The 60,948-nt window shown below is 48.2% G+C and overlaps 2 protein-coding genes and 1 long non-coding RNA gene across 8 annotated transcripts in view; 2 read left to right on the plus strand and 1 right to left on the minus strand.

Annotated features, from left to right (window-relative positions):
• Positions 1-390, plus strand: part of SORD (sorbitol dehydrogenase) — an 18,735-nt gene extending 18,345 nt beyond the window's left edge. For all 5 annotated transcript variants that reach the window (XM_053273165.1, XM_053273166.1, XM_053273168.1 and 2 more), the window contains exon 9: positions 58-390. In XM_053273165.1, the coding sequence (XP_053129140.1) occupies positions 58-223 (166 nt within the window). In that variant the 3' untranslated portion in view covers positions 224-390. The remainder of the gene's footprint in view (positions 1-57) is intronic.
• An 8,110-nt stretch (positions 391-8,500) lies between these two features.
• Positions 8,501-57,970, minus strand: LOC128335217 (dual oxidase 2-like). 2 transcript variants are annotated; one of them, XM_053273230.1, is made up of 31 exons: positions 57,853-57,970; positions 54,945-55,132; positions 51,873-52,074; positions 50,185-50,351; positions 48,323-48,386; positions 46,574-46,670; positions 44,137-44,227; positions 43,194-43,296; positions 41,512-41,684; positions 39,371-39,537; positions 37,207-37,325; positions 34,196-34,333; positions 33,258-33,371; positions 31,921-32,123; positions 30,137-30,322; positions 29,139-29,364; positions 27,984-28,077; positions 26,275-26,450; positions 23,083-23,152; positions 21,452-21,541; positions 20,653-20,831; positions 19,839-20,069; positions 17,992-18,091; positions 16,345-16,394; positions 16,094-16,221; positions 14,723-14,876; positions 13,032-13,264; positions 11,838-11,996; positions 10,856-11,011; positions 9,767-9,895; positions 8,501-9,495 (listed from the first exon to the last, which is right to left on the minus strand). In XM_053273230.1, exons 2-31 carry the CDS (start codon positions 54,993-54,995, stop codon positions 9,373-9,375), a joined length of 4,173 nt encoding a protein of 1,390 aa, XP_053129205.1. In that variant the 5' UTR covers positions 54,996-55,132; positions 57,853-57,970; the 3' UTR covers positions 8,501-9,372. The 2 variants fall into 2 exon arrangements, with proteins under 2 accessions (XP_053129205.1, XP_053129203.1); XM_053273228.1 differs by lacking the exons at positions 48,323-48,386; positions 50,185-50,351; positions 51,873-52,074; positions 54,945-55,132; positions 57,853-57,970 and adding an exon at positions 47,645-47,795.
• On the plus strand, positions 8,674-13,434 carry LOC128335218 (uncharacterized). Its single transcript, XR_008311541.1, has 2 exons — positions 8,674-9,237; positions 12,738-13,434. It is a non-coding gene; the product is annotated as an uncharacterized LOC128335218 (long non-coding RNA).
• Positions 57,971-60,948: the final 2,978 nt, after the last annotated feature.

Consider the following 60,948-nt stretch of genomic DNA (forward strand, 5'->3'; position numbering starts at 1 on the left):
AGATTATTCAGATCTGGGGGCTTCTGGGGATCTCTGATGGTGTCTGTCTTCTTGCAGGTGGCCCATGGCAATTGCCATGCTGGCATCCAAGAAAGTGAATGTCCAGTCCTTGGTGACCCATCGCTTTCCCTTGGAAAAGGCTCTAGAGGCCTTTGAGACCACCAGAAAGGGGGAAGGGATCAAAGTGATGCTGAAGTGCGACCCCAGTGACCAGAAGCCGTGAAGAAGGAGGGGGAAAATCAAACCGCCTAGTGCTCCTGTCCGTGTGGGTGGGGTACACGGAAGGGGGAAGTGTCTTGGTCTGAAGACATTTAGAGCCTTCAAATTGCATAAAAATGGAACATCGCCAAGGAAGCAAATGTATTAAAAAAATATTTCTAACCTTTTAAACCTAGATCAGGAATTGATGTGAGGGGAATGACTGAAATCAATAAAAGGCAGGAGCGGCTCACCCGAATGGGGTGGGGTGGGGAGGCCCCAACGGCAGCCCAGCCGCCTTTGCTTCCTGGAGCTCCATTTGCTCCTCTCTCTCCTGCCCTATGCTGCCTGCAGGCCGGCTATTTTTTATTGATTGATTGATTGATTGCATTTTTATACCGCCTTTCGTTAAAATATAGCCCCAAGGCTATCTGTCAGGTATGGCAGTTAACCACGCAGCTCTACCTGACAGACGGCAGCCTGCAGACAGCACAGGGCGGGAGAGAGAGAGGAGCAAACTGGAAGAGAGGAGCACACGGCACTCCAGGAAGCCGAGGCAGCTGTGCCTCCTTTGGCCCCTGGCTTGTGAGGACGAGCCGCTCCTGGTGGAAGGGGCCGGATGGTAACAGCTCTGCAGTGCAGCCCTGGGTGTCTTGACTCCAAAGCCAGCCTCGGGGTGCTCAGTCAGTGGTGGCTCAAGATCTCTCTGCCCCTGAGGCAGAGTGCCAAATGTTGCTTCTGCCTTATACTTACTACTACTATTTATTTATATACCGCGTTTCAACAAAAGTTTGCAAAGCGGTTTACATAGAAAAATAAACAATAAATAAGACGATTCCCTGCCTCAAAAGGCTTACAGTCTAAAAAGAAACAGAAGGTAGACACCAGCAGCAGCCACTGGAGGGATGCCGAGAGGGCCAGTTGTTGAACTACAACTCCCATCATCCCCAACCACAGTGGCTGAAACCTGTGGATCATGGGAGTTGTAGTCCAATAGCAGCTGGGACTCAAGTTTGAGAACTCTTGCAGTGACAGATTTTATTTAGAAATTATGCCTAAATATATATCCGGTGCTACCAAAATGGCTGGAATTCCATCCTGGATGGATATCTCCCGGAGCATCTTTGGGGTTTGAACCACTTATTACCATTTTGGAACGTGACGTGAGGATTATCCTGTGCTGGCCCCAGCTGCTTTCTTATCAAAAACCAGGGCCTGTTGGGCGTCATTTCTCATGTGCCCCAATCCCCTGCGGGACAGAGCTAAGCAGTGCCAATATTTGAATACGCTGCGTTTGGAACATGGAGAGATGACCTAAGTCCTTTGCTTTGGCAGAAGTAATCCTCTTGCATCCAGTACTGTATTGAGAGCTACTTCCTCATCATAATATAGCCCTCCAGGGAATGTACACACATGCCTCAACAAGCTGCCAGCTTAAAGGCTGGACTGTCATTTTGAAGCGCTAAAGGCCAAGTGCCTGGGTCACAAGCCCAAACTCTCAAATCCTGGGTCTTCTGCAAGGGTAGAAACCACTAATGATATCTGTGATTCACTAGGGTGATGCTGTCTCGTCTTCCACTGGTCTAGCTCTGTTCAGATCTAGCTTGAGCTATCTGAATATTAATTATTGCAATGCAAGCGCAACAGGGAAATAGTGCCCCAACCGCGTCCCCCCCTTATGTTTGTGCAGGACTATTTGGGTACAGGACTCTTTGGAGGGGTGGCAGTGCCATGATTGTCAGAAAATTGTTGGCAGTGCATGGCATTTAAAGGGATTTAAATGTCCTTTCCCTGCTGCGGGCGGGCGGTCCATGCCGAAAATGCACAACCAGTGCATCGACCTTTTGCACCAACGATCCTAATGACCGTTAGGGGCATTGGGAGTAGAGGTCGTGAGTGAGGGTCCCCTTACCTGTCCCTGCTTTGCCTCTACTCTATGACCCCTGCCTTGACTTCTCAGGTATTTCCTGTAGTGAGTCAGTTCTACTTCCTTTCTCCTTGGAGAGCAGATGGGAGCATCTCTCCCCCCCCCCCCGCCATTCACTATGCAGCTCATAGTTAGGATAGGTCTTTCCTATCTCACCTAATAAATCCTATTTACTTTATTCTGCACTACAATCTCCATGCTTGTTCTTGACTAACTGCAATAATAAGGCTCTGGTCTACTTCGTAACTGGAGTGGGCAGCGTCCTCTTGGTGCTTTGCAAAACAGTCACAAATTACAACACATAAAGGCAGATGGAGGGAGAGTTATAGGGTTGCCATATTCAAGCTTCCCAAATCCAGGTGACCTAATCTGCATATTATGCAAATTAGGTGGCAACTAATTTGCATTCTATTTAGTTATTTATTTGACAGATTTGTACACTTTCCCCTCCTTCTCTGCCCTCCCATGTGATCGGATCCAGAGTAAAATCTGGGCGATCTGGGCAGAGACCACTGCAAACCTTCCTAGGGGCCCTGAACTTTGCAAGTGTCGGGAGGTTTTTCTACTGTTGCTTCACATTGTCCCAGGGCTGAAAATAGTACCTAGCTCTTAAGTTCTGGGGAGCCTTACTTGGGCAGAGGTGAAGTAGTTCAAAATAGCATTTTGTTCTTCACATTCAAGGGATTTTCTTGCTGATGCGGTGCTGATTTGGTTTCTAGCCCTGCAGGAAACTTGTCTTCAGCCCCAGGGCAAATATTTTCCCTTACTTAAATGGGTATGCTTGGGAAAGACCCATTCGGTGTGTATAGACTTCAGAATTTCCTTCAGCGGGTTCTTGTAAGGCGTCGACATCCGTGTTTACTTTCCTAGCAATTTTGCAAGTTGAACCAGTGCGTCTACTCGCAAGGGGGAAGAGGGCCCCCAAAAGCAAACGGGGAAATCCCATCTCTTCAGAATTGTGTAATGAGAAGTGACTTCTCAACCTGCTCTGGGGCGGAGATGCCAATTTCCCACAGCCAGGTGGGATTTCTGGTGTCGCTCTAGAGTGCAAAACCTATTTCTGTCATCCAATGTAACAGGGACACAGGGTCATCCAAGCCATGTGTTCAAAGGAAACTGGGCGTGCTGCTTGCTTGATTGCATTGATGGGGATGGCGGGACCGGGTGTTTTGTCCAGGATTGTCACACCGACATTGTTCACTCACTCTTTGGCGGGGGGGATTCACATGATGTTGTCACATCTATCTTGTCAGCCTGTACTTTCCGTCTACTTAAACTGTCACATTGATTAACGGGGGAAATCTGACTTTTTGGGGAACAGCCAGAAGTCTTTTACACCTGACTTTTGGTTCCCATCTCCTCCGGAATGGAAGAGGTGAGTTCACATATTTGCCACATTTACCCCAAAGTCCCTGCAAGCTATCAAGGAGCACTTAATACGCAATTCAGGTTTTTCATTGTGCGTTAAAGTATTGTCTGATTTATATTTAGGGTAAAACAATCCACTCTTTGCACCAGGTTTTAGCCACCTAATGGCACAGCGAGGAATCAACCTGCCTAGAGATCAGGAGGCTGTTGGTTTGAATCCCTGCTGAGGTGTGTTTCTCAGAATATGGGAAACTCCTATATCAGGCAGCAGTGATATAGGAAGGTGCTGAAAGGCATCCTCTCATACTGCACGGGAGAAGCAATGGTAAACCCCTCCTGTATTCTGCCAAAGAAAACCACATGGCTCTGTGGTCGCTTCGCGTCAGTACAACCTTTCCTTTCCTTTTTTGGGGCAACTTCGAGCTTGCAGTAAAGCCTCACAGTAAACCCTGTTATCTGGGAAAGATCCTGGACACATCCTCAATAATTTCTCATGTGCACTGTTGATAGCACAGCTGTCCCATCTTTTTTGGAGAGGCCAGATAAAACCAGAGGTGCATTAGTTAATTTTGGAGCCTGGGCCAAAAGGCCTTGGGAGCCCCCTGCCTCCACTGCAAATTAAGCATCATCATGCTTGACTGGGCAACCACACCACCTGGGACAAACTAAAGAGGATTTGGGAGGGCCCAGGGGCTGTGGAGGCCCTGGAGTCCAGGCATAAGAGCGCCTATGGAAACAACAAACCACAAGAGAAACAGGAGGGGTAAAAGGGAGTCCATGAGCTTCGCCACCTATTAAGATAGTCTGGGAAGATCCACCTGTGGTTGCCACCGACCTGTCTGGTGACTCGCCAGGCCACTCAAGGATGGGCCTTCTCTATGGCTGCCCCAGGGCTTTGGAATGTGCCCCCTGATGAAATAAGAGGTTCCGCAAGACACATCATCCCCATTCAAGACACATCATCCCCATTGTGGCTGGGGATGATGGGAGTTGTAGTTCAACAGTGGCTGGACGTGACAAAGGTTGCCCACCCCTGAATCAGACTGCCAATTTATAAATTGTTATCATTGATTTAAATGGAATTGTTTTAAAATCTTTTAGTCTTTTAAAATTTGTAATTCTCTTTAGTATTTTATATTGCTTTACAATGTAAGCTGCCTAGCTTCCTTTTTGGAAGGAGATATTGTTAGTGATTTTAAAAAATCAGGATACAATTCTGTGTACGTTCCAATAACTGTTCTGTTTGGCCATATCAAAGGAACATTAGAAATTGCATTTTATTGCTATCAATTTCACAATGAATGGACCAATATGAACGAAATTTGCTACAGCTGTAGGGACACAGAGGGATGTCTCAATGGCATCGTATGTAATGATGTCATCCACCCCGATTCAAGATGGCAGACTTGTGAACATTTGAGGCACAAGTGGGATAACTTGTGAACCACCTGATTTGAACCAAATTTGGAACAGTTGTAGGGACACATAGGGACACCTCAATGGCATAGTTTGTGATGATGTCATCCACCCTAATTCAAGATATGGATATGTGAACATATGAGGCGTAACTGGGCTAACGTATGAACTGCCTAACCAATGTTCCCTCTAAGGTGTGCGCGTGTGCACACGCTCACAAGTTTTTTGATGTCTGCTCAGGTAATTTTAGATCCCGCTGAGGTTGAATCAGGAAGGCCCCACTCTGAATGCACATGCGCACACACTGCCTTGATACTGCCGCCCAGAACAAATCTCATCCTGCACACAAATGAAAAAAATTAGGGAGATCACTGCGCCTAACTGATTTGAACCAAATTTGCTACAGCTGTAAGGACACATAGGGACACCTCAAAGGCATAGTCTGTGTTGATGTCATCCACACCAAATCAAGATGGTGGACGCATGACCATTTGAGGTGCAATGCAAGTGGGCTAACTTGTGAACTGCCTATCCAATTTGGACCAAATTTGGTCTAGTTGTAGGGAATAGTAAAAGGTGAGTAGGCAGATTATTTCTTACCAGAACTTCTTGTTAATCATTATTATTAGGCAACATCCAGACTAGTTAGTCATGATTAAGTCCAATGGAATCAGCAACATAGGAATCTGCCTTATACCCCGCCAGACTATTGGTCTCTCTAGCTCAGTATGGTCTAACTGGCCAGCAGCAGTTCCAAGGCTGCAGGTGAGTCTCTCCAGTCCTACCTGGAGATAACATGGATTGAACCAGCAGGGACCGTCTGCATCCACAGTAGATGCTCTACCACTGAGCTCTAAATGGTTATGATGCCGAGTGTAATGAAAAAAGAAGGAAAGCACAGGATGTTGGGGGATCCACTCACAAATCTCCTGTATCATGTCTGTGTCATTTGACCCAAGGAAGAGAAAGTGTATGGAAGGCAGACCAAAGAGCCGTGTGGCAAAGCAGGTGTTTACATTTGCATTAGAAACCAAATGAAGCAGAGCATGTTAAGCCCAGGCGCGTAGCAAGGTTGGCGTGGGCCCAGAGACAAGAGTTTACAATCTCCCCCCCACCCCCCCACCGAAGCTCAGCTCAGCTCATGAAGGAAAGAAATCTTAAATGAGGCTGAATAGTGGTAACAAAAAGCTCATCCTAAATGATTTTTTAAAAGGTTTTGTAAATTGTGGACGATGCAAGTCATTTAATGGTCGTAGAGAAAGACATGCGGTTCTGGTAGCTCCAGGTCTTAACACTCACAGCAATTTTGGAGGATGAATGCAACTGAAGGAAGCCCGGGTGGGTGCGCGGCTGGGGGAGTCAGTCATGTGACTTGCCTCTGGGCCCCCCCCCAAGACAGTGGGCCACCAGACAACTGTCTCCCCTTGCCCTATTATAGTTAAGCCTGTGAAAACACCATGCATCCTCCCCTCAGTCCCCTAAATCTGGGGATCTGAGGGCATTGCAATGCTGAACCTGAATTTTGCACAGTTCTGTGTAGGCCTGGCGGATAAACTGTGTGAGCTTGCTGTGAGCCAAGCGTGCGGCTCCTTGCAGAACAAGTCCAGCTGCCATGTGTCTAGACAATAATTATAGTCCTGGCCAGCTGCAAAGAGCCCTGGGGCTTATGAATGTGGTTGCAGCCCCAGATGAAGTGCATACTCATCCAACCCTCAGGAACTGGCAGGGCCAGCCAGTCGCTGCCACTTGCCTGGGGCTGGCAGACATCCCTGCGGGAGATAAATCTGTTGAGGGCAGGCTGGCAAAGATTCAGATGCATTTTGCAGCACACCGTGCTTGAAATGTCTCCCAAGTGGGTGTGAATAAAAGTTTGGATCACAGAGTTTCCACAGTATAGGAACAACAGGCATCACCATATTATGCCTGTTTTAAAAGAACTGCATTGGCTGCCAATAGGTTTCTGGGCAAAATACCAAGTATTTTGGCCAGTAATTACCTTTAAAGCCCTAAATGGCTTAGGACCGGGTTACCTGGGAGAGGTCTTCACCTGCATGTTCCCCAGGACAAGCAGTGGCAAAGGCAGAAAGAGAACCTCAGAGTTTTCATAGTCTTGAGTGTGAACTAATATTATTAGACCAGAAGTCTTCAACTGTTTCAGAACCATCCGAGACCCATCTTCAGACCCATCTTCAGACCCATCCGAGACCCATCTTCAACCGAGACCCATCTTCAGTCTCAACTATGAGGAAGCCACTTGCACTATATACATCCATCCATCCTTTTCCTTCTCTTTGTGCCTGCTGTTCTCCTCTCTCAGTCTTTCTCTCCCTGCTCTGCTCTGTCTTTCAAGGAACCAACCTAAAAAGAAAATGAGGGAGGATCCTACACCACTCTCAATCCACCAGTTAGAGTCTCATGTAAGGTCATCGAGAGAGGTCCGTCTCTGGATGCCGCCATCTTGTCTGGCAGTGAGTTGCTCCTAGGTTGTGGAATGCACTCCCTACAGCCATTTGTGGTTTAACATCTTTACCAGCCTTCAAAAGAGCCCTTAAAACACATTCTTTTTGGCCAGACCTTTAGTAATCTTTGAATGTTTAAAATAATTTTAAATTGTTGTAACAGTTTGTCTTGCTTTGTTTTTTGTGTGTTTATTTTCATGAACCGCAAGCCTTTGGAGTTTGGCGGTAGATTGAATGAATGAATGAATGAATGAATGAATGAATGAAATAAACTGCAGATGGGGGTGGCCCAGGCCTGACGGGGCCACCGCCTCTCTGGGTGGACTGCCTTAAACTTTGGGTGAGGCAGGGTGTTAGTAGTAACTGTGGGCCCTTTTTGCTCCTCTCAGTGGCTACATCCTTCTGCCCAGAAAGCAGGGGCAGCCCTTCTATGAGGCAAGGTGAAGCAGTCTCCTCAGGCAGCAGATTACTGGGGGCACCACTAAGGTGGAGAGATAGCAACATAGGAACACAGGAAGCTGCCTTCTACCGAATTCATCTAGCTCAGTATTGTCTACACAGACTGGCAGCGGCTTCTTCAAGTTTACAGGCAGGAGTCTCTCTCAGCCCTATTTTGGACCTGCCAGGGAGGAAACTTGGAACCTTCTGCATGCAAGCAAGCAGGTGCTCTTCCCAGAGTGGCCCCATCCCCTAAGAGAATATCTTACAGGGCTTACATGTAGTCTCCCATCCAAATACAAACCAGGGCAGACCCTGCTTTACAGAGGGGACAATTCATGCTCATTACCACAAGACCAGCAATCCTCCCACTTTAAAAAAAAGAGGGGAGGAGGGTGCACATGAGGGGTGGTGCTCCGTCTTAGATGCTCAGAGGTCTTGAGCTGCGATTGTCACAGTGACATTTTAGGGTAGGGGGGTCCCTAGATGTTGTTGGACTACCACTCCCATCATCCACAGCCACAAAAAAAAATTGCCCTCTTGGTATCAAAAGAGGAGTTCTGTTCCTCACGGAGCCAACTTCCTCAGGAGGGTTGCAGTCACACAGCATCCGGGACCCAAGATCGGGAACGCCTGGATTAGGTGACTGAACACTCTAAACATGTTGTGTAATGAAGTTGAAGCAAGAAGAACACAAGTTGCATCATGCCTTTATTAGGATCAAACCCACATGACACAAAGACTTTGTTGGTAGGGCCTAACAAAGGTAATCTCAGACAGTAGCTTTTGGACATTTCTAACGAACCACCATTGCTAGTTATACCTTTTAGGTAGTTAGGTCATATTCGTGCTATGAAGTCAAATCAATGAAAAGATATTCAACCCTCCTAGCATCTAACGTAGGAGCTGCTGTTGCATGAAGGAGCCCTCTAGATTGCTAACAAAACATAATCCCTGCTACCTACGCCAAGAGGCACCTTATATGCAGAATGGAAGGAGCAACTAACCTGAGCGCAATGTCTTTCCAGGGGCTGTTGCTGGCGTCTTCCTCTTGTTTATTTCTAGATTGTGAGTGCTTTTGGGACACAGACTCATCTTATACCTCTGGATATTATTAAGTATCCTTAATAACAATAGTCAGCTCTCTCACACATCTATAATCTTGAGGGTTCTTGGGCGGAAGTCAGGAGAGTTAAACCAGTTTCAAACTGATTTACAAGACAGATGCTCTTTATTTGTATCAAGGATGTCGCACCACTTTTTCTTGCCTTGTCTTACTAACAAGTCTATCCTTCTAGGATTTCTAGATTTGAGTCTGACGGTGGTCTGAGTGGCTCCAAAGGCTGTGATCCCACCCTCTCTGAGCATAATTTCACATGGTTCAGCAGCATCAGCAGGGACAAAGGCACACCTGCCCTCAGGGTTCAAAAGGTAAGACTATGACCTAACAACTCCCACTGGAAATGGGCAGACTGTATCCCCTATGAGCCTGTGTGGGAGAAGAAGTGTGCTGCCAATCAACAGCCCACTCCTGAACCCCATCCCATGGAAGAGTCTACAAAACAGCTAAAAATTCTCATAGTGATGGATGAAATGGGTCTGGTCACGCTTGTTGATCTTCTGGCACGCTTTCTCCACATTCTTAGTCATGCCTGGAGGGCCACAGCTGAACACGCCGATCTTCTTAACCTGAAAGCCAGAAAACAAAAGAACTTAACAAGTTGTTCTAATAAGAACTAACCTGTCGACTTTCCTTTCACTATCCCTACAACTGTACCAAATTTGGTTTAAATCGGCTAGGCAGTCCATGAGTTAGCCCACTTGCACCTCAAATGTTCACGCATCCACCAACTTGAATCAGGGTAGATGACATCAACACAAACTACATTACTGAGATATCCTCATGTCTCCCTACAACTGTACTGCTCATCGAACCCCTTTGCCCTTCTGTGGCACTGACCTCAGGATGAACCTCCTGCAGCGAGCAGAAGAAGGGGATGAAGGGGGGGCGTCCAAAATGGGTGATGGAGCGCAGGCCCGTGAACAAGCTCTTGTTGAGCACTTTTTGGAAGTGCCGCTCACAGATGTACTAGAAACAGGGAGGAAAAAGAGAGCAGACAGTCAGAACACAGCTGGGGAGAGGAACCAAACCCACTACTGCCCTAAGAATCTTCCATGATGATCACCACTTTGAAATCACAGATCCCAATGTGAAACCAGGTAGGAGTCTGGTCTGCTCTCTGCATGGGAGAGTGAAAGGCAGTCTCTGCCCATGCCCAGAACAGCCAGGGGCGGTCCTTCCCTGAGGCAAGGTGAGGCAGTCACCTCAAGCAGCAGAGTATGGGGCACCAGTGCAAAGAGCGAATTGTGATCCTCCTCCTCCATGATAGTGTTCCTATCAATCCTCATAAGAACAAAGGAAGCTGCCATATACTGAATCAAACTATAGATCCATCTAGCTCAGTGTTGTCTTCACAGATTGGCAGCGGCTTCTCCAAGGTTGTACGCAGAAATCTCTCTCAGTCCTGTCTTGGAGATGCTGCCAGGGAGGGAACTTGGCAAGAGTCTCTCTCAGCCCTTTCTTTGAGCTGCTAGGGAAAGAACTTGGAACCTTCTGCTCTTCCCAGAGCAGCTCCATCTCCTGAGGGGAATACCTTACATTGCTCACACATCAAGTCTCCCATTCATATGCAACCAGGGCAGACCCTGCTTAGCTACAGGGACAAGTCATGCTTGCTACCACAAGACCAGCTCTCCTCTCCAAGACTTGGTGCATGCCCTCTAACCCTTCCCTTTCATGCTGCCCCCCTTTTCATAACCAGACTAGCAGCACGGGAGACTGCACACCACGTCAGGCAGCAGGGGCTACTGCTGCCACCAAGGAAGAGGAGGCCGCAGAGGAGGAGGTGTTTGTGTCTGCATATGTAAGAAGGAGGAGATGGCATTTGGCACCCTGACCCAGGCATGTGGAGGTCTTAGACAGCCACTGAGAACAGGGTACAGGGCCTGGTGTCCTGTAGCCCTGAGTTCTTCACATGCAGGGACTCACCAGCATGGTGGTGCGCAGGTCAAACTTCTCGGCCAGCTGAGTGATATAGATGTGCACGGAGACCAGGTCACTCTGGTCATTCTCCTCCACCTCGCGGATTATGTCAGCCATCCACTCAAACTGCCGCTGTGTCCGTGTCACCCAAATGAAATAGATCTTGGAGCAGGGAAAACATGGGGGTGGTCAATTGCAGAAGCCCTCAAAACCTGAAAGCACGTGGTTCTTTCAGGATACATAGAACTGGGAGCTGGAAGTCTCCGTGTGGCGTTCACATCCCAGCAACTACATAAGAACGTAAGAACAGCCCTGCTGGATCAGGCCCAAGGAAGCCCATCCAGTCCAGCATCCCGTTTCACACAGTGGCCCACCAGGTGCCACTGAGAAGTCTAGGAGGCAGGCCCTCTCTCCTGCCGTGGCTCCTAGCCACTAGACTAGTAGCCTTTTAAAGCTATCCAAGCTAGTGGCCATCACCACTACTTGTGTCCCCTCCAGGAGGCATGCCTGCTTTGGACAGCTGGTCCAGTTGGAAGCGGTCTGCCATATACTGAGTCAGACCACTGGTCCATCTGGCTCAGTATTGTCTACACTGACCAGCAGCAGCTCTTGAAGCTTTCAGATTTCCCTCCAGTCCTGTCTGAAGAGGCCAGGGATTGAACCTTGGACCTTCTGGGTGCAAAGCACTTGCTCTTCCACTGAGCTACAGCCTTCTTAACATAAAATGAAGCGGCCTTCTACCGAGTCACACTATGGGTCCACCTAGCTCAGCACTGTTTCCACTGACTGGCCGCACCTCTTCAAGGTTGTAGACAGGGGCTTTCCCAGTCCTGCCGGGAAATGCCAGGAATTGAACCCAGAACCTTCTGCATGTGCTCTGCCACTCAGGCATGGTTCCTCCCTGGGAGAGTCAGGCTACAAGACGTTGCCTTCCATTGACCCTGGCTGGTGAGGAATACAAGAACTCAGCTCTGTCTCCCAGCCTCACCTTCTTACACAGGATCCTGGAGCCGACTGATGACTTGAAGACCAGGTCTTTGAGGATGGCGGCAAAAGGCGTCACCCCAATGCCTCCTCCCACCAGCACGGACACTTCAAACTGGTTCCATTCTTGGTGCCCTTCTCCAAAAGGTCCATCTAGGTAGAGCTGCAGGGAGGCAGATGTGAAGAAAAAAACCTTATTCGTCTCTTGGTTCAAGTGGTAGAGCTGGTTGTGCCATTTTGAGCCGGATCACAAAGAGCCTGCAGCTAACCATTTTGTGTAGGTCTTGGGCACGGCTGGGTGTTTTTTGTTTTGAACTATAGATCTTTGGGATGGGAGAAGCCATATAAGGACTGGAATCATGCAACTCAGGAGGAGCGGTCCTTTCAGGAGGCGAGGTTTGCGGCTGCCTCAAGCGGCAGACTACTAGGGTGCCAGCAGGGTGGCAAGAAGCCCCCTGCCAAATCCATAGTCTGTGTTGCGGGTGGGGGCAGGGGAGGATGTAGAGAAGAGCCTCCAATGTTAATCCAAGCTACTTAGTAAGCATGCAGTTGTGGAGAGACAGTCCTTAAGATACTGGTCCTTAAATACTAGCTAATTTATGAAGAATATTTATATACTGCTTTTCAACAGAAGTTCCCAAAGAGGTTTACATGGATGGATGGATGGATGGATAGATAAATAAATAAATAAAATAAAATAGCTCCCTGTCCCCAAAGGGCTCACAATCTAAAAAATAGACACTAGCAACAGCCACTGGAGGGATGCTGTGCTGGGGATGGATAGGCCCAGTTGCTCTCCCCCTGCTCAATAAAGAGAATCACCACTTTTAAAAGGTGCCTCTTTGCCCAGATAGCAAGGGATTGATTTAATTTAACTTTTAACATTTATGTTTCTCCTTTCCAGCAAAACTGTGTCGAAGGTGGCTGACAATATTAAAAATACAACAAACAAGCATATATTCATTGCTACCCTATAATTTTCGAGTTGGGAGGGGCCTTGGAGATCTCCTGGTCCAACCCTTGCTCCATGCAGGCATCTGCTACAGAATTCATGAGAGATGGAAGTCCACTCTCTTATCTGGAGAACACCTCACCATCACTAGACAAGATGGACTGTTACGAGGACAAGCATGCATTGAAAGCAAGTACGCAAAGACTTTTCTTCAGTGAGAATTCTAGGTTGGGGAGCCAGCCTTACCTTGGGATATCTGCCAATTTCCATGATGCTTTCTGGAGAGTAGAGCTCCCGCAGTCGGGTCGTCCAGGGTCCGGCTGCCCGGATGTGCAGACTCAGCGTGTCCTCGTGGGGGGCAGAGGTCAGAGTGAAGGGGTGGTACTCATTGGTTCCCAGAGACAGACAGGCAATCCGTACCCACTGCCCTGACCTGTAATCAAAGTCCTGGGGCCTCTGGAATTCAAGGTGAGTGACACCTGGGGGGAGACAAATGGGATTCCCCAGTGGTGGCCATTACAGCAACAAGCCAGCCATGCTGTCTGAACAACTGTTGGTTCTGTAAGTGTGTGTAGGACTGCAGCCTAACTGAAAAGTTCAGTGTACTTTTTTCTCCTTTTGTGGTTATTAATATCTCAGACTGTGTACAGTCTTCATTTATTTTCATGGTCCTTTCTAGGAGAAGATTATTTCGCTCCGGTAGCTATCCAGTGCAAATACAAGTCAACTGGACAGTGCATCTGTTAACTTGCATAATGGGCACAACATGCACATTATCTGCAGGCGAATTTCCATAACATGCAAATTAGTGAGCCTGGATTTGGAGAGCTTGAACGTAGCAACCCTAGCTGTGATTCAACTTAGCAGGGAAAGCTTTTATATGGCATGGAAGTACAGCGTTGGGGAAACCTGTACCTGCTGAAATTCTACCTGTGAGGCTGACATAAGTGACACACAGTAGCTGGCAGTTGCCAAGGGCCCAGGACCTTTGGAGGGGCCTACTGCTGATCTATGAGGTCACCTCTGTGCCCGTAACCTTGGTGTGGTGGTGGCTCCCTTGGGGCCCACCTGGTAGGAGGCCCCCCCCTTGAAACTGGCCCTGAAAGGCACACAGTTTGTCCATTAAAAAGGTGGCTGCCTATTACAAATGCTTATGGAGACATGAAGCAGAGGTCAGTGGCTGATGAGGTCTGAGGCACAGTCTAGGCAGGCCCCGGAATGAGTTGGCAGAATTCTGCTGTGTAGAATGGGCTGCCCCATTTCAAATGACAGGTGGGGCATGCCACTTTTGTATTCTCTCCTGCGTTAAAGAGAACATCTGTGTAAGTAGGAAACTAGCACTGGTGGGAGCAGCTTGACCTACAACCCCTCTCTTTGGTGTGTGTGTGTGTGTGTGTGTGTGTATAAATGGACAGGGAGGGGTTTGTATGGGGGGAGCATTTGAAACCCCCTTCCCCCCCTGCAGTCTCAAGTGGTACAGTCCACTCTACCACCTCAGGTTTCTACCACCTGTTGCATGAGTTGGGAAGGCCTCAGCTTGTTTCAATGAAGGGTCTGTCTAGTAAGGGTGCAGTCACCACACCAGTGTAAAGTCCAGTGTATGAGAACAGATGTGAGGAAGATTTCTCAGGAGCAAGCCACCTGGCGTGAGGAACAATCTAGACCAGGGATTCTCAATGTTGGGTCCCCAGATGTTTTTGGACTTCAACTCCCATAATCCCCAACCAAAGGCCAAACTCCCATAATCCCCAACCAAAGGCCAACCAAACTGGGGCTAGGGATTATGGGCGTTGAAGTCCAATAACATCTGGGGACCCAATGCTGAGAATCCCTGGTCTAGACTGCTAGGCGCTGTGATGCTAGTACTACAGTACTTGACCTGAACCAGCCACCAGTGGCTGTTCGGTAGGAGTGGTCGCCAGTCGCCAATACTGTACCTGATGGGAGAAGCTCAGCCTTGACCACAATGATTTCCACCTTCTTCCGGCTCAGGCTGATGAGTTTGTCTGCCCCATAGAGGAGAGCTGGGACAATGAAATAGATATGGAAGCGGGGCTGCTGGATCAGAGCAAAGCTGCCATGGATGATCACCTGGGGGACACAGAACACCCAACATATTCAGTCACGACCCTTTGCAGAAGAGAAAATATCTTCTTCCACGAATGCAAAGGGTCTCGCAGTTCACATCTTTCCACCTGGAAGCCTCCACCACTTCCTGAAACGCCCTTATGGGTCGCTGCATCACTTGTCATGGGATGGGGCTGTAGCTCAGGGGCAGAGTTTCCACTTTGCATGCGGAAGGTCCCAATTTCAACCCCGGGCGTCTCCAAGCAGGCTGGGAAGACGCTTGTCTGGCACCTTGGAGAGCTCCTTCCAGTGCGTATAGACCAGGCCTGCTCAACTTCGGCCCTCCTGCAGATGTTGGCCTACAATTCCCATAATTCCTGGCTATTGGCTGCTGTGGCTGAGAATTATGGGAGTTGTAGTCCAAAAACAGCTGGGGGGCCTAAGTTGAGCAGGCCTGGTATAGACAACGAGGCCGTGCACACAACTTTGCCGGGGAGGGAGGGCGGGCTGCGGGGAAGACAGTTTGCCTGCCTTCCCCAGCAGATGTGCAGCTGGCGTCTTCTCCTCCACCATGCCGCACACCCACACGAGCAGCAAAGGGAGCCTCTGGGAGCAGGAGGACTTCCCCCCTCCCACATCCCAGGGTTCCCCGGGGCATGAGCGTGGCTGCTGCTCGCCCCTACCCCCCGCTGGCTCGCTGCCAGAAATGGCAGCAGGCCGGGGGCGGGGAAGCCATTTAACCCTGTGGCGATGGCCCAGACGACTGCCGGCCGAGGGTAAGCAAGCCACACGGGTTTGTTTAACCTCGCCTCAACGCCGGGTTTGCAAACGGGGCTCACTGCCAGAAATCACCCGGTGGTGGTCACCCAGATGATTGCCGGCTGAAGTTAAGTGAACCACAGATTTGAAAGTGGGGCTTGGCGCAGGTGCAGCGCTGGGAGCGACCTCGCCCCTCCCTGCCGCCCTGTGCTTCACATGTGCAGCCTAACTCAGTCTGGGCTGCCCTAGCCTGCGTTCGGCTGCGTGTGAGATATCTGTGTAAAACTTGATATTTTCATTGCTTTGTTTTCTGTAAGCTGCCTAGAGATCTTTTTGTTAGGCAGTAGAGAAATGCAACAAAAATAAACAAACAAGACCCATTATAAACCATGCTTCTGGGCGATTTTTGAATTTGCCCATTGTGCATTGTTCATATTGCTCCAGTTATACTAGGGAAGAAGCAGGCCTCAGAAATGAGTTACCAGGACATAGAGAGCCACATAGAGATGATGAGTGATCCAGAACCCTTGGAAGCTGATTCGTCGGAAATGGTGAGTTGCAAAGACGTACATGATGGCAAGGATGACCAACAGCAGCACTCCACTCATGCCTATTGGAGAGAAAGAGAGGGAAAGAAAGAGGAAGGGTTAAGTGGAACACAGGAAGACCCAGTATGGGTGGTCCTGCTGCACAGCCCTAGATAACCAGTGCCTTTGTCTCCATCCACTCTTACCTGGTACTGTCTCGAAAAACCACCAATAATACTTAGGGGGCAGCTGTGACCTGGAAGAAACAAACCAAAAATGGCATGAGGTAATACCTTGATAGGCAAAAGCAACATAGGACAGAGCTATGGACAAGCTTCCATCAAAGAAAAGGTCCTGCTCAATATTGGCTTTCGCTCCAGGGTGTTGAGCTAACTAGATAGCTAAGAATACCTGAGACTTTTACACACAGCAGGCTTTACAGTGAGTTTACTGGGAGGAACATAGAAAGCTGCCATATACTGAGTCAGACCATTGGTCCATCTTGCTCAGTATTGTCTACAGTCAGAGACTACACAGCGGCTTCTCCAAGGTTGCAGGCAGGAATCACTCTCAGCCCTATCTTGGAGGTTCTGCCAGGGAGGGAACTTGAAACCTTTTGCTCGTCTCAGAGCAGCTCCATCCCCTGAGGGGAATATTTTACAGTGCTCACACTTCTAGTCTCCTTTCATATGCAACCCAGGGCAGACTCTGCTTGGCTAAGGGGACAAGTCATGCTTGCTACCACAAGTCAAGGCCTGGACAAGTCATGCTTGCTACCTGCTCTCTTCCTATATGGTGAACTCGAAGATGTAAAAAAAGACACTGACGGAAACAGTGGATTTTTTTACCCTGGATATAAATCGGGCTACAATCGCGCAGTGAAAACCCCAAATTGTTTGTGAACCTGATAATTTGCAGTGGCTTTGGGGTAAATCTGGCCGAAATGTAAAAGCACCCCCTCCATTCCAGAGGAGATGAAAGTTAATGGGCTTTAAAAGCACTGTGTGAAAAACTACCTGGCAAACGGTGGTCTGTGTCAGTCAATGGCGAGCTGTTTCCAGCACAAACCCTACCACAATTCAAAGATGGCAGAATCCCAGCTTTCATTTGTTTAAAAGAACAAGTTTCTAGCTCACATATATTTTTAGGGAAAGCAGCATTGCTGGAGAAGACTTTTGAGGATGCCATGGACAGCCAGGAAAACAAACAAATGGGTCATAGAACAAATCAATCCAGAATTTTCACTCAAGGCACAAACGACCAGGCTCAAACTATCATACTATGGACACATAATGCGAAGGTCCAGCTCCCCTGAGAAGTCCTTAATGCTGGGAAAAGTTGAAGGAAAGAGAAGAAGAGGATGACCAGCAGCAAGGTGGATGGACTCGATTACGAGTCCGATAGCAAGGAATGCACCACTGAGAGACCTTAAAGGCCCAGTTGAAGACAGATCATCCTGGAGAGAACCTATCTATGTGGTCGCTAAGAGTCAACACCGACTTGATGGCACTTAATCAATCAATCAATCAATCACCACAGATCCAGCTCTCCTCCTAGTTAGGGTTGTAAATTCAATGTAAATAGTAGCTGAATTGGGCCCACCATGGATTGGGACCACGGCAGGGGGGCTTTTATCTTATCCGTGGCTGTAGGCCTAATCCTGATTGCCCCCCTGCTACTGAATGTGCCCACATCCACCAGGGACCTCTTCAGCTTACCGTGCCCAAATGGTGGCTTGAATCAGCCCAAACTGTATACTTGCTCAAAGGCCACTGCCATGTTGGTTGCCCAGTTCTACATGAAATCCTTTAGCTTTTACTTACTAAGTCATGAAGTTGTTACTCACTACTCACCCATCATTCGTAAACTGGTGGGAGAAGAGGCAGGAGAGGACACTGAGTGGGGTGATACAGAAGATGTAGACATTCACCACGTGGCCCAAAGTATGCAGAACTATAGGATGCAAAGAAAGCGAGAAAGTGAATCTCCACAACAAATTAATCATGATTCCTAGTTAAGGAATCATGAGAAATGGAGTGGATCTAAGGAGCTCCTTGCATGAGTGGAAGAGCTGATTTCCACTTTCCTCTCCCACTACTACTACTACTACTGCTATTCTTTATATACTGCAGGTTTCCAAAGTGGTTTACATAGAAAAATAAATAAGACATAAATTTCCCCAAAGGGCTTACAATCTAAAAAGAAACATAAGGTAAACACCAGCAACAGCCACTAGAGGGATGCTGTGCTGGGGCTGGATAGGGCCCAATGTTCTCCCCTCTGCTAAATATAAGAGAATCACCACTTCGAAAGGTGCCTCTTTGCTCAGGGATTACCCCCACCCATGCTTCTGGAAGGTTGACTGGGTCCCAGTCAGTGTTCTCTCTAACAGGGATTCCCAGATGATGTTGACTACAACTTCCAGATTCCCATCCAAAGGCCACTGCAGCTGGGGAGGCTGGGAGTTGTAGTCAACAACATCTGGGAATCCCTGTTAGAGAGACACTGGTCCCAGTCCTCCGGAGTGGCCTTGGTCAGGCTCAAGGAGTTGCGGCAGGAAGGAAGGACACAGGAGAGGCCTGTAGCATTACCAAAACTCTGCCTGAGGTTCTTTGGATACAAAGCTGTTTGGCAGAGGCGGCCATTTTGAAGCTCTCCAGCGGTTGTTGGACTGCAACTCCTACGCCCCACCAGCTGAAATAAATTGTGACTGGGGCAATGGAAGCAGTAGGCCAATGACAGCTGGTCAGCCTCAAGTTTTTAAGTGCCATATCACTTGCACTTAAAAGATCCATAGGTTGTTTACATTAATATTAAATTGGGGAAATTGCACATACAGGCAAACCTCATTATACGCAGGACTGCTATTCACAGTTTCATGTATCAGCGCTTGTCAAATAGGCACCCAACCCAACCTCCTTATCCGCAGATACGAAAGGGTTAAAACCTACGTATCTGCAGTTCCTACAAGGCTACGGAGGTCATTTCCAGCTGCCATTTTGTCAGCAGGAGCCATTTTGTGGCTCATTTTGGCAAAACAAACAAACAAATATGGGGGGGATGTGACTTTTGGGGACCATTTGGAGCTTGCGGGGGGAGGGGTGTTGGGAGGCATTGCTGGATGCCAAGAGACCCGCCATGCATGGTAGGGCATTTTATTTGGCCTGTTCTTGTGATTTGGGGGCAATTTTGGGTTTGGGTTTTGTTTTTGTCCGGGAACCTAACTCCCACGTTCCCATAGACTCAACAACCCATTACCAGGCATTCTGTGGGAATGGAACCCCCACGGATAATGAGGTCCACCTGTATATTATTTTTTTGGAACAGCAGATTCCAATGGCAGATTTCTCTGGCATTTCTAAGCCAGAGAAACATCTTTTTGGGCACATGGTTGTGATATCTCTTGGCAATCCATCCCTGGAGGTTCATGTAGGAGAAAGACTGCAGACAGTCCACAGCCTGCAGCTCTGATGCCTATTTGAGATGCTGCTCATTGTTAACTATAGGGGGGAGTGTGTGTGTATTTGTGTGTGTCTAGAAGAGAGGTGGGCAAACTCAGCCATCCGGCTGTTTTTGGACTACAACTCCCAGCATCCCCAGTGACAATTTATTGTGGTTGGGAGAGATGGGAGTTCTAGTTCAACAACATCTGGAGGGCCACGTTTGCCCACTCCTGGTCCAGAGTCCCCCCCAAATCTACCTGAAAAGATCAGGGCTCCTGTAGCAATCCAACGGTGGAAATCCACAGCCGAATCAAAGGGGATGTAGCGATTCAAAAACGTTTCCCGCAGGAAGGTGATGAAGTTTCGGCACATCGTGAGCAGGATGAACGAGTACAGGAAGGAGATGCTGGCTCCTGCCCCCCGAGAGATGAGGATGCCGACAAAGGTCGTGTCTGCAATTCCCGTGGGAGGTGATGCAAATCCATAGTCTGGGGAAAGAGCAGAACTAGCTGGTCACAGGTCAGGAGGACATGTTTGCTCTCTTAGAATGCTGGGCAATTCTAAGAGAACAAGGCAATGCAAAACAAGCCTAAATGGCCCAAAGCGGCTAGATAATATACAGCTATCTATAACGCTGGATAGCTTCCCTTCAGGTTTCTACTGTGCCAAGTGTGGAGAGGTGGGGTTTAGGTTACAGAAGGGCTATGACGCATCTTCTAGGCATGGAAACAGGCATAGCCTATTGAGTTAAGCAGTGATGCAGCCCCTGCAGGCCTGGAGCCATAAAAAGCAGCCGCTAAAGCAGGTCCAGGAAGTTTGGCAGCAAACTTCCCTAATTCACCATTAATAAGCTCTACTTGCAGGCAGGTCTGGGGTCTACGCTGGCGTGAGTGGGGGCCACTGCCAGCAGATACGTACGTGGCCCTGGTGGCTGCCACTTCCTGCCTCCCCTGGAGCCAGGCATCTCTCTTTCCTCACTGCCCGAGGATGTGGAGCTCTGGGCCTGGCAGGACGCAGGAGGTCTTGGGCCTAGTGGCCGGAGCGGCACACTTAAGTGCTCTGGTAACTCACAGTATGCCCGCTCCACAAAGACGCCGGCCGTGATGGCCGAGAAAATCACCACGCAGATGATGTGGCGGCGGAAATTCTCGATGAAGCGTTTGAACTGCTGGATAGATTGATGGACTTTGCTCCTCTGGTACCGCTCCCTCCGCGCCTCCGTGTAGAGGTGTGGTTGGTTAAAGGAGAGCCTGCAAAGAGGTCCAGTTACGGTCCATACGAAAACTGACAGGGCCCCCAAGCCATTCTTTCAGTTTAGTCTGAGGATTTCCATCCCACCACCAAAGCCTCAGGGCGGCTCGTACAGGTTAAAAACAGGACGGCAATAAAACCCCGAAAGTCACCAAAACACTGGGCGAAAAACCAAGGTGAAAGCAGGGGTGAAATCCCCATTGATCAGCTGGGGGTTGGAAAAGCCTGTCAGGACAGATGCATCATCAGCAGTCATTGAAAACGTGGAAGAAGGGGACCAACTGGCTCTCCTGAGAAAGGGAATCCCAAAAGGAGGGGCCAACACAGAGAAGGCCATATCTCAGACAATTTTTTTTTTTTAACATTTATATCCTACTCTTCCTCCAAAGAGCCCAGAGCAGTGTATTACATACTTAGGTTCCTCCTCACAACAACCCTGTGAAGTAGGTTAGGCTGAGAGAGAAGTGAATGGCCCAGAGTCACCCAGCAAGCATCATGGCTGAATGGGGATTTGAACCCAGATCTCCCCAGTCCTAGTGCAGCACTCTAACCACTGCACCACACTGGTACTGTTATGTTAGAATACTGTGGATATCTACAATACTTCTGCCTCACTTACTTTTTGCCTGGCCTCTTCCGCAGTTCTGTGTGGTCCTCAAGTGGTACCATTCCGCCCCAAATCGGGGGCCGTTCTTGGTTTAGGAGCAAGCTGCAAGGGAGCAAGGAATGAGGTTCTGGAGAAGAAGATTCCCGGTGAAGCAGGCAGCTCAGAAGCAAGCAAGTTGACTGAGGATAGAACCATCATGGCTCTCAAAAGAGCTGCACCCAAGAAAAGTACTAGCCTATCACACGTAAATCACACCAAACATTCCCTATATAGCAATAGCAATAGCACTTACATTTATATACCGCTTTATAGCCGGAGCTCTCTAAGCGGTTTACAATGATTTAGCATATAGGCAGTTTATTTATTTATTTATTTATTCAATTTCTATACTGCCCTTCCAAAAATGGCTCAGGGCAGTTTACATAAAAAGAGCGCTGCTGGATCAGGCCCAAGGCCCATTCAGTCCAGCATCCTGTTTCACACAGTGGCCAACAAGATGCCTCTGAGAAGCCCACAGGCAAGAGGTGAGGGCATGCCCTCTCTCTTGCTGTTGCTTCCCTGCATCTTGCCTCTGAGGCTGGAGGTGACCTATAGCCCTCAGACTAGAAGCCATTGATAGACCTGTCCTCCGGGAATGTGTCCAAGCCCCTTTTAAAGCCATCCAGTTTCCCAGTTCTCTAATAAGGTATCTCGCTTGCTCTACATTTCGGGTACAATTCCTTTTCATGAGAATTTTGTTTTGATAAAACACTGTAGCCATACAGGGAACATAGGAAGCTGCCATATACTCACTCAGACCATAGGTCCATCTCGCTCAGTATTGTCTTCACAGACTTGCAGCGGCTTCTCCAAGGTTGCAGGCAGGAATCTCTCTCAGCCCTACCTTGGAGATGCTGCCAGGGAGGGGACTTGGAGCCTAGATGCTCTTCCCAGAGCGGCTCCATGCCCTAAGGGGAATATCTTACAGCACTCACACTTCTAGTCTCCCTTTCGTATGCAACCAGGGTGGATCCTGCTTAGCTTAAGGGGACAAGTCATGCTTGCTACCACAAGACCAGCTCTCTTCAGGGGAAGCGAGGGTCGTGTGTTTTCTTTGTAATTTAATTTTTATTAAGACATAATCTTAATAAATACATCTAAACTGTATTTTAAGTTGCTTTAGCTGGTTATGCTATATCTGTGCTGTTTGGTTCTGTGCTTTTTTGATTAAAACACAAACCACATAATGAAATATTTACTCCAGTTAAAAGGAATCTTTATCTAGCCTCCCCTCTCCCCCTCGTTTCTCAGTAGGACAAAACATATGTAGAAACAGGTGCATTTAGTAACCATTCACACATCCTCCAGACCCATTATTGTTTCATTAATACACTCCATGGTAGTGGCAGTGTCTTAGTCCCTTTGGAATTAATTGAACAACATCAAAGTGCATTGAAGAGTATTGCAGTAGGATTTCTTTCAGTACCCACAGATCGAATTATTGTTGTATTTGGGGAACATGTTTGTATTTTAAAATATAGAGTGCTATTCATAAGATTTTTGCGGCAGCTGAAATGGGCACTAGATGAGTACTCTGAGATTAATCTAGCCCTATACAGACTTAAGCTTGAACTAGAAGATTAGTGGCTGTGCAGGTAGCTTACTTGTTGCCTTTGTCCTTGTTTATGAAGGAGACACGATTATTCATATTCTGCCTGAATCTCTCAGGAACCCCTTTGGGGAGGGAAAAAAAAAGGAAAGTTACACCGTTATTGTGGAGGATTTTGCAGCTTGAGAATGCAGGAAAAAATGGAACTGATTTCTCAATCAGTTCAGCCCTTTTATTTATTTATATCTACGTAAACCGCTTTGGGAACTTTTGTTGAAAAGCAGTATATAAAGTCGTCTTCATCTTCAATGTGGGAAGGATTAGCTCAGAGGTAACCCTGATAGCCATTCACAGGGGACAGTCCCACATCCCCAACTGATGGAAAACATGCCTCCCCCATTCCAGCTGTTCCTGCCCATGGCAAGTTTTATTTAAGTGTTATTAATCTGTCGGTGTGATCATAGTCCCTGGGCTTGGATTGCCATCAGTCAGCAAGTGGCTGGCTGGCTCCGAGGTCACAGCGGGGCACAGGGTGCAGAAGTGTGGCGACCCCCTGACTGGCTTAGCTGCGGTGATGTCAGAAGAACTATGCAGGCTTGGCCCATGCCGATGAGTTCTAAGGAGCCCTTTGAGCTGGAATTTCCCATTGGCAACTTTTGTTAAATTAAGGCCACATACATACAGTAGCAGACTTGGGAGTCCTTTCTCACAATCGCTGAGAAAGGGCGACAGGGGGAGTGGTGGGAGGAGCCTTGAAATACTTACCGGGGAGCAGACGATCCAGGCTGTTGGTCTGGGGATGGAGATCGTGTGCCCAGACATGCAGCTGCCCCTTGGGGCAGTGTGGAGAGTTGGGAGCCAAGGTGTGTCGCCCCACCCCCCGGAATTCCCATTATGCACCACACGAATGCATGGTGCATTATGGGCTTCCCCCCCACCCCCGCCCAATGCCAGCCGGCAGCCTTGCAAGGTCCTAGCCCTGGCTGCTTGCAGACCCCATCTTCAAAACGCGGCTAAGTGCTTGCTCTTTTAACCTCATTCTGGAGGCAGGCTCCAGAGGTGGGTTGGCCTCCGTGGAGTCACCGGGAGCTGAGCGGCTCCCGGCAGTTCTCACACTCAGAGGAAACTGGGCTGGGCTTCCTTAGCCCCGTTTCCTCTTGCGTGTGAGAACAGCCTCTTGTTCATTCGACCCGAAACAGGATTGGAGAAGTGCCCGAATGGGATAGGAGAGCCGTGCATGCTTCCCATGGGTAGTTGTGTGAACTCAGAAATCACGGGAGGCGGAGGGGAGAGTGATGGTGTGGGAGTCAGGAGCTGGGAAGGGCAACATTTTGTCCGCCCTCGGTAAAGTGAATGTGGGTTGACTGCACTCGTCCTCTCCAGCTCCCCCACAAGCACTCTCCCCTCCTCCTCCTCCCTTGATCTTTGCAAACACAAAACTGTCCTTTGGGAGTGTGCACAGCTCTCTTGCTCTAGCTGAGAGTTCCTCTAGCTGAGAGTTTCCTCCCTGTTTCAGGTCACGTGAACAAGCCTATTGCTGCTGCCAGTCATTGTAGACAATACTGAACTAGACAGACCAATAGTCTGACTCAGTATAAGGCAGCTCCCTATGTTCTTATGAAAATATAAGAACTTGTATTGTGCCTCTGCCCACCCCCTCCCCCCGGCCACAGTGGGGCTAACAGTTTGGTGTAGGTGTAGGGATTCTCCAGGACGGCTGCTATGGATCAAAATCAGAGCCCCCAGTGGCTGCTATAAAGTTAAACCAAAGTTTCATCACATCCGTTTGGGCCCTCAGTAGCAGTGTTTTGGAACAGTTTATTATTGTGCATTCAGATGTCACACAAAACAACAGTTAAGACAAACCAAGTCTGACAAACCAGCTTCAAACCAAGGGTACAGATCCTATATTTAGACTACCTGAAACAAACTTCAGCTAGTTAGTTGGCACAGGTTCAGGTGTATAAATTAAGTACAGCTAGACAAAGTAAACATTGGTTCTGTGTGACTTCTGAATCCACCCATTAAACAAACAAAAAATGAACTCTTGTTGCCTATGGCATATCACGTGGCTTTTTATTCCTGCATGTGTGAAGGTTTCATGAATGACAGGGGCATTTATAATACAAAATAAATGCGTAGAGGTGCTTAACTCTTCCCACCCACTGGTTCTTCCCTACAAATGTCCTCTGCCAGACTATTTTCACCCCAGTCGGGCTTAAATTCAAGCTGGGAGCCTGGCTGGGGAGAAATTGGTTAAAAATGAGCCATTCCCCTAGGTGGGAATTTCAAGGAAGAATAAGTGAGTAGGTGGAATTCTTACTCAGACTGGTTTGTCAGACTTGGTTTGTCTTAACTGCTGTTTTGTGTGACATTTGAACACGCAGTAATAAGTGGAATTCCCTAGGTGGGAATTCCAAGGAAGAATAAGTGAGTAGGGGACAGATTAGCCTGCCTGCTGATTCTCCTGCCTGCTAATTCTCCTCTGCAAATCCCATCTCTGCATTTGTGCAATGAGAAAAAACTAGGGTTGGGAACCCTGGGCAGGATCTGGACTAAATTAGTCATGAAATAAGCCATGAAATAGGCTTTTTTCAAAGACCTCTTTAATGGGTAAGTAAAAATATAAAAACAGATGTTAAAATTAGCAGACGTTTTGATGTGACACATCATCTTCAGTGTTATAGCACTGAAGCTGATGTGTCGCATCAAAACGTCTGCTAATTTTAACATATGTTTTTATTTACGCATTAAAGAGGTCTTTGAAAAAAGCCTGTGGATTTCGAAGGATGCGTATCTCATCGCCGTGATACTGCCTTAAAGGTAAAGTGTGCCATAGAGTCAGTGTCGACTCCTGGCGATCACAGAGCCCTGTGGTTGTCTTTGATAAAATACAGGAGGGGTTTACCATTGCCATCTCCTGTGCAGTATGAGATGATGATGCCTTTCAACATCTTCCTATATCACTGCTGCCTGATATAGGTGTTTCCCATAGTCTGGGAAACATACCAGTGGGGATTCGAACTGGCAACCTCTGGCTTGCTAGGCAAATCATTTCCCTGCTGTACCATTAGGTGGCTGTTATACTGCCTTAGTCATGAAAAAAACAAGTCATGACTAGTTTCAATGGGTCTTAGCCATGGCCAGCTTAGAGTGGATGCTGCCCACGTTTGCCCAATGGCCAGCTGCCACAGCAAAGCATGGAGCAGAGATCCCGCCCCCCCCCAAGCTCTGCCGTTTGGCTCACCTTTAACACAGAGCTGGGTGAGGCGGAGTTCATTGTCATGGTCCCGCAACATGTAATGAAAATCTTCCCAAGTGAGCTCCTGCTTATCTTGGAACCCCGACTCCCTGAACAAGGACTCAATGACTTGCTCAGTCTGGTCTCGTGAGAGGCAGTTGTTGGAGATCTCAATGAAGGACCTAGAGCAAGAGGACATGATCAAGAAAGGACAACATGATTATTACTTCTAAAGCCTTTAACGGCTTGGGTCCAGAGTATTTAAGAGAGCTTACTGAGACCACATGGGGAGGTTTGGTTACAGCTGCCACCAGCTTGTTTGGTGGCGATGTGGGACCAGACCTCTTCTGTGGCTGCCCCAAGACTTTGGAAAGGGCTCCCTGTCAATAGAAGAGATTTCCTCTATCTCTGGCTACCTTTAAAAAAACCACTCAAGACACATCTGTTTTCTCAGGTCTTTTGCGAAAAACTATTTAAATGTTTCCTGTTAAAACTATTTCTTAAAGTTTTATTATTTTAAAATTGTTTTAATTGTTTTTTTAATTGAGTTTCCTTTACTGTTTCACACTGCCTTGAGATTTAGGTATTAGGTGGTTTATTAAATTTAATAAACAAACAAACTGACATCAGAGATCATGGATAGAAAAGCTCTGATGAGCAACCAGGGTCGTGGCTTAATGCAAGGGCTCCTCAACCCTGGGTCCCCAGATGATGTTGGACTACAATTCTCATCATCCCCAGTCACAAGTGCCAGGCCAATTGTTTTTGTAGTCCAAAAACAAGGTTCCCCAAGACTGTTACAACATAAATGGGATGGGGGGGCATCGGTAAACCTTGAGAATCAGGGGGTCCATAGCAGTATTCCCTCTAACAGGGAATCCCAGTTGTTGTTGACTACAACTCCCAGCATCCCTAGCTGTGATCGCCTTTGGCTGGGGATTATGGGAGTTGTAGTCAACAACATCTGGGATTCCCTGTTAGTGGGAACACTGGTCCTCAGGTGTAAAAAGGTCAAGAGCACCTGCCTTAGGCTCAGGCAGTGTCAATGGCACCCCAACCTTGCCCATTATAACCTCAGAACAACCTTGTGAGACAGCTTTGCTGAAAGGAGGCAATTGCTCCAGGTGAATCCCACAAGAGTCATGGCTGGACAGGGATTTGAGGCTAGGCCTTCTTGGTCCACCTTCCTTATAGTAGCCATCTGATGCTATACCACACAGGATGTCTAACATGGGACAAATCTGATGGGGAAAGGGGCTGGTTCTGGTACTTCCCTCAGCCACTTCCAGGTGATGCTCTCCCTATGGCAGGAGCTGTATGACAAGGGAGAGCTGATTTTGGCCTTTCCCCTCAGTAAGCATCAGCAGTGATGGCAATGGAATGTTTGGCTCTATTAGTTGCTGTCAAGACAACTACGGTTCTCCTATGCCAGCAGCAGCAAGGACCATGAAGGCCTGGTTTGAAACTAGTCTCCGCAAAATGGAGGCCTACGCTCAGCAGAGTTGATGGCTTGGCATCCAGAGCAATGCTTCCCCATTGTATTTCTAGAAAGTTCTCCAGAACCTTCTAGAACCAGATGACCAGAACCAGATGACACCCAGACCAACGCTGCACTAGTGTGGCAGAGGTTCTCCAGAACCTTCTAGAAGTACAGTAACCTCACGACGAGGCCCCCCGAGAAGCTGCAATACCCAACATCCCACAGTTAACGGTACCTCAACATCCTGAAGAACTCGTCTTTGGAAAGGAAGCCGTTCCTATCAATGTCGTACATTGTGAACATCAACTTGGACTTCTCTTGTGGAGATCCTGGTTGGAGACAGAGAGGGCGGGGAAGACTAGATGACACCCAGACTAATGCTGCACTAGTGTGACAGAGATGCACACGTTCAAGAAGGTCATGTCGCTGAGCAGATCTCTTGCATGAGCATTGCACTTGCACAAGCAAATCTCTTGCACAAGCATTGCATGTAGGGTTACCAACATTCCATTGCCTGGACACAAGGGTGTGTGTGTGTGTGTTGGGGGCGGGGTCGTCTATGGGGGGTCATCTATATTAATCTATCAATTAATTAATTGCATACCAAAGGTCCCAGGTTCAATTCCTGGTACCTCCAGGTCGGGCAGGAGAAACATCCCCATTTGAAAATCTGGAGAGCTCCTGCCAGATGGTGCAGACAGATGGTTGGACCAATGGTCTGACACTTTCAGTCAAGATTGCTGCTGCCAGTCAGTGTAGACAAAACTGAACTGGCAGGTCCAATGGTCTGACTCAGTATTGGGACAAGTGGTAGTAGACTGCTATGTGTCTATATGATTTGGATACTAGAAGAAATTTTTGCCAGCATTTGGACCGTTTCTGGAACATTGGGTTAAAACACATGTGGCTATCAAGGACTATTGAAGAAGCATCTCCTGAAGCCTTTCTCCATCTTCCCTATATAAGAAGATTATACTACACACATTTCTTGCATGCTCTGGACTACAGAACTCTAAAATTTGGGACCTAGTTAGTTTTATGCTGGTTATTAATATTTGAAATATTTGATTATACTATTCAGTTTTTCCCCATTGTGATGATCTTTTAGAGCAATGGTTTTATGATCTGATATTAGAATATAGTAAAAGAATGTTTTATAACTTTGGAACAATCTGCTTAAGTGGATTGTTAAGTGTGGGGTTCTTACTTCTTAAGTGTGGGGTTCTGGTTTTTTGTAAAGGTACTGACTCAGCAGGCAGCAGCTTCATATATTCACTTTCAGTCAAGAAAGCTGCTGCCAGTCAGTGTAGACAATACTGAGCTAGATGGGCCAATGGTCTGATTCAGTAGGCAGCAGCTTCATATATTCACTTTCAACAGCAAGTTTCACCTTTCATAAAGACCACCAAGATGTCCAGAAACTCCCTGAAGGAGAGATATCCATTGCCGTCTTTGTCAGCAAGAGAGAACATGGAGTCTACAAACACCGACTGGGGCTTAAGCCCCAGTGCGTCTGCAAACTCGGCTCTGCTCAGCTCACACTTCAGTGCCTCCTTGGCTTTCTGAGACGTTTCCAGGCTGAGCTCTCCAGCGTCTAATCTATCAATGTCTAGGACCTGAAAAGGCAAACACAAAAGTTAGCTTCCAGGAATATCATCCTTCCGACAATAGAGGGTAAGGAAATGCAATCTAATCCAAAGCCACCTCTTCCGGAAACAAAATCTGCTTATGGCTACCATCATTGAGAAAGTGGCAGTGTGCCTGATTTCATTACCCTTAGAATTGCCCACCTGGCGTCTTGCTTCAGGTTCCACAATAACTTAGGAACATAGGAAGCTGCCATATACGGAGTCAGACCATTGGTCCATCTAGCTCAGTAAGTATTGTCTACACAGACTGGCAGCGGCTTCTCCAAGGTTGCAGGCAGGAATCTTTCTCTTGGAGATGCCAGGGAGGGAACTTGGAACCTAGATTCTCTTCCTAGAGCGGGACCCTTAAGGGGAATATCTTACAGTGCTCACACATGTAGTCTCTCATTCATATGCAACCAGGGCGGACCCTGCTTAGCTAAGGGGACAAATCATGCTTACTACCACAAGACCAGCTCTCCTCCCTCTCCTCCACTTATGCTCTGCTCATATATTGGTAAATCAAGCAAATATTAAACAAGCACCTTGAGGTTCCAGTGCTTTTTCACCCAAAGAAACTAAACTCAGAAGTGCTGCCAAAACCTCTCAAGCTGTTTGGGTCTTTCAAAGCCTGGCAGATATTCTTCCAACATGGTTGATTTTGCAAAGTACACTTGAAGCTGGAGAGCTGAATGCGCAGTCAGCAGGAACGCCCTTTGCGCCCTTGCGTCAAGGAGAAAATGCTTGCGGCTTCACGTACCTTGGCAAATGAATGCCTGAAGAAAATCTCTAGGATGTCCTTCCTCTGCTGTTTGGTAACTGCCTTCTTCAGCAGCTGCTGCTCTTTCATCTCAGACACGCGGAGAGACAGTTGGTATTTTTCCAGGTACGTTTTTAGATGGCCAAGGAACTCCCTGCACTCGAACTCGCTGTTAAATTTCAACACCTATGAGACAATGAGATGGAGATGCTCTCATTTCAGGTGGGAGCTATTTTAGGGAATCTGCCCCCTTTCCCAGTCTTGGCACAAGTGGCAACAAAAAAGGGTGGGTTCCTCTTGGAATGCAAGCACTGGCCAGCAGATGGCACTGTGAAAATTGCACAAGGTCCCTGCTCAATGTGTGGACAGAAGATATGATCTCACAAGGAAGGAGCGTGGAGGCCTGCAGTTGTGTGTGAATGGGGAATAAGATTTATTTATTAGAATGTTCTTATATACCACCTCCTCCAAAGACTCTAGATGGTGAACAACAATACTAATAACAATTAATTTCTTTTTTAAAAAATAAAAAATTAAAGGGCAAATGCCTGGAGAAACAGGTGGGCCTTAAGGGCCTTAAAAGCAGACAGGGAGGGGGCTGAATGAATCTGGAGCGGGGGGAGAGCCTCCCCTTCTCTGGATGTTTTTAAGAAGGACCTGAAAACATACCTGTCTAATCAGACTTTTAGTTTATAGCTTTAAAGTTTGAAGTTCTAGAGTTTTTAATCTATGTTTTAAACAGTTTTAATTGTGTTAATGTTTTAATTGTGTTTTTAGATTGTGAACCACCCAGGGACTTGCATATGGGGCAGTATAAAAATGTGTTAAATAAATAAAATGATGGGAGTTGTACATAGGAAGCTACTTTCTATCAAGTCAGACCATTGGTCCATCTTGCTCAGTATTGTCTACACAGACCGGCGGCAGCTTCTCCGAGGTTGCAGGCAGGAGTCTCTCTCAGCCCTACCTTGGAGATGCCAATAAAAAACCCGAATTGTGTGTGAAATGCTCCCCGATAGCTCACAGGGACTTTGGGGTAAATTTGGCCGATATGTGAACGCACCCCCTCCATTCCAGAGGAGATGTGAGCTAAAGGGCTTTAAAAGCCTGGTGTGAAAAACTTCCTGGTGGCGCCTTCACCGGCAAATACTGGACTCAGCATTTGTTGCTGGCTTGCTGCTAGCCCAAAGACAAGGCTTTGTAGCCTGCTGCTGGCCCTCAAGTCCCCTGCCACCCTCCTTGGGGAATTACTGTTTTCAGGTGTGGAGGGACAGCAGCAGCGGCCGGGGTACAGCTCTCCACCGCGGCCCCCCTAGCCAGACCCCATACGTCACGTCAGCATCTGACATCAGCTGCAGGGGGCATGTAAAATCCGACCAGTGCCTCATTCACAGCGTGGCCGGGGCAACTCTCCCTGCCTTTTAAAGTATAATGTATCATTTGTTGTGATCCCTGGGTTGTAACTGGAAATGGCATCGTCTCTCCGGCTCTGGTTAAACGCCGCCACCTCTTCCCCGGAATAGTCACTCTTCCCACCCCTGAAAAGCAGGCGCTGTGAGCATGATGCTGGCCCTCGGGGGTGGAGGGAGAGCCGCTTCCTAGGCCTGGCGGTGGCACCCGCTATTGCTCCCCGTTTGCAAGCAAACCACGCCCGACGTCTGATGTTGGGTGCGTGGCTGGGGTATGGGGCGCGGCCCCTGAAGTGTGGCGGCCCGTGTTATTCGGACCCGTCCGCACTATGGCAGCTCTGCCAGTGGCTGTTTTACATTGCTCACGTTGCATACCAGGTCATATTCTTTGGGGATCTTCAGCAGCAAGGTTTTGTTGCCTTTGTTGTCAGACATAACAGTCTCCACCTGCTGCTGGGTTTTCAGGCTGATGCTTCGGAGGACGGCCAGCTTGCTGTCCAGCACTTTGATCACCTTATCGTCTTGCAGCTGAACGTAGACGAGAGAGCTGGTGGTCTTGGGGTCTTGCCATTCAAAAGCTGGGGAAGGAGGGATTGTGTTAGCCCATCGTTAACCTGTCGTTAGGCAACCATTCCATCATCCACAGCCACAATGGCCAAAGGGATGATGGGACTTGTAGTTCAGCAACATCTGGAGACCCACGTTTGAGAACCCCCGTTTAGCCCCATCTTTCCAACAAGCACCCTCGTCTGTGCAGTTAAGGATGACTCTGGGGAACTTGACTGTACCCATAACCTAGAACCGGAGGAAGTGAAGGATGTTTTTAGTGCTGTTCTTAGCTGCCTACTGATTTTAAAGTTGTTTTACTTCTATTCAGTGTAAGTTGAGGTTTGCAGAAGGGCCCTGAGAGAGCCCTAAAGGACCCTTTAAACCTGCAGAAGGTTTAAAATGGGCTGGTTTGCCCTAACCATGGTCTCATGTGGTGTCTGAACCCGTCATCTTGATTTGTTTCAGTGGCTCTGTCCTTGCAGAGCTCTTGTATAGATAGAGAAGGGATCTTCATTATTTTTAAAGTGGGGGCCATCACTTTGGCAAAAAAGCCTTCAGTGTGACAGCCATTTCCTCTTGTGCAGTACTGCACTTTTCTCAGTGCTGGGAGGGCTCTTTAAGAGAGACGGAGCCCTCTCTAGAGATGTACAAATTGATTCAACCACAAATCGATTTGGGTTGAATTGGGGGTGATTAAATTATTCTACTCTGAATTGAATCACCCTGAAAAAAAGGGGCCAGATTCGGGGTAGACTAGAATCATCCCTGATTCGACTCAAATCCATCTGGGCGCCATTTTGAGGCCCATTTTCCTGGAAAAACTGGCCTCAAAAGGGCAGGGAGAGCTGGTCTACCAATTGGGATCAGCGGGTAGACCAGCTCTCTGAAGCAGGCTGACCCACTGAGTCCAGAGCGGAGGGTTGGTCTACCCGCTGATCCCAATTGGTAGACTAGCTCTCCCCAAAAAACCAGGCAAGCCCTGTTTGGCCCTACAGGGTCCCAATCAGGAGTAGTCCAAGACATTTTGCTGCCTGCGGTGAAGGGCAATGTGGTTCTCCTTGCCACCTCTGCAGCTGGGTGCTCAGGCCCTGCTGCTGAGGCAGCAGCACACAAGGCAGTTGCCATGGGATGGAAGATGGGGAAAGAAGACAGAAGCGCCTCACCTTGAATTCCTTCTGCACGCACTTCTGCCTGTTCACTGGGGTTTTGCTTCTTCTGCAGCTTGTTGAAGTCTCTTCTCCGGAAAGCAGCGACAACCCAAGCAATAAACAAACTCACTGGGAAGACATCAGTGAGACAAACCTTGATGATGGCAGGGTAAGTCAGAGCAGCTATAGTTCCCATTTGCTTTATAAAGACAGGCTTTGCCTGCCTGGTCCAGATGATGCCACCATTCTGCGGGGGGCTTTTGTTTTCTCAGCTCAAATGGCATCATCGTTTAGTAAATGGATTGACTGAAAACTATTCAACAAAAGCACCATGGTTGTGGACATCACTGCCAACCACCTCAGTAAGATGCCAGTGAACACAGTTCTACCATGACTATTCTCCTTCATGACTATTCTCCTTCACTAAGACATCAAATTAAAGGCATCTAAGCGGTTCTCACATTTTATATGGTAATGAATTCCATAAATGAACAAGTTAATGCAACTCATTAATTTATGGAATTCACTGCTAAATAAAATGTGATAACGGTTACCAGTTTAAATGGCCTTAGTGGGGATTTGAAAAATTCATCAACAAGAATAGGCTTGCATTAATGAGAATTAAGCAGATGTAACTAAAGGCAGACTGGCAGCCCATAAGGGCTGAGTAAAGAGCTACAAACTGGGAGATCTATCTCTGTACATTTTGCTCTGCATTAAGTTACAGTGGGAACATCTGTCCAAGTTGTGTGGCTTCAGTTGCAACACCTGCATTGATCCCCACCCCCAGGGTTTGAAACCGCGGTGGTGACTGCTGATTATAGCAACAATACTCAGTGCGGACTCATGCTAGACTCAGAACCTTTGTATGGGTGCTCAGTGCCCCTAAGGCCACAACTCCAAGCCCCCATTTTAGAATGGAAACAAAAAGGTAAAACTGGGCTGGAACTAACCTAGAGGCAAACAGCAGAGAGCAGCGATAAGAATCCCAAATCCAGCGGCACTCCCTCGGAAGTAATCCAGTATGGTTAGGGGCACGCAGCGGGGCAGCTCCTCTGCTCTTAGCTGCCGGTGCTGGGGGCATGGATGTTCTAGGAGGAAAATAAGATGGCAGGAGTGTCAGCCCAATCTGATCTCCTGAACTCCCAAGAAAGGGCAAAACTAGTTGCAAGTGTAATTACATCATTGGCCCGGGTTTGCTTACCCCACTCCTCCATGTAGACAGCACATTCATGGGTGAAGATCCTGATCTAGACCATGGTGTGGATCATGGAGCGGGGCAGTGGACTTTAACTGTATCCCCTGTTGCAGTCCTGATTGAGATAGGGCCCCAGGCATGCTATTATTTGCCATGGGGGGTTGGGGGCTTTCGCTCTACTCTCTGATAGAGTTTTGACCCAGATTGCTTCTGCCACATGCCTACAATTTGCCCTGGGGGAAAATTCCCATTAGAACCCTATGACCATACATGTGAGTTTTCACGACTGCAATAGGAGACCCCCCCCGCCCGGGCAAATAGCATGCACTGGGGGAGCTGTTCTAGAATAGGACCATGGCAAGGAAGGGTTAAAGTACAGTCCCAATCCAAATTGGGCCCCCCATGCATGCTGTTTACAGGGAGAAAGCAAGTTCGCCAGGGCCACTGACATCATTAAAGTCATGTCTACTTTGGCCTGGGTTCCTCTAGAGCAGGGCTTCTCAGCCTTAGGTCCCCAGATCCTTTTGGACTACAACTCCCATAATCCCCAGTCACAACAGTCAAAGGCCAATGTGGCTGGAGATGATGAGAGTTGTAGCCCGACAACATCTGGGGACTCAAGGCTGAGAATTACCTTTGCCCATTGTGGCTGGGGATGATGGGCGTTGTAGCTGAACAACATCTGGGGACCGGAAGTTGGGAACACTGGCCCTAGAAACTGGGAGGCTGCATGCAAGCCAGCCAATAGTTTTCCATCTGGAGTTGTAACTCTTACCCCGACCCAAGCTACTCCAGCAGTGATGTGCCTGGATATCTACTCCTGCCAGGTGTGCCTGCCAAACTGTTCTAGGTGTTCTGGCTGCAGAGAGAGATGGAACTTTGACACTGGTGTCTGACTGATTGATTCCCCCCACTCTCTCTGTAGAAGTCAGGCAACTGGTCAGGATTTACAGGTGCAGGAAGTTTTTCAACACGCAGCTTTTGGTTCAAATCTCCTCTGGAATTGAGGTGTGCGTTCACATATTGGCCAAATTTACCCCGAAGTCCCTGTGAGCTATCGGGGAGCACCTCACACACAATTCAGGTTTTTCATTGTGCGTTAGAGTGCAGCCTGATCTATATCCGGGGTAAAAAAAATTCACTTCTTGCATCAGGGGTTGGGGTTTTTTGGCACCTTTTTTGGACCAAAGGGTCCCCAGATGTTGTAAAACCTCATAGTAAACCCACAGTAAAGCCTGCTGTCTGGGAAAGCTCCAGGTAAGCAGCACAGGTAAGGAGATCAGATGGTGTGTTGCAATTCTGGGAATTACTCCTTTCTGCAACAATAGACTGGGGAGATGGTGGCACCAGATAACATCATCAATAAACTGATCTTGTACCAAGGCAAAAGGAATGTTGTAAACATGCGCTCACTGTAAACGTCTCAGGGCAGGGTGTGGAGAATAACCCGTGCAAAAGCAAGCTGCAGCCCTTATAGTCCATGACTTCCAGCCAAGCCTTCACCAAGCCTTTTGAACAGGCTTGGTCCCACTTCATTCAAAAGGCTTGCAGGTGTGAGTGCAAGTGTTAATTTAAAAGCATAGCAATTCCACTGGAAGACAGGAAGGTTCAACCAGATTTCTTCCTTTTGCTAATCAGGCAAAGAGGCATTTCTCCCAAGAAACGGCTCTTATATTGAGCAGGGGAAGCACAACCGACCTTGTTCAGCCCAGCATGTGGCTGACATGTCCTGCAGTATAACGTGGCTGGTTCTGAACTGCCCATGCTGCTGTGGGCATCTAAAAAACATGCATTTCTGCATGACAGGGCTGTTCCACTATTACTTACTCTTGCATGATTGCACCTTGCACGGTAAGCTGCACTGGGAATAATGCAGGTTGCATCACAACATTTGATCATGGAACGGTAGGTAGTAGTGGAACTGCCCTGCCCAAGCTTGGGTGTGTTTTTCAGATGCCCGCAGTGGTGCAGGTCATTCAGAACGTTATGCTGTGGGACACGTCAGCCAACGTCCCTCTTGATGGCCACTGCTGGTGTCTCCCTCATGCTTTTTTTTAGGCTGTGAGCTCCTTTGGGACAGAGAACCATTTCCTGATTCTTTTTGCTTTGTAAACCCTTTTGAGAATTTTTTGTTGCTGTTGTTGAAAAGTGATATATTTAAGATATTTCTATACCGCCCCAAACTTGAGTCTCTTGGCAGTTTACAGTTAAAATAATTTAAAACATTTATTTATTTATCATATTTTTATACCGCCTGATATGTAAATCTCTAATGTTGATTTAAATATTAAATCAATTAAACAATTAAAATCATTTAAAACATTAAAAAATTTAAAACCAAGTATTAAAAATATTAAATAATATTAAAAAAATATTTAAAAATATTTTATTTTTGGGTGAATAAATGTGTGGGTGAATAAATGTGTCTTCAGTGCCTTTTAAAAAGTTGCTAGAGATGGGGAGGCTCTTATTTCAACAGGGAGCATATTCCAAATTCCAGGGGCTGCAACGGAGAAGGCTCATTCCCGAGTAGTCACCAGATGGTGTATAAATACTTTAAAATAATAATTAACAATACCCACATGAAAAGACCCCAGTTCTCTGACCATGCAACCCTAACCTCCAAAAGCAGGGTCCAAAGGAAGACTTGCTGGAATTCTAACACATATAATATTGGCAAGGGTCATGGAACGGATCCTTTATGCACTCATAAAGGATCCTCATGCTATATGCCATTGTTCAACAGTGTAAAAAATCAACACCCACCATTTGTCAAGAGAAACACGTCTTCTTGGAGGAAATTTGTATTTATGGAGAGAATATCAGCAAGCACGTTGGAGAACTTGATGTCCTTAATGGTGGAAATCTCATCTTCAGAGAATAATCTGAGAAAGGGAATAGCCAAGAAAAGCTATTGGTGAGATTCTGGATTCTTGCCATGTCATCTCTTCCTCAGTACATGACCTACTCTGAATTCCTTAGACTGGCCCATTCAGTTTCTGCCTATATCAGGGGTTCTCAGAATCGGGTCCCCAGATGTTGATTGATTGACTGATTAAGTGCCGTCCAGTCGGTGTCGACTCTTAACGACCACATAGATAGGTTCTCTCCAGGATGATCTGTCTTCAGGTTGGCCTTGAAGGTCTCTCAGTGGTGCATTCATTGCTGTTGTCATCGAGTCCATCCACCTTGCTGCTGGCCATCCTCTTCTTCTCTTTCCTTCAACTTTCCCCATCATTATGGACTTCTCAAGGGAGCTAGGTCTTCACATAATGTATCCAAAGTATGATAGTTTGAGGCTGGTCATTTGTGTCTTAAATGAAACTGGACTGATTTGTTCTATGACCATTTGTTTGTTTTCCTGGCTGTCCATGGTATCCTCAAAAGTCTTCTCCATCATCAAAGTTCAAAAGATGTTGCTGGACTATAATTCTCATCCTCCCTCATGTTGGGAGCTGTAGTCCAATAACATCTGGGGACCCGAGTCTGAGAACTCCTGGCCTATATAAAGCCAAGCCACCTTACACTGAATTAGGCCATCGATTGATTCCGTTCTGTATTAAGGATTCTTCAGCTTCTGAGGCAGAAGTCTTTCCCAGCACCCATTCCTTTAACAGAGATGCCAGTGATTAAACCTCGGGCCTTCTGCTTGCAAAGTAGGGGCTCTATGACTGAGCGACACACACAATCCTGGCTTACCCCATCCCCCAGACAATCAGTTTGCAACCTGCTGCAAAGTTTATTTGAAGAGGCTTAGAATGATTCTGGAAGTGGAATCCCCTATATGTGGATGGGCCAACCCTCATGATATGCTGCACTGCCTTTTAAATTGTCAGTTCCCATCTGCATACAGGGATAGATATCTCTCCTTTTTTATACACGCCAAGGTGTTCCCCGATGATCTTAGTAGATTATCATTTCTGTTGCAAGATGATTATATTTTTTAAGTCAGGTAGCTAAATTTATCCATGCTTCTGAAAAGCTGAACAACACTTTCCTGGAGCTTTTTCAGATGGCGACTTTACTGCGACTTTACTTTGGGAGGGTGGGTGCGCATTCACGTATCTGCCAGATTTACCCCAAAGTTGGTGTAATATTTCAGAGAGCACTTCACAAACAATTTGGGTTTCCCCCTCCGTATTGGAACCTAGCCTGATTTATGTCGAGGGTTTTAAAAATCCTCTTTTTGCACTGGAGTATCCATTTTGCTGAGAACTCGCAGTAAAGCCTCGCGGTAAACCCTGCTGTCTGAAAAAGCTCGTGGCTACTGGACATGGATAATTTTGTAGTTATTTTACCTGTGCTATATCTAATGATGTTTCTTTTGTTTTTAGTTCTTGTAACTTTTTTTTTTCAATTGACCAATGGTCGTGCAGTAAGGTGCAACAAACTGTTCCCTGCACCAACACAAAAGCTGGGTAGTATTTTGTGCATGCAAAACCAGCCATGGACCAGCCATAATCAGGCAGGGAGGTCCTTGGACATGTTTGGACAGAAGAGCCTCCCTTTGGTGTCATGACTGAAGGTGTTTGCCCAGGGAATGGTGGTGGAGCCAGGGAACAGAGGCCCAGGTCCCCAGGGGCCTTGCAGCGCATGCAGCGCATGTGCCAGGGACACCCCTTGCATGTGACATCATGGCAACGTGGGTGTGGCCTGATTGACGTAAGGCCTGTGTAAGCCCTCGGGAGCACATTCCCAGCCAGCAAATGCTAGCTGGGAATGATCCCCAGAGGGTTTGTGTAGCCCCCTCTGTGGCTCGCAGCTGGGTTCAAAGAATCCATCCACTCAACGGTGGTTCCTCCCCTGCCTGGGGAGCAGAAGTTTCTGGGCCCATAGTTGCAAATTCCTGCCCCATCTCTGTGAACAGCTGCCACCGCCCCACCCAAACTGCATTCCTAGGAGTGTTCTCGCCAAGCTGGCCGTCTCTTACCCATTCTTGGAATTTTCAAACCAGAACCGGTCGCCGTCTCGCAGGCGAAGAAACTGGTCCTTGATGATGGCCCGGAAGAGGGATCTGTTTTTTTCCAACAGGGCCCCGGGCAGCAACTCCAGGCGGTCTGTATCATTGCCATACATGGCTGCCAAGTTCTCCAGAAGCTAGGAATAAATCAGAAGGTTTCTAGGGAAATCGGTGCAGAATCAGACTATGGGTATGGTGGTAGTTGTAGACCAACGGCATCTGGTGACCCAGGTTTGACAGCCTCCTCAGCCGAAGGAGGCTGAGGCAAATAGGAGATCCTTCGGGAGAGCCAAAATGGCCCCTGAAGTGAAACAGGGCTGCTGCTTCGCACAGGCCTGAGTCTCTGGGAATAAAATGTTGGCAGGATGGGAAAAGGGCTCTGGTCCCCAGAATCCAGACAGCCTGGGGAGAGATGAAGCCAAGTGCCTGTGAAATAGCACAGACTGCCCTTGCACCTGTGTATCGGTCCAGACTGTGGTGTGTGGCAGACACTGGACATAGGAACATAGGAAGCTGCCATATACTGCGTCAGACCATTGGTCCATCTAGCTCAGTATTGTCTTCCCAGACTGGCAGCAGCTTCTCCAAGGTTGCAGGCAGGAATCTCTCTCAGCCCTATCTTGGAGATGCTGCCAGGGAGGGAACTTCGAACCTTCTGCTCTTCCCAGAGCGGCTCCATCCCCTGAGGGGAAGATCTTACAGCGCTCACACTTCTACTCTCCCTTTCGTATGCAATCAGGGTGGATCCTGCTTAGCTTAAGGGGACAAGTCATGCTTGCTACCACAAGAGCAACTCTCTTCCCAGAGAGGAACTGCTTTCCTCTATACAGAAACAAGGCATTGCATTTTCTTTCCATCCCTCATCTAACAATGTAGACAGCTGTACACTGACGGAGACTGTTCCAAGTGCCTTCAGATGTTATATAGACCGAGTCTTTCTCCCACTGGGTAAATGGTTCCATTCAAACTAAAGGGTCGTCCACACGACCCTTTGGCTGGGAATAGGGAGGGTGATGGGGAGGGAAGGCAGGATCTTACCTACCTTCCCCCATATGACTGCTGTTCCTTCTCAGCCTCACTGCTCTGTGGTAAGTGGCCCGGAGATCTGGAGGCCAGGGGAAGCAAAGCCCAGCCTCCTGGAATCCCACAATGCACTGTGCAAGCGTTGCAGCAACTCCTAAGACTGGGTCACTCCTTCTCCCAACCTCTATCATTATAATATCTGCCAGCAGCCCAAAAGGAATGGCAGAGGATGGTGAGGGCGGAGGGCACACACGCACTCTCCTCCCTCACTTTTAGCCTGGGTTTCAAGCCTTGGCTACCAAGCTGAGGAGTGCCGGGATCAGGACCAATCCTGGCGATTCTCACAACCGTTTCGACCCAAGTAAGATTGCACTAGTATGGGTAAAGCTGGTTGTGAGAACGATCTCTAGGTCTAAATGTCTGGGATATAACATTTTAATAAATCCTCCCTTTTTTTGTTTTTGCTAAACATCCAGCCTGATATAGAGTTCTAGAGAACTCTCCATTTTGGGTTGGTCCTAATAAAGGGAGTGCCCAGATTGTGGTGTTTAGACCCCCTCCCGCCGCCCCGCATAATGGACCAACATAGGGACAACCTACAATTTCTGCAAGCTAGAACCCTCTTTGAATGTGTGAGAGTTCCGCTGTGCTCATGGTTACAGCTCCCAAAGTGGGGAGGAAGTCCCGCCCAGGTGCTGTCACTCATCCCCTGGAACTGGGTGCCCACGGTTACAGCACTGTTTGTGTGAAGAGGGAAGCACCGTAACCAAGGGCGTAGCTAGGAGAGAGGGGGCCTGTGTTCACCCCTCTCCTCTGAGGCCCCTCTGAGTGAGGGAGATAATGAAGAAAATAGGGAGGGTGAAGCTGGGTGGCCCTCAAGAGCTGGGGACCCTGGGTTCTTTGAACCCATCCGCTCTATTAAAGCTACATCCCTGGCCGTAACCATGATGGCCAGTGCTTCCATGTCCAAGGTTGCTGCACAAGCCATCCTTGTGAAGGCCTTCTGTCTTCAGAAAGGTCCTGCTGACATGGGACAAAGTGAGACCCATAATGCCCGGCACCACCCTTCCACCACCCAGGCACTATACCGTCTGGTTCTCCTTGAAGGACGTGGCATCAATTTTCTGCCACTCATCAACAGGATCGAGTTTGAAGAACTCCCTGGCTTTATTATAGGTGGATAATCCAAGGTCTCGCCCACGCTGGACCCAGCTGGCCACGAAGTCCGTGCGGGAGTACTTCAGTGCCCCATACCAGTAATCTGGAGAACAAACACAATCACGTCACGGCAAAACCCTAGAAATCTATCCCTGCCAGACACAGTCATGGCCTCTGCAATGTGCCCCTTCAGGCTGGGATCTTCAGTTATGTTCAGATCGGCATCCATTTCCGACTGAGCCTCATCCAGGAACTGAACTGAAAAGGGGAAATCCAGAGCATCCAGAGAGGCAACAGACAGCCTCCACAGAGGAGCAGGAATGACTGAATGATCCAATCACAATCCATGTAGAAACACAGTTTAATCGCCCATCCCCAGCGGAGTGTGACCAGGGCAAGCACTGTCTCTTTAAGAAGCAAGCCCAGAAGGCCTCAGGATGAGAAGGCCACGTGAACTGGAATACACAATTTCATCTTTGCAGGAGAAACCTGGGTAAATAGTTGGGCTTCTATGCTCTCCGCAGGGGCCTGATGAAAGAGTCAGGCATTCAAAGATATTCGTCCCCACCCACACACTAAAACGCATGGTCTAAGATTTATGCATTGGGATTTTCCACTTAGTTGTTAATTATAATTAGCTGCGTTCTCAGAAGAGGTCTGCTGTGTGCTGCTGTTTTCACCTGGCCAACTGCCGTAACAGCTAGAGATGTGCACAATTCAAATCAAAAATTCGCTTCAAATCGAATTTGATCCTGTTTTGGTGCCTTTTTTAACCAACCAGGGAGCCTGAATGGTTTAAAAAGGTGCCAAATGGCTCTTGAACTGAATTCAAATCGAATTTTGAAAATTCGATTCAGATTCAAATCTAATTGCCCTTTTATGGAGTGATTCAATTCAAATTTGAATCACTCGAATTGCCCAGATTAGAGTCAAAGCAATTTGAATCCGAATCTCTTTGCACACCACTAATAACAGCATGTCATGCAAAGAGACATGCAGCCCTCTTTATAGATGGGTGCTTTGGGCTCATGGGGTCCTTCTTGTGCAGACATTCATAAAACTACTTGCCAGCGACCAGTGCCTTGGCCCAGCAGGACATCCAGCACCACACAGATCTCCTTTACAATGTCATTTCTGAGATGGTAAGAAACAGCAGGACTCCTTTCTGAGCAGCAGGAGAGGATACCCACTGGCTCTAACCATCTCCATCTCTCAGTGAAACGACAGAAGACACACTTCTCTCCTAAGCCTGTGTGCCAGAAAAAGATCTGAGGGAAGAGAGGGGATTGATGGCAACCACAAATATTGGCCGACTAGTGTGCTAATCCTAAATTTGTGGACCCCTGTGGCACCCTAGCAGCTTTCTAGTAGGGTCCTCCAAATCTTGGGTCCCCAGATGTTGCTGGACCACAACTCCCACCATGGTTGTAGCACACCATCAGGCAAGATCGGGCTAGTTGTCTGAAGACTTGACAGCATTTCATTCCAGAGTAACTGGGCAACATGGGGAAATCTGTTCACTGCCCTTTACTGCTCTTTCAGAATGTGCAATGAGGATGAAGCCACTGAGATAGTCAATAAATAATAGTTTCAAGGAAGAAAAGAGCTCTACCTCTGAGATCTTCCACCACAATATTGTCTTCTCTCTCGGCAATTTGCAATCTCATCCCCAGCAGAAGCTCATCGATATCAACAGCTGTTCGGAGATTGGGATTCTGAACAGGACAGAAAGACATCAAGACTCTAAAGCATCAATGTGTTCTGAAGCTATAGCCAGTGGCAGCTCCATGCTGGCCAGGCAACACTTAGAATATCTCTGGCAGCATCTCCAGGTAGGGCTGGGGAAGACGCCTGCCTGGAACCTTGGAAAACCACTGCGACTCAGTGTAGACAATACTGAGCTAGATGGACCAAGGGTCTGACTTGGGATAAGGCAACTTCCTATAGAGAAACAGGCAATTCAGATGTTTTCAGCAATGGCCTGGTGAGCCAGGCTCACAGCCAATAGAAGCCAGTGATTTTTCCTACTGGAAATGTGCTCTGGGCCCAGATATTCCCCCTAAGGGATGGAGCTGCTCTGGGAAGAGCATCTAGGTTCCAGGTTCCCTCCCTGGCAGCATCTCCAAGATAGGGCTGAGAGAGATTCCTGCCTGCAACCTTGGAGAAGCTGCTGCCAGTCTGTGTAGACAACACTGAGCTAGATGGACCTATGGTAAGACTCAGTAGATGGCAGCTTCCTATGTTCCTATGGAGCCTTGCTGAAGTTCTGCATGCCCTACTCGTGTCACATGGGGCTCATATTACTAGAATCATGTATGATTCCATGCATGAATCATACATGATTCCATTCATGAATCCATTCATGTATGGACCCATGCATGAATCATGGAACCAACTACATGAATCATGGAATCAACTGCATGAATCATGGAACCAACTGCAACCCAGTAGTGTATTTCCATCCATCAAGCATTGGAACATGTCTCCTTTCCTAGAACATGTGCTCAGACGTTGCTCTCAGAAAGCCCCTGCAGAAGCTAAGTGACAAGTCCCACCTCTCGGCTCCAGTAGCTGTTGCACAGCCGGAGTGCTGGAGAGATGCTGCCGTCTGCGTTAATCACGTCTCGAAAACTGCAGTTCTGTTTCCTGAAAGAAAACAAAAAGGGGTGAGATGTCTCGGGCACTGTGTGTGGGAAGAGTGAGATAGGCGAGTCAAGAAGTAGAGTGTGGCAGTGGGGAGGAGGGCTGGTCTTGTGGTAGTGAGCATGAATCATCCCTTTTGCTAAGCAAGGTCCACCTTGGTTTGCATTTGGATGGGTGACTACATGTGAGTGCTTTGCTGCAAGATATTCAGCCCCATTCCTTAGGGAATGGGGCTGCAAGCGCAATGGTAGAGTATCTGCTTGCATGCCGAAGGTCCCAGGTTCACTTCCAGGCAGCATCTCCAGGTAGGGCTGGGAGAGACTCCTGCCTGAAACCTTGGAGTGCTGCTGCCAGTCGCTGTAGAAATACTGAGCTAGGTGGACCAAGAGTATACAGTGGCTTCCTATGTTCCTAGTCCAATAGGCTGGCACCATGCATCTGATCATGTAGACCAAGGATTCTCAACGTTGGGTCCCCAGATGTTATTGGACTTCAACTCCCATAATCCCCAACTAAAGGCCACTGGGGCTAGGGATTATGGGAGCTGAAGTCCAATAACATCTGGGGACCCAATGTTGACAATCCCTGATGTAGACTCTAGGTAACGTACTATCGTGAATGGCAGGGAATGCCCATTGGAATGCACGGCTTCCTTCCAAACAGCCATAGGAATGCACAGAAAATTCAAGGCATTCCATGGCCATTTGGAGGGAACCAGGGCATTTTAGTGGGCATTCATTTTAGGATGTCTTCACAATAGCAATCCATAGCACTAGCATTCTGACAGTCCCAGGTTTAATCCCTGGCAGCATCTCCAGTAGGGCTGGGAGAGACTCCTGTCGGAAACCTTGGATAAACTGCTGCCAATTACTGTAGACAATACTGAGACAGATGGACCAATGGTCGAAGGCAGCTTCCTACGTTCCTTTGATACTACACCCTCTGGCATAAGAACGCAACAGGGATGGGAGCAACCCACATCAAGCACCCTAAGATCCAAGATTGCCTATTGGGTTGCCTGTGCCGAGCAATCAGGATGGAACTCTTGTGCACAATCACTTCCTTGTTGTCTCCCCTGCCTATATGACTGGGAATTGGGATCATGCTCCTCTGCCGCCCCCAACATGTAGTGGCAGAACTACAGTAGCCAGATCATGAGAACCAGATGGACCAGTGGTGACCGCTAGCCAGATCATCAGAACTGGCCTTCAGTAACTCAGTGGCTTACATGTTCCTATACCCACAAAAGCGGCCACAATTACTGTTCTTACTCAACATAATTATAACAACTGATCTCGTTTTACTGTAATATTAATATATTATCTACACATACTTATATGTGCATATGTTACTTTACACATTCTACTTTGTAAAGTAATATTCATATTACTTTCAATTGTAGGACATAACACGTTTTTATCTTGCTGGGGCAAACAAGACAGATGTTTGAGGTGGTAGATAGATTATTCCCCCACAAGTCATGGGGCGGAAGTCTCTTGAATTGCGTAGGGAGCCACTCCACCCAAAAGGCTCGTTATGGAGAGCAGCATCCACGTGGTGGTGTTTAAAATGAGCATCTGAAGCTGCTTGTGCTTCAGACCATCGGTCCATCTAGCTCCGTATTGTCTACTCTGCCTGGCAGCAGCTCTCCAAGACCCCAGACCACTATTCCCTCTAACTGGGATTCCCAGATGTTGTCGACTACAACTCCCAGAATCCTCAGCTGCCATGGCTTTTGCTTGGGGTTTTCTGGAGTTGTAGTCCACCACATCTGGGAATCTCTGTTCAAGGGAACACTGCCCCAGACTCTGCTATTTCAGATTCTTCTTAACTGGAGATGGCAGGGATCCAGGGGGCCATCTGCGTCCAGGCAGGTGGTCTGCCATTGAGCTACGACCCCTTTGCTATGGCTCCCTTCCATAATCCATAATCCCATAATCCTCCCTTCCATAACCCATAATCCCCAGGCACAGTGGCCAATAGCCAGGGATTATGGGATTATGTAGGGATTATTAAGGGATTATGTAGGGATTATGTAGGCCAACATCTGCAGGAGGGCCAAAGCTGAGCAGTCCTGCCCTAGAAGAAATAGAAGGGCTGCCCTCATGAGGATAGGAGGCAGGGGTGTAGCTATAATTGAGCAGATCGGTTCAAAGAATACAGCCCCCCACCAGCATCTGGCAGCCCCCCAGTTCCACCCCTCACTATTTCCTTCATTATCTCCCTCCCTCCAAGGGGCCTCCGGGGAGAGATTAGCACATGAGGAATGAACTCCAATGGCCCACTCATCAGACTGATAGATGAGCCAATGTCTAAGTTGACTGAAAGAGAGGTATATTCCCTTCTTACCTCATGTAGACTCCAGAAGGGACCATGGTGCCTAGGAAGAGCGCTGAAGCCGTCAAGAATTCGGGAGAGATCCTGGGATCCCCATGCTGCTTGTAACCTACAACAGCAACAACACAGACCCTGAGCTCCAGGTCTCAAGGGACCATGAGAGTGGTAAATGCAGCTCCCCTTCTGGGTCTTATCATCTCTGGGAGTTCCAGCAAACTCTATGGCACTGGAGGAATCATCAAACCGTAGAATTTGAACTGATTGTAGCAGGGAAACCGCTCTAGTACATACGAAATCCTGACCTAGACAGGTTGCCTAGATATGATTTCAGACCATGTTTTCCATGAATATGTGGTGGGTGGGTGGGGGGAGAACAAGTGTTCCTATTAGAATTGCCATGTCCCCCGGAATTCCGTGTTTCACCCGGATTTTAAGCATCTCACCCAGATTGCTTAGCCCACCCAGATTTGCATGGATTTCAGCTTTCATTTAAAAAACAAACAAAAAACCCTAAACATTAGCCCTTGTAGAAGTGGAGTTACGGAGCAAAACATGCAGTCACTATTCTGCTCAAAAATTATTTTCAAGCCAATTGGCATAATATGCAAATCAGGCGCCCCGATTTGGAAAGCCAGGCGATGGCAATCCTAGTCCCTATTCATCCCTCCAAGTGGCTGCTGCTGCTGTTGTCCCTATGTGTTTCTTTTTAGATTGTGAGCCCCTTGTGGTATAGGCCTGAACCAGACTGAAGCCATGTTACCTTTCATATAAACTGTCTGTGTAAGGGGGGCCTAGGGGATTCCTTATAAGGAGTTGCTTTTCTGTACCAAGGAGGGCCAGGAGAGACTAGATAAGAAGGTGATGAGGTATTCACTTTAAAGTACATGCGCAGAAGTTAGCTGGAAATTTACTGAAAGTCCAGACAAAGGAAAGGGGCAGTATCTCCTAGGTTATAAATATGTCATGCTTGTAAATGAACGGAGTCTTGGACTTGAGCGTGAGCTATCCAAGACCTTTGCTACTGTAGAGCAAAATAAAGCCTTTTACATCCTTCTCAGCTGGTGAAGTGTTTTGGCTACTGACCCAGAAAAGAACCTCTCTTTGTTGGGGTACAACACTTGGGGACAGAGAAGCATTTCCAGGTCCTTTTTGTATCATATAGTTAGGGAGTCACCCCTGCTAACTGGGCTAAGAAGCACTATTTAAAGTGGCAATGCTCTGCTAGCAGCAGTTCCTCTTGTCTGTATCTTCCCCTGTGTTGCTGTGTTATTGTTCCTGACTGCTGCCCCACCCCTCCTACTAAGTTCCACATACATTGATACACCATCCAAACCCAGCACAGTGTCCCTCCAGTGGCTGTTGCTGGTGTCGTCCTTGTGCTTCTTTTTAAACTGTCCCGTTGCAGAATGGAAGGGCTGAATAAATTAAAGGTCTCTCCGAGAACAGGCCTGCTCAACTTTGCACCCCCACCCCAGCTGTTTTTGGACTATAATTCCCATAATCCCCAGCCACAGTGGCCAATAGCTAGGGATTATGGGAACTGTAGGCCAACATCTGCAGGAGGGCCAAAGTTGAGCAGTCCTGCCCTAGAAGAATCAGAAGGGCTGCCCTCATGAAAGTGGGAGGCAGGGGTGTAGCTATAATTGAGCAGGCCTGTTCTCGGAGAGACCTTTAATTAATTAAATTTAATTTCACAAACACTTGCTCTGTTATAATTGGGACCCTTGGGATCCCTTCCCTGCGACCATCCCCGCTACTTACCATTGTAAGGGGCGATGCTTTCATTTCCCAGGAAGACTGGCAGCCACTCATTCAGCACAATGTTCTAGAAAAACAAGAGGGAGGCTGTGAGACAAGACACACCTATGGCCGAGGAGTCACTTTCAGAGTTGCAGAGGGTCCCAGGTTCAATGCCTGGCAGCATCTCCAGGCAGGGCTGGGGGGAAACACTCCACCACCCTGCCCTCGCACCTGAAACCCTGGAGAACTGCTGCCAGCCAGGGTAGATAATACTAACATGAACGGATCCACCATTTGATTCCATGAGGCGAGTCTCACGATCAGTGAGACTCGCCTGAATGGGGTTTGCGGGGAGAACGGGCTCAGCCCACTCTCCCCGCAGACGATCCTTCCTGCAGCCCTGGGCGGCCGGATCAGCCACCCACACGACTGCTGGCTCCATCACGGAGCTGACGGGGGCGGCGGGGATCGGGGGATGCGCAGCCCCTGGAAGTTCCAGGGTACCCTGTGCAAGTACGTGGGGGCATCCTGGAGAGATCTCCAGGGCCGGGAGTCTTGTTTCAGCCTCCGGGCGGGGGTCTCCTCGTGTGTTGCCGTGGCACAGAGACGCGCCACAGCAATACACGACCAAATAGACAGGATTCCGCTAACCTTGTCTAAGGGGAGGGGGAATTAGGAGGGTTTGCTGCTGTGGTAGCACACGATCCTCCAAAACCGGGCTAGGCTCCCTTAGCCCACTTTGGGTGGATCGTGAGAACCTCCTCAATATAAGGTTTTTTTCAATCGGGTTTGGGAATGGGGCTGTAGCTCAGAGGTGGGGCATCCACTTTGCAGGCCCCAGGTTCACTCCCTGGCATCATAGAGGAAGAGCTGGTCTTGTGGTAGCAAGCAGAAGAGGGCAACCAAGATGGTCAGGGGCCTAGAGCACCTTCCTGTTGAGGCAAGGCTACAACACCTGAGGCTATTTAGTTTAGGGAAAAAAGACGACTGCGGGGAGACATGATAGAGGCCTATAAAATCATGCATGGTGTGGAGAAAGTGGAGAGAGAGAAATCCCTCTCCCTCTCACATAACGCTAGAACCAGGAGTCATCCCATGAAATTGATTGCCGGGAAATTTAGGCGCAGCAAACGGAAGTATTCTTTCACACAATGCATAATCCACTTGTGGAATTCTCTGCCACAAGATGTGGTGACAGCCAACAACCTGGATGGCTTTAAGAGGGGTTTGGATAACTTCATGGAGGAGAAGTCTATCAATGGATACTAGTCGGAGGGCTATAGGCCACCTCCAGCCCCAAAGGCAGGATGCCTCAGAGTACCAGTTTCAGGGGAGTAACAGCAGGAGAGAGGGCATGCCGTCAACTCCTGCCTGTGGCTTCCAGTGGCATCTGGTGGGCCACTGTGCGAAACAGGATGCTGGACTAGATGGGCCTCCTTGGGCCTGATCCTGCAGGGTTGTTTTTATGTTCTTATGACTTGTCCCCTTAGCTAAGCAGGGACTGCCCTGGTTGCATATGAAAAGGAGACTAGAAGTGAGACCACTGCAAGATATTCCCCTCAGGGGATGGAGAAGAGAATCTAGATTCCAAGTCCCCTCCCTGGCAGCATCTCCAAGATAGGGCTGAGAGAGATTCCTGCCTCCAACCTTGGAGAAGCTGCTGCCAGTCTGTGTAGACAATACTGAGCTAGATGGACCAAGGGTCTGACTCAGTATATGGCAGCTTCCTACGTTCCTATCTTCAAGTAGGGCTAGGACGGAACCACCTTCCATCTGAAACCCTGGAGAGACGCTGCCAGTCAAAGCAGACTATACAGAGCAAATCGGTCTGACTCAATAGAAGGCAGCTACCTATGGGGCTGTCTTTCCTTTCCACACCTCACCTGATAAACAGCAATGACCCATCTGCGCGCATGCTGGAAGAGGTCCTCATCTGACCAGCCACGGTGTTCTCTGGCAAGCTTTTCCGCGTGGAAGTTGTGGTAACGGAACCAAACAATGCTTACTGCTTGCAGAAACAGGTTTTCATTCGCTTTGGCGTTTCCAAAGTCTAGAAAGGGAATACAAGAGAGTCGTGAGAGAGCAAGAAAGTGAGGCTTCCCTGAAAGCAGACATCCAAATAGGAGGGGATTTTTTTTGAGGCTTTTTGCTGCTCTGTGAGATGCAAGGAAGAGCGATGTTGAGGCTCTGCACACGAACCGTGTGTAGAGCCTGGGAGGGTTCTGTTGGGAGAGCAGGCTTAGACCACTCTCCCCGCAGACGAGAAGACGCTCATTGCTGGGCGGCTGGATCAGCCGCCCACACGACTACCGGCTCCATCATGGAACCAGTCGGGAATGCAGAGATCGGGGGCTGCCCGGCCTCCGGAAGTCCAATTGATGTGTTTAGAAAACCAAAGAAACTCCATGTTTGCCCAGAATACCACATTCTAACTCAAAGTAACCCCAGCCCAGCTCAGGGACATCACGGCCTCTCATGATCAACGTCGTTATCTCTCTCCACTAAATTGTATCTTTGAAACTCGGTTCTCACAAGATTCTCACTGTTCTTTGCTGACAGTTAAAGAAAACAGGATGTAACCAAATAAGGAGTAATCACCAGATGAACAATGAATCATTCGCATGCGTACTAGATACTTAGTCCACCATTTTATTGCCACGTATACTATGTCTAGGGTGTCAGCATCCATTCTGTTGACTGTATAAAAGAACACCTCAAGCTGTAACCTATTTGTATTCAATGTGGAGCCATTAGTTATTGAATACCTTGCAAATGCAGTGCAATAAAGCCTCAAAAGAGATTCCCACTGAGTCTGTTTGATTGGCTAAAGGCGGACCCAGGGACGAACTGAATTCACATCACCAGGATGCCCTGCATGAGTGCATAGGGCATCCTGGGGAGACCCCCGACACCGGGAGGCTCATGTTAGCCTCCAGGCAGGGGTCTCCTCACAAGTCGCCACTGCCTGGAGCTGCGCCATGGCGACTCACAATCAGGAAAATGGGGTTAGCAGAGTGCTTGCTCTGCTAACCCCGTTTAAGGGGAGGGTTTCTTTGGCAGACTAGCCACCAGATAACCACTGGGCTCACCCACAAGCCCAGTGGTTCTCACGATGGGAGAAAACCGGGCTGGGCTCCTTTAGCCTGGTTTTCTCCCATTGTGAGAATAGCCTCGTTGGGTCAGAATCCAGCTTTTAGAACAACAACAACAACAACAACAAAGGCCATCAGGCTAAAGTACCAAGCATTTAGGTGTATTTTGTAATTTGGCCCTGGCACTGCACCAGGGGGCACTTTCAAACAAGTAATCCTCCTCGTGCATGCTAGAGCCCGTTCAGTACTATGACGACTGTACCACCTAACCCCCACATGCCTGCTTGCCCAAGTGAGATTGGCTGTTTGCACTGAAGCACTCAGAAACACACTTGGTACCGGGCTGTCATTTTTTAAGCTTGTAAAGAAATCTACAGATGGGGAGCCCTGAAATGACGCAACCTAGAAATCCTGTCTCCGGTTTTCATAAGCGGTGGTCTCAGGCTGAGAGAGAAGCTGCACCCCGCAGCCCTCCTTACCAAAGATCCCTCGTGTTCCACCCTGTCCTGTCGACGGATCCAACGCCTTCCACATTACGCCGGTTGCCTTGGTCTCCTTTGGGAAGCCCGGCTCGGTTCCAGAAAGCAGCATCCCGCCTGTGAAGCTTCTCAGAGAATCACTCCAGGAATGCGAGGGGCCGTAAATGGCGCTGCCGTCCAGCCAACCGGTCACTCCGTTGTTCTGATTAGAGATTGTGAGGGAAAGAATGAGAGAGATGGAGTCGGTGGGAATAGTTCCGAGGGGTGGTCCTTTCATGAGGGGAGGTGGGGTGAACACCCACTGTAACTTCCAGAGGTCTCTGTGATAATGTAAGGATCTCAGGGGGAAAAAAAGCCGATTCACGGGTGGGAATAGTTCCTGGAGTCAAGCCCATCTAGGTGGGGCTTGCGTTGGCTGCAGAACAGTGGCCCAAAGCACTTCACGGCAGTTGTGCTGGTGGGCAGCTTCTTTCTTGACAATGCAATGTGGGACAGCCCTCAAAACGAGAAGGCTGCGTGAGATGACAGAAGCAGGGGAACAATTTCTGTTTTTTGCAGCAGACGCCTATGTGAGTGGTTTGGCCTGTACAATTTCCCCAGAACCCTGAATAGTTCCAGGCCCAGATGAACAAGAAAATAGACAGTCTGGAGATAAACTGTGCTTCCCCACTCTCCCACCAATCTAAGCAGGGGCGGCTCACCCATGAGGCAAGGTTGGGTGATGGCCTCAGGCAGGGAGTGCCCCCTGCCTGCCCTGGTGATGTTTTTGGTTTATCTGTTCCTTGATCCAGGCCAGCATTTGAATGGTGCTTTAGTTACTTTTATTCCAGTCCTGGAGTAGAGGCGGGGCTAACAAACAGCCAGCAGCAAGAGCACCGAAAGTGCAGTCTGCACTTGCCTCTCTGTACATAATACCTGTCTCATTCAACCGTTAATATTCCTGATTCAATTCCACTGTCTTGACCTTGCATACCACAACTCTCCTCTCTGGATCCTACAGCCCCCACACCGTGGGCATTACCCACCTGTCTGGGGTAGCCGCCCAGCCTCACTCCTCTGCCACCCAAGTTCTCTGGTCGGCCCATCCTCCCCTGCCCTACCCATCAGGTTAGGGGCCATCGTGCACTTTTTTTGTGCTGTACCCTCTTGTCCTTGCCCCAGAGGTGCACCTAGGTAATTTTGGAGCCTGGACTAAAGGCCATTTGAGCCCCTCCCCCTGCAAGTTAAGCATCATCCCCCTACACACACACACACACACACACACACACACACACACACACACTCTTTTTATTTTTAACATGTGGGTTCTTGAGGGCACAAACGGCAACTGAATTCACAAGAAAGTAAAAATATAAAACAGCTATATTTCTACAAGTTTGCATTAGCAGAAACATCTCCATGTTTCTAACCCAACTTAACACACGTCCCCTTTTCTCTGGAATTGCAGCCTTCTGTACACACTTCTTCATAATGGAGAACAGAGGCGCAACTCGGTAATTTTGAAGCCTGGATCGACCATTTCAACACGCAACTTAACCCTTTTCCTCTGGAATTGCTCCAAAGTCCAGGGGTAAGAGCGCCTCTGCCTTTCCACCGAGTGACCATGCTGCTCCTTGCTTTATTAAGAAGCTTCTGCTGCCTCCAGTTTTGCTGCCCCATTAAGAGAGGGGCTGCGGCAGCAAGAGATCGGGCAGTGGAACTGTACGCAGTGAGGGCTCCCCAATACAGCAAGGAAGAGTCAGCAGTGGCACATGCTAGCCTCAAGACAAGGATGGAGTGCTTGCTCCTCCTTGCTGGATCAGGCAGCTTGTACTGCCTCCTGTAGCAATTGACTAGTGAAATGATCCAGCAAGAAGTGGCCAAGGCGCTTTCTAGACTAGCTGCTCAGCAGCAGCAAAATATGCCTCCGTTCAGGCAAGCAACATTCAAAACGTAAACAGCAGGGGGAGCAGCAACCAACAATCCAAAAAAAAACACAGCAACTTTTTCACGCCGGATATACAACGTCCTAGCTCTATATTGCAATGCTTAAAATTAGAAACAAGGCATTGGAAATGTGAACAGCTCCCTGCTGTCTGTGTAGGGCAGGGATTCTCAACGTTGGGTCCCCAGATGTTATTGGACTTCAACTCCCATAATTCCCAGCCCCAGTGGCCTTTGGTTGGGGATTATGGGAGTTGAAGTTCAACAACATCTGGGGACCCAAGGCTGAGAATCCCTGGTGTAGGGACTGTGGTGTTGCGACGCAGGAAGTGTGGAAGCACACTTCCGAGATACGTCCTGACCCCATTGTAGGGGCTAGTCCGGAAAGCGCCCTGGCCGCCTGGGACAAGGGCAGAGGTGCACTTAGGTGATTTTGGAGCCTAGACCTAAAGGCCTTTTGGAGGTCCCCTCCCTGCCCCCACTGCTGCACAGGGAGGAGGAGCAGGCCCGGCTGCCCCACCACCATCACAACAGGAGAGCAGGCGGGCGGGCAGAGCAGGCCCAGCCACGGTGGCGGCTGGTGAGGCTGGGCAGGGTGAGAAAAGCTGCTGGGCAGACAGCACCTTCCCCCCTGGCAATCTTCGGAGCAACTGGAGACCCCTCAGCAGTGTTCTCTCTAGTTTTTTTCATCTGTGTGCGAATGAGTTTTGTTCTGGGTTGGGGTATCAAGGCACTGTGTGTGCACACAGGCATTCAGAGTGGGGCCTTCCCGATTCCACCTGAGCGGGATCTAAAATTGACTAAGCGGACATCGAAAAACACGCAAGGGCATGCACACACAGAGGGAACACTCGCTGCCCGCCCCCCAGGCCGGTCCAAAGAGTGCCAGTGGACAATGGCAGAGCGCATGCCCAAAGCGGAGTGTGTAGTGGTCCCGAGCCTGTGGGGTGAGCACCAGGCTTGCATGCTTGCCCGGGAGGCATGTTATGGGCTTGTTTGGGGGACCAGAGAGAATGAAGCTCTGGCACTGAATCTTCATTTGTATGCACTCAGCTTTCCCAGCCAGCAATAAGGAGCAGGGTGATTAGAAGAGGGAAGCTGTGTGGAAATGCCCTGATGTGGCACAGCCAGATGCTCAAGGTACCTTACCTGCTCCCGGGGGCTATTGGGACTCTGGCCTGTTCCAGGAGTCCACTGCATGCGCTGGAAGGGCAGGACGATATCACCTGTTCCCGAACGGTCAAATATGGGATCACCTTGAGGGATGGGTATGTTTAGGAATTCAGCAGGGCAGCCGGGATTCTCACTCTCCAAAATCTCCGAGAGGACATGGAAGCCTGTGAAACAGCCAGAGAGTGACAGCGGAACAGGCATCACATCCAAAGAATCACAACACCTCTGGGGAAGGACTGTAGTTCACCTGCTTACCATGCAGAACCAGGTGCAATCCCTGGCAGCATCTCCAGGCTCTTGCCTGAAACCTTGGACAGCTGCTGCCAGTCAGAGTAGCCGATACCGAGCTAGACGGACCAATTGTCTGACTCTGTAGAAGGCAGCTTCCTATGTAATCTAATGACATTCAGTTCAAGAAACTCACAGGGGAATCTGAACAGAATCCACATTCAATGAATGACACCCTGTGATGGCTACTAAATGTTACAGCTGCCTTTGCCCACAATTTGCTTATATCCATCCCAGACACAAGCCATCAGCTAATCGTATTTGGGCAGGAGAGCCAGTCTTGGGGTAGCGAGCATGAATTGTTCTCTCTGCAAAGCAGAGTCACCCTGGTTTGCATTTGGATGGGTAACTATATGTGAGTGCTGTCTGAGATCATATACCCCTAAGAGGAGGGGACCACACCACAGTATCCGCTTCCATGCAGAAGGTCCCAGGTTCACTCCTTGGCATCTCCAGGTTGGACAGGGAAAGACTCCTACCTGAAACCTTGGAGAAGCTGCTGCCAGTCTGCAGACAGTATCTGAGCTAGATGGACAGAAGGTCTAACTCGATAGAAGACAGCTTCCTGTGTTCCTATATTCCTTACCTCCTCAAGGGGCAGCTGAAATCTGGCCCTTGAAATATTGCCCCTTGAAATACTGATCTCAGGCAATTAGCCAGTGGGATTCCCTGCAAGACGGGGAGATATTCTTTTGTGCATCAACCTGAGTGATGTTGAATAATCTGCACATAACCTCTGTGCATCTCTTTTATGACCCACATTGAGACTTGATGGAACAAAAAGGTAAAGACCTTTTTTTCACTTAGGCCTTTTAAATTTTGATTTTTAAATTTATTTTATTTAATTTAACCGATTTTAAAAGAGTTTTTAAACTGCCTTGTATTGTATTTTCTTTCTCTACCCCCCCCCCACCGCCCTGGCCCTGCTTTTATTTAATGTGTTATGTGTTTTTAATTTCACGTTTTATGCTCCGTTGGGAGTCACCCAGAACACAATTTGTTATGGGGCAGCTAACAAATAACGTTTATTAATTATTATTGAAGATTTCCTCTCAACTGGTGTCCAGGACAGGTTCTGAATCAGTGAACTTTGAGATAACTTTCACAATTCCTTTCCTCTTCTTCCACTCCCTCATCAGGAGTTGTGGTTTCGGAGAAATCCACAGCCCATTGGGGTGTATGCCAAGGGATTAAGCTGTAGGTATGACTCAAACAGAAGTAAACATATAATAGCATGCAAGAAATCAGGGGTGCCCAGTTTTTGCCAGCAAATAAAATGAAACCATGGCGAAATGGCCTAAGTGGCCAAAGAACTCATGGGCTGGAGCTTAAATCCTTAAGGAGAAGTAGAGACCACAGCTATCATGAAAAGCCACCAAACCCAGCGATCAAGGGGGCAACTAATCTCCTTGGGGTTAACACTGTAATTCAAGTGGATGAGAGAGAGGAAGAGAAAGATGACCACAGCGCTGCAAGAATTACAGTCTTCGTAATTCTGCACACCTGTGCTAATCCCCTATAAGAACATAAGAACAGCCCTGCTGGATCAGGCCCAAGACCCATCTAGTCCAGCATCCTGTTTCACACAGTGGCCCACCAGATGCCTCTGGGGAGCCCACGAGCAAGAGGTGAAGGCATGCCCCCTCTCCTGCTGTTGCTCCCCTGTAACTGGTATTGAGAGGCATCTTGCCTCTGAGGCTGGAGGTGGCCTATAGCCACCAGACTGGTAGCCACTGATAGACCTGTCCACCATGAATCTGCCTAAGCTCCTTTTAAAGGCATCCAAGCTGGTGGCCATCACCACATCCCATGGCAAAGAATTCCATAGATTAATAAGAACAATATGCCCCATCATTCTGTGATCAGAAACCTCAGAATGCTGTAAGCAGAAGGGATTAGGGCTATTGCTGCATGGGGTTTCAAACTGCGGCCCCCACAGCTGGATTACAACTCTCATCATCCCCAGTAGCCAGGATGATGGGAATTGCAGGCCAGCATCTGCAGGAGGGCCACAGTTTGAGACCCCTGATTTAAACAGAGCTGTGAGGAGAGAGAGCTGTCGCTTTGTGGTAGAACTCTTGCCTTGCATATCTGAGGGCTGAGATTCAATCCCATAGATCTTCAACATCTCAGGCAGCAAAGGGCTTGAGAAGCCAGAATCAGTATGGTGGACTTTACTGTACTGTGGGTGAAGATATAAAAATCTGGTACACAAGAAGCTGCCATATACTGAGTCAGACCCTTGGTCCATCTAGCTCAGTATTGTCTACACAGACTGGCAGCGGCTTCTTCAAGGTTGCAGGCAGGAGTCTCTCTCTCTCTCTCTCTCTCTCTCTCTCTCTCTCTCAGCCCTATCTTGAAAATGCCGGGGAGGGAACTTGGAACCTCCTGCATGCAAGCAGGCAGGTGTTCTTCCCTGAACGGCCCCATCCCCCTAAGGGGACTATCTTACAAGGCTCACACATGTAGTCTCCCATTCACATGCAACTAGGGCAGGCCCTGCTTAGCAAAGGAAACAAGTCCTGCTTGCAACCACAAGACCAGCTCTCCTCCCTTCAAATGATGGAAGGTTGTCTCTTAATTGCTGTCAGCTTACCAAAGAACACCCCCAGCACTGTGATGTTGCTGAGAGAGTCAAATCCCGAGTCGCCTCGCGCCACCAAGTCGCTGAGTCTCCGTGGATTGGGAGCATGCGGCTCCTGCAGTGCCTGATATACCCCGTCAGCGTAGTTTGCAGGCAGCAGCCGCGAGAGCCGCGATCCTAAGTAGGAAATCAACATGTCAAGTTGAGGCAGGGCTTTGGGATTAGCACAAAGCATGTTAGAAGGAACTGGGATATTTTGGGGCAAGTTAGGGGCATTTCTGAAAGCAGACTCTGTAGAATCCAAGGGAAAGAGTCGTGGTATGCAAAGGCAGTGGAGTGGAATCATCAGGAATATTAATCGCTTAATGAAATAGATATTATGTGCAGAGAGACAAGTGCAGACTGCTTTTCCGTGCTCTTGCTGCTGGCTGTTTGCTAGCCCCACCTCTTGTCCTGACTGTTAGCCCTGCCTCTATTCAGTGCTCTTGCTGCTGGCTGTTTGTTAGCCCCGCCTCTGTTCCAGGACTGGAAATCAAGTAACTCAAGGCCCATTCAAAAGCTGGCCTGGATCAAGGAATGGATTAACCAAAAACACCACAGACCTATCACTCAACTGCAACACTGAGGTTGTCCCATTCCACCCTGAGGGCAGGGATTCTGCTTTTTAAAGGCCAGAGACACATATATCCAGTGAGGAGTCTGCAGGGCAATTCTGAGGGTAACAGAATCAGGCATGTTGCCACTTTTTCTATGAGTGTAGCCATAAGCAAATTTTCAAGTTGATATATAATATACCCACTGGCCAGAGAGCATCTCCTATTATAAGGCCATATTTTTACAAAGCCCTTAAATATTATAGTGTCTGAGATGTGCAAAAGACATCGGTACCAGATTAAGAAATGATGTTGAAAAATTCATCTCTTCAATAAAAACATATAAGATGAAATTATTGTTTGCTGTAGCAATTTTTAGCAACCACAAAAGTCAGCAAAATACTGGCATGCAGACAAAATAATTCATGAGTAATCCTATTCAAATTAATGGGACAAATTCATCATGCCAAATTTGTACCGTTAATTTCTTTGGGAATACTCATGAATAATTTCGTCTGGACGTAGTCAGCCAATGTATTTTGCTGACACTCTTTTGCTAAAAACTGCTAGCACATAAAATGGTTTTAGGTTATTTTTTCTCTTTGTTTTGTTTTATTCTGTTTTGTTTTCTGGCCTTGGACCCTAATAAATTTCATTCATTCATTTAGGTTATATGTTTCTATTTCAGAGAAAAGAAGATCTAAAGGTTTTTTAAAAAGCAGAAAACGGATGAGGGGGGGAAAGGACAGTCTTATAAACTTCCTCAATAATATAATTCAGAGGCTAATCATTGCTGATCCAGAAAAAGGTGGCTATCTTATCTGTGCTACTTGAGGGTGAAATCTCAGGACTATTGCAAGGGTGTTCCATTAAGCCTTGATTTCTATACAGGAACACAGGAAGAGGTGACCATTAATTTGTTCAGTTGTTATTTGGCCTGTGACAGGGGTTCTTCTCCTTGGGTCCGAAGATGTTGTTGGACTACAACTCCCAACAGCCCAGCCACAATAGCCTTTGGCCCTATAAGATACTACCAGAGATGAGATCAGGAGGAGGTCTGTGGTTCACATACCATCCTTCCTTCCTTTTGAGTTCTCTTTCATTTGGGGAAACTCTGACACGCTTTTTAAAAAACCTGCTAGAGTATTAAATGGTTTTAGATTATTTTCCTCTCTCTCTTTGGTTTGGTTTTGTTTTCTCATCTTGGACCCCAGTAAATTCCATTCATTCATTTCAGTTATATTCAGTGTTCGCTCTAAGAGGGATTCCCAGATGTTGTTGACTACAACTCCCAGAATCCCCAGCTGTAGCCGTTTTTGCTTGGGGATTATGGGAGTTGTAGTCAACAACATCTGGGAATCCCTCTTCGAGGGAACACTGGTTATATGTTTCTCTTTCAGATAAAAGAAGGTTTTTAAAAAGTAGAAGATGGATTAGGAAAAAAGGAGAGTCTTATAAACTACCTCAATAATATAATTCAGAGAGTGAGTTCCCCTTCATTTGGGAAGATGGTAATAACTGAGCTGGGAAGCATGAACCATTAAGCCACTTGGGCTTTCTCTTTCTGCCAATTTAAACCCACGCCCACCATCCTGCTAGTTTTCTCTGTTCTCTCCCCGGCACGCAAAGCCATCTAGGCCTCCCTTTTCAAGAAGCTGTTCTGCCTCTCTGCACACTGAATGACCAGCAGCTTGCCTGCTTAGCAGCGGAGTACAAACCAACCGGCAGGAGCAGCGGCATTTGCAACAGCCCGCCCCGCCTGACACTCTCAATGCAGCTCTCACCTGCCGAGTTGTGTGTGTGAAACATGAGGTTGTTGTACCAGCCGTCATAGCGCTGAATTTCCCAGGGGAGATTCGCCTGGGCCCCTGAAAGTGAAGCACAAAAAGAACCACACACAGTCACATTTTGGAGAGGGGAATTTTCATGGAATTTGGTCAGTTCGCACAGATCAGTTGGCATGTTCATGTGTGAGGGCAGCGCCCCACAGTGGCCACAGCATGAGCTGCAACGGCACGCTCGGGAGCAGCCACCGTGGAGGAGGTGGCACAAGACCAGGTGTGTGTGTGTGTGTGTGTGTGTAGAGGAAGTTGTGGGGGGTGGGGATGGAAAGGAGTCTAACTAGAGGGACTCTGTGTGTGTGTGTGTGTGTGTGTGTGTGTGTGTGTGTGTGTGGATGTGTGTGGTGCAACCAGGGCAGACCCTGCTTAGCAAAGGGGCCAATTCATGTTCTCCGCTACTTGGCAAAGATGCAACAAGAAACTATTATTAGTTTGTTATTATTTACATTTTATATCCCACTCTTCCTCCAAGGAGCCTAGAGCGGTGTACTACATACTTAAATTTCTCTTTCACAACAACCCTGTGAAGTAGGCTAGGCTGAGAGGGAAGTGAGTGGCCCAGAGTCACCCAGCAAGTCTCATGGCTGGATGGGGATTTGAACTCGGGTCTCCCCGGTCCTAGTCCGGCACTCTAACCACTACACCACTCTGGCTCTCTAATACTGTATTTACCT

This window comes from Hemicordylus capensis, chromosome 10 (assembly GCF_027244095.1).
Source record: "Hemicordylus capensis ecotype Gifberg chromosome 10, rHemCap1.1.pri, whole genome shotgun sequence".
NCBI lineage: Eukaryota > Metazoa > Chordata > Lepidosauria > Squamata > Cordylidae > Hemicordylus > Hemicordylus capensis.

What these genes read in the sequence shown, in the direction of transcription:
- LOC128335217 (XM_053273230.1), bottom strand. Translation starts at nt 54,995, where the DNA reads ATGCAGTGGACTCCTGGAACAGGCCAGAGTCCCAATAGCCCCCGGGAG. An exon ending in TGGAACACGAGGGATCTTTG is followed by an intron (nt 50,352 to 51,872) that starts GTAAGGAGGGCT and finishes TTCCCTTTCTAG; the next exon opens with ACTTTGGAAACGCCAAAGCG. An exon ending in CACCCAGCTCTGTGTTAAAG is followed by an intron (nt 23,153 to 26,274) that starts GTGAGCCAAACG and finishes CCCTCCCCAAAG; the next exon opens with GGGTTCCTGAGAGATTCAGG.